This window comes from Mytilus californianus, unplaced genomic scaffold, assembly GCF_021869535.1.
Source record: "Mytilus californianus isolate M0D057914Y unplaced genomic scaffold, xbMytCali1.0.p SCAF_3, whole genome shotgun sequence".
Classification (NCBI taxonomy): Eukaryota; Metazoa; Mollusca; class Bivalvia; order Mytilida; family Mytilidae; genus Mytilus; species Mytilus californianus.
Window position 1 is genome coordinate 5214414 of NW_026262679.1, and position 52704 is coordinate 5267117.

Sequence of the window (52704 nt, forward strand, 5' to 3'; positions counted from 1 at the left end):
TTTCTGTGTATTTGCTTTTCGGTTGACTTGGATATAAAATCATATCTTCTATCATGTCTATGTCAACATCAAAGGATGCTTCTATAATTGAAACTTTATGTAAGAACAAATCTGCTCTTTAAATTTGGTTTATATCAAGTTCAATGTCCTGGTCATTGATAAAGTATTTTGAGTTATAAAAACATCCTCCTCATTATCATCAATATTATTTACTAGATTGACTCAGTCTTTTCATTAATTAAACTGGTTCCTTGAAAATCATTTTAATTTTAACCCATTTATCTATGTAAACAATAAACCGGTCTAATATAAACAAAACAACGATATCAAGTTTGACGCTTTCACACTAATTACATGTATCCAATATTCTCTAGTGAAAAACAGTTACCCGGAATAAATACACGGCGGAATGAACATGATGAAAGTACGCTTACAGATGTACGTTAAAAGTCAGAATTCCTGATATGATGGTGGCAGATACAAAAATATGAGTATTTGTAACAGTCCAGTTTGGTTTTTATCTGTCTGGTCAAGAATGTGTATCTATATACAAATCCTTGGTCTGATGTTATGGAAATGGAACAGGTTTTAATATATTGACGATGTATTTAACTTTAAGACTACGATAACTAAAGGGTGAGAACTAGATTTATAGTTTACCTAAATTCTTTGTATACTTCATAAATGAATATTTGAAATTGTGTTTCTTTGTTTTTTACCAAACTAGAGAAACCAAAACCAAAACTGGATGGTGCATTGACCGGAAGTTTCTACTTTCACATTTGTCAAGGCCGTATGGGATAGGAAATCAAATGCTTCTAAAACAAAGATTTTCCCATTATGAAATAATGATTTTAAAGTTGATTATATAACAGTTTACTTTTAAACGAAATTTTTACAATTCAAATTTAAATTAACAATAAAAATATTAATATTTAGTTATTTGAAATTGATAAAATTTCACATGGGTTCCAAAGAAATTAAAATGGATGCCATGTAGCAGACAACATTTGCGTGTGAAATATTTGAATGGATTCTTCTAAAGGCACAGGACCCTTTTTGCAAAGGTATATTGCAGGAATGTAGCTCAATGAAAAACTGCGGAAATGAGGCTCTGAATTTACTAATAAATTTCACACGTTGTGTCAACAGGCACTTGTTTCACTATCAATATCATTGTATCAATGCCAATGGGAAGTATCTATCCAGATAAATATTATATGGATAGTCGACCTTCCCAACGATAGAAACAAGTGCCTGTGCCCTGAAAACAAACCAACCCAATTGCTTACAAATTTGCTTCTGTTGTCCTAACGTAATGGCGTGATTGTAAAGATTAAAGAAATGATGTTATTGTATTATTGTAACTTTCATTTTAGGATAATGCAAAGACAAAACAGCTCATCACCAAGACCATCAAGTTGTAGTAGTGGTGACAGTTTTAGAGGTCCAAAACTTAAACAAGAAATATGTATAGGAGAAGAAGTCAAGATTTCTGTTCATTTGGCAGTTGAAAGGTTCAAGCTAAATGATACACAAAAAGGTATGCGGACATTGTCGTATGGAAAGATTTTACCTAATTGATACACAAAGCGGTATTGAAAGGTTCAAGCTAAACATGCTAAATGATACACAAAAGTTATTGAAAGGTTCAAATTGAATGATACACAGAAATACACAAAGAGGTATTGAAAAATTCAAACTAAACGATACACAAAATGGTATTGAAAAGTTCAAACTGATTGATCATGTTGATACACAAAATGGTATTGAAAAATTCAAACTTAATGACACACAGAAAGGTATTGGATGATTCAAGCTAAATGATGCACAAAAAAAGCGTTTAAAGGTTCAAGCTAAATGATACACAATAAAGTATAAAAGGTTCAAACTAAATTATTCACAAAAAAAATAACATATAATAAAACAGGATACTTGTTAGGTGTAGCCGCTAGGCCATCTATCCTGCAATGAGTGAAAAGTGTGCTCTTTGAAGAATATTACCTAAAGCTTACTTGCGATAGGTAAAAGCAGTATGGAAAATCTAAGCTGCTGTTTGTTAAAGGTGAATCCTTTTTTTGTATGCTTGTCCATATCAGAAATTTCCACTTGTTTCCATGACTCTTCCTTGTCCCCCTTAATTCTACGATACTATATAGTGTACCCCCTAATTCTATGATTTTCAGTGTTCCCCCTGATACTATGATACTTAGTGTTTCCCCCGATACTATAATACAGTTAACTCTCGTTGTCTCGAACTCGGTTGACTCGAAATAGGATGAGTCGAAATTTCGGTTGAGTCGAACTAAATTTACCATCCCAAGGTTAACAAAAGCATTCGAAATTCATTAATTATCTCGAACTTATACACATAGGTCAGTGCTCCAGCTAGAAATCAAAAGGGGCAGGGTGCCAGTGGAGGGCAGGGCACTTTTTTATGAAAGGAAAAGGCACTGCTCATTTCTTTTGTCTACGTTTCTGTGTGTATCACGAGTTCACATTCTTTTTTTTACTGTATATGTTTTTAACAAAGATGCATAAGTTGTTGTTTTGATTATTTATTCTATAAAATTTGCATTAGAAAATGTAATTCATACGACATGTTCATAAAACATGTCAATACACATTCATACATCACATCACTATAAACTTATAGAGGCAAATTAACTTACTATTCTCTCTCCCCCCCCCCCCCCCCCTTTTCCAAAAAAACCCAGTATAAACTCAACATCTCATAGTTTAGCATACATGTGACAGAGTTGTCTTATTTCAAAATTTACAGTTAGAGTTTGGCCCTCAAAACTTTTTTTCATTGTTTGTGTTAAGGAATTATTTAGTAAAGCTTCATCAAGTTGATGTCATGATAGTTTAACTTCACACTACCCATTGTTTTAGGATTGCAGCATATCATCATTATAACAATTGAACTGATAAATTTCGTACTTGACAATGTATAGAACATGGATTGCTAAAAGTATGATTATCAAAAATAAATTGCAATATATTTTTTTTGGTATGTTCAAAGACAGTTAATATCCTTAAGGTAACATTCTTATATAATTTTGTATTCAATTGGTAATTTATTCCTATTTTTATTACTAGATAATATTTTAGGAGCACAAATTTGTAATAAGCTAAAACAGGGGAAGTAACTCCAAAATTAATTACTAATACGTTAACTGTTTGCTTGTCGCTCACAAGTTGAGATGGACGGCGTTTCTGTGAAGGCATAGTTGTATTTTGATGGCTTAAATTCTATTCTAAAGTCATGAAAGTCTTCATTTATACACTCTTCTTTTAGATCGAAATTGCCGACCCAAGCTAAAAACACTCGCTGACACATTCATCAAATTTATGACAAAAAGGTACATTGTCTTAATTAAATTACCTAGTTATTAACACCTTTTAAGTCTTATCCACTGTAATTGATTGTAATGACATGATTAACCTGGGGGCAATCACCTGGTGTCATATATGTAATTTAACTTTGTGATAAGAAATCGATGAAACAAAAGGCAATTTTACCAAAACGGCACAAGGGTTTTTGGGAAAAAGGCGTCAGGGCAGAAGGGCGCGGATGAAGGCAGCCAGGGCGCGGCTGAGGGCACCCAGGGCGCGGCGCCCTTCTATTTTGGGCTAACGAGACCACTGTATGTCAAAACATGACCTTCGGGATTTAAATGGATTGATGAGTTAATCTGACAATACACGTGTTATATAATTTCCGGTCACTGACCACTGTATTGATTTATGACATGCTATTTCCACGAGTGTTTACCTAAGATTATCTTTTATCACCTTGATAAATAATTAGTGATACATTGTTAAAGTTAAATTATTTTAAATGTTTACAAAAACAATTAATCGTGATTGACACTGATGAGCTTGTATTTGTATAAAGTGGGGATAAAGACTTCCGTTGGTGATCACATAAAAACTACTCAATCAGCTTCTTTAATCTTTTTGTATTTTCTTTTGAATGGAAAGATTGAGATAAAAGAAAATGAAAAGAAATCTAAATTTTCTTAAATCTCTTGTATCCAAGAATAAACAACTTTGTCAACTTTAGATGACTTAAATAACGCTAAGATCGATTGGAAATTACTCTCTCGGATAAAAGCAATAGGGAAAATTGTAACTGTTCAAAGAAATAATTAAATAAGTGAAAACAATGTTATTATAATAATGAAAGACCATGACATGCGAATACATCGATCTGAGACCAGAGTATCGATCCCTTTCCCATATTCATCATGATTTATTTTAGCCTTACCGAGCTAAGCAAGAGTTGTGTCCCATGGTCTGTCAAACTTCCAGCTTTGGTTTGAGTCGAACTACGTGTATCTCGAAATATTATTCTGGTCTGGCTGAATTCAAGATAACGAGAGTCTACTGTACTTCAGTGTTCCCACTGATACTTTGATACTTCAGTATTCCCCCTGATACTATAATACTTCAGTGTCCTCCCTGATACTATGATACGTCAGTGTTACCCCTAATTCTATAATACTTCAGTGTTCCCCCTGATACAATGGTACTTCAGTGTTCCCCCCTGATACTATAATACTTCAGTGTGCCCCCTGATACTATGATACACCAGTATTACCTCTAATTCTATGATACTTCAGTGTTCCCCCTGATACTATGACACTTCAGTGTTCCCTGGGACTCGCCCCCCCCCCCCCCCCCCCCCCGATTCTGTGATACTTCATTGTTCCCTGGGACTCCCCCCCTGATACTATAATACTTTAGTGTTTCCCCCTGATACTATGATACTTCAGTGTCCCCCCTGATACTATGATACTTCTTCAGTGTTCCCCCTGATACTATAATACTTAGTATTTCCCCCTGATACTATGATACTTCAGTGTCCTCCCTGATACTATGCTAATCAGTGTTACCCTTAATTCTATGATACTTCAGCATTCCCCTTGATACTATGATACTTCTGTGTTCCCTGTGATACTACATGTATCTGGAATTATTTTCTTAATGAATTGTGTAATGGATGTGATGCTTTAATTTCTAGAAACAAAATTATAATTCAAAATTTCCTTTTAACCAGAATGCTTTATGAAATACTGTACTTCAAGACAAAAGCTGCGTGTCAACTGTGTTTTTAGAAAGATGTCACATAAATGAATTTTATCAAAATAAAATATTAATAGAGACATTCTAAATACTAGTTCATGTAGCTGTATAAATATTAATATTTTCTTTGTAGTACTGGAATTTCCATCTTCATTAACAGCCACAGAAAGAGCATACATTCATAGGCTGTGTCAGGGAATGGGATTTCATACAAAAAGTAGTGGGTAAGTCATTTGTTTTTTTGTTGGACACATTTAGATACTTGTATGAATAAAAGAATATGTGGTTTATACATCAATGGGGCAACAACCCATCAAAACAGATAACCGAAATAAAAACATACAGTCATTAACAATAGACAGATATTTATACAATATGTCAATCTGCAGTGAATCAATAAGTCACAGGACATTGCCATCCTTTCTCTCAAAATGTTTTGAAGAAATTTGAAAATTTTATTTCACATCTTAAAGAATATCCTGTAGAAATTTTTATAAGGATGAAAATTGATCTGAAGCTTCTGATGTCTATCTAAATTACTGCCCAGGGTTTCCGCTGGCTGTCGCCATTTTCGCATATTGCGAAAAAAATAATATTTGTGGCGATTAAAATTCATTATTGGCGAAAGAAATATAACAATTCGATTTCATCCATCTTGTTTACTTTTTCGGGTTTCTCGGACTTTACCTGATTAGACAATATTCGGAATTCACCTTGAACTCGTTACGACTTTGACAGAAAATCAATAATCAGCTGAGTGCATTTTATAGCCGTAGGCAACAATGGACTAATTAATAAAGGTGTTGATTGTTTTATTTTACGAAATGATGTGGTTAAATGGCGTCACATGTCACCTAAAGGATTTATTTACAACTTCACAACGCACATGTTTGAAGCATAGTTTTACGTCTCCTCGTTTTCTTTTTAACGATGGTCCGGAAAAGAAAACTGTTGTTATGATGAAAACTGTTCAAAAGCAAGAAAAATCTCTGACTTTATAAACTTTTTCCTCTAACTTTGATAGAAATATTTGATTTGAAGTGGGTACCAGTACTTTACAACCGTTTTAGCAACAGACGTGTTTAGCATAGTTTTACGTCTCCACTTTTTCTTTTTACGATGGTCCGGAAAAGAAAACATTTGCTACGAAGAAACAAATTCAATTGTAAGAAAAATCTCTGACTTTAGTCTTTATCCTTCAACTAGACGGGAAAATATATTTCCGATAAACTTATAGAAGATAAATCTCGTGTTCCCAGAAGTCAAAAATTTTACAGTATCTTTTGAAAAGTAAATCTTTAGTGTTTATTCATTACAATGTAGAATAATCATAGACAAGAATGGGGCAAACTGATTTTTTTTTTGTTAGAAAGAAGGAAAATTTTAAAGAAAAATATGTTTATGTTAGTTGTTAGTTGGCGAAAAAAATTTGAAAGTGGCGAAAAATATTGTGTTTTGGTCGAAAGAGGTGGCAAAAAAGAAAATTGACCCAGGGGAAACCCTGTTACTGCCACTTTTATATTGCCTGAGACACAAAAAACAATTTCTTTATTCTTTTTTAGGGTATTTTAACATAATGAAAAGCTCTATTTCATGGTTACATTGATACTTCTTAGATTTGAGTAGTAAAAATTACAAAAACACACTTGAAAATAAGAAGTTTTCCTTCTAGACCTTTCTTCTAAGGCAACCCTATAATTCTTTTTATTTGGTAGTTTTTAAATGAGTAACTTTAGTTTTTTACTTTTTTTTTTTTAATTATCAATTTAAAGGTTCAATTTAACTTCATAGTTTTTTAACTGATTTTTTTTTCACAAAGTTTAGGCCCTTATCTTAGAAAATTAGCATAGTATGTACAATTCCACTTTTACTCAAATAAATACAACAAATCTATTTTGCTATCCTGAAATTATTGACATATCTTAAAATCTAATGTGTTGTCAAATGAAGCTGATCAATCCTTTCTTTAAGAGTATTAATATGTGTTACCACTTTCTTATTATAGGAAGAGGTCGAGCAGATACCTTACTGTATATAAGAAGGAAGGGAGTATGGCCACTCAGTCAGCAGCTAGTCTTCACATGGTCAGAAATTCAAGACAACAAATACATAGCCTTCTTCAGAGATTTCCTCTCACTAGTAAAGAAAGACAAGACTTGTTACCAAAAACTGAAAGAATTTCTGTCAGTGAAGGTCAGAAATTCATAAGATATATATCTTAGTCTTGTTTTTACCAGTCTTGATTTTGGATAGCATTACATGTAGAATTATGTATCAAAACTGTTTGTCATGAAATATTGGCATGGCCTGAGTAAACTTAATCAAACCTGTTAGGCCTTCTTAAACTACACCCAAAATGAGAGACATTGACCCAAACAGTGACTAGAGATAAAGGGAATATCAAAGAAAACTGTCTGCAATTCTATATTTTATTAAACACAAATTCATAATCAAAAAATTAAATTTAGCTTTTCTCCAAAACCTACAAAAACATGGATAAACCTGTCAAAAGTCTTGTTATTTTCATGTAGTGCAACTGTATTTCAAGAAAAAACTCTTATAAGTCAATCTGCAATATGAGACCAAGCCACCAACTTTTTGAGAGAAAAAATGAGTAACATTCTGAAATTTACCCTATGTTGCTATGTGTAACAACTTATTTAGTTATGTAAGTTGTGATTGATTACAGTAAAATGAGAAAAAAAAAATTTAACTTATATTTGTCAATAATAATGCACACTAGGAAAACAGTTTATGATGGAATTTCATTTATTTCAATAGTCATGAATTTCAATAAAAAGTGAAAACAGAAAAATTGATGACCAATACTTGTCAATAACCATTAAACTGGTTTTGGTAAATAATTACATTGTGGACATTAATAGCCACACAGGTATATGACATCTTTTTCTTTGTAGTTATAATAAGTAAAATATAAAGTGAAGAAGAAAAATGATATTGATTTTTCAGTAACAAAGGAACTGAACAAGACAACAATAGGTAAATTAAATAATGGTGTAGCTCAAATACCACCAGAGCGTGGCAATTCTGATCTGGATACCTTCAGAGAAACTCTACCAGTATATAGATTTAAAGCAGAAATCATGGAGGCTATCAACAGTAACCAGGCCATCTTAGTATCTGGTGAAACTGGTTCTGGTAAAACTACACAGGTAACTGTTTGAAGGTCCCAAATATGTATTGAAACTTTCAGAAAGCTTTAAGATAATCTTATCTGTGGGTAATATATTTTCTGATTTTAAGTGACCACAAAGATGTCAATTTAGAATTCAAGCTGTGTTTCAAATGCACATTGACGGATTTTTGGATTAATTGTATGTTTTTTTTAAAGCAAAGTCTTGACTATTACAATTATCAGTTACATTCATGGAATAAAAGAGATTGGATCAAGAAACTTTTTTAAAGATTTGAATCTGTGGTACTAATTTTGATTTTGCCTTTGAATAAATGGAGATGTGGGGTATATGTCAATAAAACAGCAACCCAACTACAAAAGTAACCAAAAGACAACAATAGACAGGTGCCAATACAATATGTCAAGCTTTAAATTGTACAGAGTCTATAAAAGTTGTAAATAATTTAATTTCACATTTGTTTCAGGTTCCTCAGATGATTTTAGACTATTGCCATGAGCAAAAAAAACTATGCAGAATATTCTGCACACAACCCAGAAGAATAGCTGCTCTTAGTATTGCTGAAAGAGTTTCTGCTGAAAGGGGAGACAAAATTGGACAAACTGTAGGATATCAGATCAGATTGGAAAGCAAGTTAGTGTCAAATATATTGTTTTTGTTTGGCATACTCTTGTATTCTCTGGTAAAAATCACTAAAATGTTATTGACCAAAGTCATAAAATGTCCTTTTATTTAGTCAGAAGATTTTCCTTTTATATACAATAGAATTACGCTGATAGATTTAGTTTTAGTAATTTAATTTTGTTTAAATATTTATATATAGGTGAAATTACTGTCAAAAAAGTGAAAACAGGATCTTCTGCAGCAAGCAAATCCTCAAAAAGCAGGATAGAAAATAGCAGAAATATACCTGTTCTTTATTGGGAAGATTTTGTGAAATTTGATTTTGTCATTTTAATGTAGTATACTTAGATAAGCTATGTTTATTTCTTTCAGAGTATCACCCAAGACACTACTGACATTTTGTACTAATGGTGTATTGTTGAGAACTCTGATGGGATCCACAGAATCTATGTCAGAGGTTACACACATTATTTTGGTAAGTTTATTTTGATCAGAATCAATGTCAGATTTTACACACATTATTGTGTGAAATTTATTTGATGTCAGTTAAAGGCTATTCCAGGAAAAAATCATACCTACCAATTTTTCAAAATCTCCAGGGGGGGGGGGGGGGGGGGGGGGGGATTTTAAGCTCAAGAGGACCTAATGCTCTTATATTGTCATAAGTGTTTTTAATCCGCTACTTTATTGTTTGAATGAGTATGTATGTGCTTTACTACCCCTTTAACTCATTTGAATGCCTTTTTTGTGATGTTCAGTTTATATAATAAAGAATTTCAAAAAACAGGTCAACACCTCTCATGGGGATATCCCCCATAAATCAGGATAGTTTGCAGGTCTGAAAAATATATGGGGTTGGATGGCACTTGAATTATTTTTGTATGGGTGGGGGCAGGTCACGAAGTTCAAATTGTGTGGTTATGTATGCAAAGTAAAATCCCATAAAAAAGTGCCTTCCAACCCCTATATCTGTACCTACATCACCTTTATCACTAGTCTTCACTGCAAACTATATCACTGATAACTTGTCTATAAATCATAGCATCTAATTATTCAGTATTCAAAGTGATCTGTTATTCTTTATACCAATAGCAATAGCAGAAAATACATTATTAACATTTAGATTCCACTGTTTAAAATGTTAAATCAATTAATAGTTGAAAATGTAAAACATATTTAAGATATAATTAAACGAATAGAAAATACAGAATGTTTTTAAAAACTGTATTATAATATACAGTCATCGGGCTCAACCACAGGCCTACCAGGCCAGGCTTGTAAAAATGCTGTCGGGCTTGTAAAAATCATCTCTACATGCAGGCCAATAGAATCTAACTAAAATTTTCGTAAAATTCAGCTTTGGGTCTGTAAGGGCTGTGCCATTAAAACATACATGGTACCCAGGGAAGGCTCTTTGAAAACGGAGTGACCACCCATAGAAGCGACTTTAGAGTCCTGCATAATTTTAAACCCGTTAAACACAATATTTCGCACCCACCAATAGTGGCAAATTGAAGTTGCCTTCCCTGGGTCCCATATATGTTTTTATGGAACAGCCCTAATGTTTATCGTGAAGACTGAATATATATCTTAGAATCTTTTGCATGTTGCTTCTACTTTCAGGATGAGATACATGAACGAGACAGATTCAGTGACTTTCTGTTGATAGCTGTCAGAGATTTACTTGAGAAATATCCTGGTCTTAAAGTTGTTTTGATGAGTGCAGCTTTAAACATTGAACTGTTTGTTAAATATATGAATGGTTGTCCTGTTGTGTCGGGTGAGACTTATATATAACATATAATTTGGAAGTTGTATTATAGATCAAATGCTAGAATTTTAAAGAATCAAATAATTGTGTTACAATTTCACTTATGAAATGTAAAAAGGCAGACCTGTTTTTATTCCAAAGAAAAATTGTTTAATTTTCTATATCTTTAATAGTATGTAAACAACATGATTAAGTTCTCCATCACATTATAAATGTACTGGAATTTAGGAGTTATCTCCCATGATTTTTTTTATACCTTTCTGAAAAGAATTGTTGGATATACATAGCAAAATATGATATTAGAAAGGCAGGCAACATAACAAACAAAACAAAAAGCAATGTATCTGTAAAACATGTTAATTGAGACTTTTCTTCTTTCAGTTCCAGGAAGTTTGTTTGAAGTAAAGGAATACTATTTAGAAGATGTGTTAAAATGGTAAGATTTTTGGTTAGTTGTCAAGTAATATATGCATATTGAATTAAAAAAAATGAAAAAGAAAAAGAGAATTTCTTAATTTCATTTCCCCCTCCTCTGCCTAATGAAGAGTCTATTTTTCATTGTTTAGTCAGCTGCATACTCAGCTTAACCCTTTCAACACTATACACAGCATATGCCGCGATGACATACACCGTCCGCCACTGCTGTTCGCGGCGATGACGATTGATTTTTCATCCAGACTCATAAACCATTCGGTTTTCATTCGGCTCCTCTCTAATTTTTCCTCGTATAAGTCGAGGATATACAAGGTCCCGTTTGCGCTTGAAATCGCGAGAATTTTAATGGTAAAATCATGCAGTAGAAGGAAAATAGAAGGAAAATAAAAACAAATATTTTGACAAATGCAAATGGCGGAAATCGAAAAGGACACTGTAAATATGGAATTATTTCAGTATTTCTATAGTGAAACTGACAACGAGGAATAGTTAAAAGGTTCACCGTTATCTCAATAAATTTATTACATTCAATTCGTGTGGGAAATATAATTTGATAGATCTTTACGAGACGTAGAAAAAGGGGGAAAACAGAGGTTGACTGAAAATTTTATTTGAGGAAGGAGCTACTTATTTGCACCACGTTTACGTTATACGTTGTGTATGGTGCAATACTCTACGGAATCGAGCAACTGGTGTCTTCTTTATGATATGGCAGATAGAACAACAAAATAAATGAAGATTAAAAGTTGTTTTTATTAAAAATTTAACACAAATACAATAATTTACACCTTTTACCTGTTAATTACCTGAAAATGTAAGTAGCCTGATGAAAATTTTACTAAAATAATTGCATAACATTACAGTTCATGCTCTCCTGAGCATTTTTCATGCACTAACTTTGCCAGTATCTCTTATAATAAAAATGATACAGCAGTCAGAAAAGGAATATACTGTTCTAATGAATGAACCCAAAAAAAAATGCAGCAGCAGCAGCCATTTTTCTTTTTTTTTTTGTGTAGTGTTGAAAGGGTTAACTAGAGATTTTATGTTTTTGAAACTTCCAATGATTAGTTGCATTATGGTTTTCATTATATTTGTTTAAATCTGAATGATTTTAGGTTTTCCATAGCAAAACATATGTATATAAATGGGGAAATGTATGAGTTCTTAAGCCTCACTTATAGTTTTTCTCATCAAAATTCGCTCATTTGTAACATGAAAGAATAGAGAATGGAAATGGGGAATGTGTCAAATAGACAACAACCCGACCAAAAAGCAGACACCATCCCGATGCCACCAATGGGTCTTCAATGCAGGGAGAAAATGCTGCAAAAGCTTGATCTCTTTAGATTTCTTTATAGACTCCAGTTGATAATCAGCTTATGTTAATTATGTAAACTACCAATGTTTAATTATGTAACATGTAGGCAATTTGAAATGTCTTTTATTTAAGGCTAATTTAGTAACTACTTTTTTAAGCAATAAATAAACTGACTATTAGGTTACTTGCCAAATACTAAAATTGAATTTAAGGACTGGTTACACAAATAAAGTGATGAATAAATTGAAGAAAGAAAAAGATCAAGTTGAAAAACAGAATGAAGAATTAAAACAGTGGTGTTCACAGATCAGTGCTGATGAGGGAGAACTGGATGATGATAATGATGACAATGTTATACACAGTAACACTGACAACATTACAGAGGTAAGAATTAAAACAGTGGTGTTCCCAGATCTGTGCTGATGAGGGAGAACTGGATGATGATAATGTTATACACAGTAATACTGACAACATTACAGAGGTAAGAATTAAAACAGTGGTGTTCCCAGATCTGTGCTGATGAGGGAGAACTGGATGATGACAATGTTATACACAGTAACACTGACAACATTACAGAGGTAAGAATTAAAACAGTGGTGTTCACAGATCAGTGCTGATGAGGGAGATCTGGATGATGACAATGATGACAATGTTATTCACAGTAATAATGACAATATTACAGAGGTAAGAACTAAAACAGTGGTGTACACAGATCAGTGCTGATGAGGGAGAACTGGATGATAATAATAATGATAATGTTATGCACAGTAATACTGACAACATTACAGAGGTAATAACTAGTGTAAAGTGTCATAGTAAGTCTTCAGTAGATTGATAGCTGTAGAAATACAAAGTATTTACTATGATTTACTTTAGCCGCAAGGCAAACGGACATGGGCAAAATGTGTAGAAATGTGTTTTTGTCGAGCCTGCGACTTTTGAGCTCGACATAGGGATAGTGATCCGGCGGCCGCGTTTGCTAACTTCTTAAAAGCTTTATATTTTAGAAGGTGGAAGATCTGGATGCTTCATACTTTGTATATGGATGCCTCATGTTACGAATTTCCGTCAGTCACATGTCCAATGTTCTTGACCTCATTTTCATGGTTCAGTGACTACTTGAAAAAAAAGTTAAGATTTTTTGTAATGTTAAATTCTCTCTTATTATAAGTAATAGGATAACTATATTTGGTATGTGCGTACCTTGCAAGGTCCTCATGCCCGTCAGACAGTTTTCACTTGACCTCGACCTCATTTCACGGATCAGTGAACAAGGTTAAGTTTTGGTGGTCAAGTCCATATCTCAGATACTATAAGCAATAGGTCTAGTATTTTTCGGTATATGGAAGGACTGTAAGATGTAAATGTCTAACTGGCAGGTGTCATCTGACCTTGACCTCATTTTCATGGTTCAGTGGTTATAGTTAAGTTTTTGTGTTTTGGTCTGTTTTTCTTATACTGTATGCAATAGGTCTACTATATTTGGTGTATGGAATGATTGTAAGGTGTACATGTCTAGCTGGCAGGTGTCATCTGACCTTGACCTCATTTTCATGGTTCAGTGGTCAAAGTTAAGTTTTTGAGTTTTGGTCTTTTTTTTCTAATACTATATGCAATTGTTCAACTATATTTGGTGTATGGAAATATTTTATGATCTATATGTCAGTCACACAGGTTTTGTTTGACCTTGACCTCATTTTCACGGTTCATTTCTCAGTGTTACCTTTTTGTGTTTTGGTCTGTTTTTCTTAAACTATAAGCAATAGGTCAACTATATTTGTTGTATGGAAGAATTGTTAGCTGTACATGCCTGCCTAGCATGGTTCATCTGACCTTGACCTCATTTTCATGGTTCATTGGTCAATGTTTAGTTTACTTGGTTAATGTTAAGTTTATGTGACAGTTGTAATAAAGCTTTATATTTAGGACTATCAACATAATATCAATGATTAGTAAAGAAGGCGAGACATTTCAGCATGTGCACTCTTATTTCATTGTTTTCTATACTCCTACAGTTGGGGCTTTCTTAAGCTTATAACTGTCAGGCTGTCCATTTATCCATCAAATATTTTTGTCATACCTTTCTCAGGTACAACTGAACTGAAACACCTCATAGTAGGTTTAGCAGCTATAAAGTGATGAGTTGTAATGTATGAGCACTTTTAGGATCTGTCAGACACCTACTTCCTGTTTTCCGATATTTTTGATTTTTCAACATGTTGAAAGAACTAAATATTTTTGTCACACATTTCTCTAATACTACTGGACAGAATGAGTTAAAATTTAGTCAGCATCTCAGCAGTGATTATTTATAAAGAGTATAGCAGGACAAGGTGTACATTTTTGTTTTCAGTGAAGCTCTTCCAAAACATTTAACTGATGTCTAATTTGTTTATTTAATTATTTACCAACAGCTATGCTTTATTTTATTACAAAAGAAATCATTTTTTTCTGTATTACAGTTAGGTGAAGAAAAGGAGAACCTAGAACCTGGAGTAATAAAAGAATTGGACCAGTTGCTGAGTGAAGCCTGGTTAACAGGAAAAGAAGAAGTCTTCTCACAAATATTTCATTTAATTCTCAGTGAAAATGTCAGTGGTAAGTAAGATATAAGGTAAATTATTAAAAAGTTGAAAAAATTATTAGATTTTCCTCTGCATCAAAGAGCATGGTTAACAGTCATATATCAAGAACTACTCGCCTACACCCATCAAACTGTAGATGAATCTAAAGTAGTCTCATTATTTCCTATATGGAAAAGTTTATTTGGCCTACGTTCATGGTTTGTTGACTTTCATTAAGGTTAAGGTTGAAGTAAACGTTGGTTTAGTTTTACATCTGACTTCATTTCTCACTTTTTATGTTAATCAAAGTTTAACCCCAAGTTCATAGATCAGCCAAACTGCAAAATTTAAATCTTGTAAAAGTGTATGGATTTATTCTTGACTTCAAATATTTTGTTTCATTTCATTTGGTGAAGTCATATGTCCAACTTCTTATTTCAGTCACTACACATTATATGATTAATTAAACATATAATGCAAAATGAGGCAATCTTTGTTTTCGTAGATAACCTTAGCTTTAAATACATGTATGATATTGAAGCAGTTTATGCATCCTTCTTAATTCTTCACCATCACTACAATACCAGTATCACACCACTGGATAATCTTTGGTTGTGGTTTTACTGTCAGAGAAACAATTGTAACATTGTTATATGTGTTTTCAGTTGATTACCAACACAGCAATACCACTATAACACCACTGATGATAGCTGCTGGTCGGGGCTTTACATCTGTTGTGGAACAGTTGCTGAATTTGGGAGCTAATATCAATGTGAAAGCTTCCAATGATTGGACTGCCCTTTATTTAGCACAGAAGTTTAAGCATGAAGACATATGTGAATTGCTAGAGGCAAATATGTGAGTATATGGCTATTTCATATTGTCTAATATTGATTATTATATAATTTATTATAAACATATATTATTTCACCAAACATGCATACATAGAATATGTACATCATATGAATTAACTTACATGATTTGGCAACATGCTGTGAAAATCTTTTGCCAAACCATCACCAATAGTGATATCATAGAAAATGAAAATATGTACTTTTCTAAAAATGTTATAGTGACCTATTTCTACTTTTAGGGATGTTCCAGTCATGGGTCCAGGGGGAGATAACAATTTAGATTCTAAAGTCATGTCACCAGAGGACCAAGATTTACTGAGTAGATATCATCACAGTTTTGATGATGAATTAGTGGATGCTGATCTAATACTTGCTCTACTCATAAAAATACTATGTACAAGTCAAACAGGTAAAATTAATAATACATACAAGCCAAATAGTTAAAAATATTATGTATAAGTCATACATGTAAAACTAATATGTACAAGTTAAACCTGTAAAACTAATGTGTACAAGTCAAACATCTGAAATATGTATGATATGTACAAGTCATCAGATAAAGCTTCAGCAAAAACAACAATCAATCATTACAAGTCAAACAGGTAAAAATACTGTGTACAAGTCAAATAGGTAAAATTATTGTTCAGGTCAAATACTAAGGTAAAAATACTGTACAAGTCAAAAAGGATGTTAAGCAACAACAATCAATCAATCAATCTCATTACAAGTCAAAAAGGTAAAAAAGCTATGTACAAGTCAAACATATGCCCACCATGCAAAGAAACAGTGTGTTGCTTAATATAAATCATAGCCTTTTGGGATCAAATCATGTTTTATATCTTATATCTTAAAAACTATAACAGCTAGGGAATAAAAACCTCATAATATCTAGCACATCCTGATTTACCATTATTCCGATTGGTCTGAAATCTTCAATCTACTCTTTATATGAGTGCTTACCCTAAATTCACTAGATGTATTTGAAGTTTATCTTGAAAAGTATAATAGATTAAAGAGAAAATCTTGGTTTTTAAATTGTACACTACAAAATGCATTTTTTCCGGTTTCATGGTGAACAGGTTGGATTATTAGAGATGGGAGAGAATGAGTTTTCTAATTCGGATTAAATTTAGAGCACATTTAAATTCAACTTATCAAATAACAGATTTTGACAACCATATGATGTACTATGTACATATTATTACCTCAACAGTCCATAACAATCAGGATCATAATGGCTAATTTCTTCATCAAAGTTAAAATTATGAAACATAATTTTAGCTGCATACATAACAATTGACCTTATGCAAGTGCATGAATACATGTATATGTATATGACTTTGATTTATTTTAGAACATTCAAATACGAAATAAAAGATGAATTTTGGTTTGTCCTCTAGGGTTCTTATAGCAACTCAATTTTCAAACATATTCAGACTTTGCATAGAGATTTTTCAACCCGAAATAGGTTAACCAATGTATTGATATCCATTTGCATAGGGTCGATTTCTATCAGACGCAGCTCATTTGTTGTTACACTTCAAAAAATTTGGAATATGAGTCATGTGAGGGATGTTTGTTGTTTTTTACCCGTTTCAAAAAATGTTTCTAGTTGTTATCACAAACAAAGGCAAGGAGAAATTAAAGAACCAGAGTTTACACTGTACCAAATATGGTTCAAATGTAAACATTCTTCAAACTTTCTATTAGTCAAATGATGTTGAACAATATCCTGAACCAAAATACCAATATTGTATTAAGACATCCTTTTTCTTTATGTATACACCTGGAGGTATTAAGAAAGTTGTACTATCATTAAGATAATATAAGGTGTTCTGTTATTCTATTATATACTTAAGTTATTATTGTAATGTTTATTTTGTTTTATAAAGGTGCTGTATTGATATTTTTGCCTGGCTATGATGATATTGTGAAAATACGAGACTTGATTTATGAAGACAGATTCTTTGAAAATTATAAGTGAGTAATTGTTATTTGTTAATTTATAAATGGACAACAATTTTGAATATAAGTAGAGACTGCCTGATGATCAGTTGTCAATATTCTTGCACCTTCTTCACCATTAATTTGAAATATTACATTTAACATCCAGAGACATGACCTGTCATTGGTCAAAATATAACGATTAACTTGTTTTCAAGGGACTTAAAAAAGTTTCTCTGGCTTTTGTTTTACCTACTGTTACATGGTAAACATTACTTGTGGTAATAAAAAATCTCTGTAAGACTCGTAGGGTTTGTGCCATACTATTTTTGGGAATGCCAAAAATAACAAATATATAAAAGATAAGCATTGTTTACTTTTTACACATTATGACTTGGATGGAGAGTTGTCTCATTGGCACTCATACCACATCATCTTATTTCTATGTATGATACTAAGTGTTTTGCTGCTTAAAATTGCATGAGTTAACATGAACGTTAAATGATATAATTATTTATAGGTATGTGATGTATGTTTTACACTCCGCAATGCAATCTACAGACCAGAAGAAAGTTTTTAATTCACCACCAGCTGGTGTAAGGAAAATTGTAAGTCACTAACTAATACTTAAACAAACGATAGAATTGAAAATATTTCATCAGTAGCAATAGTCACATTTTTCAGAAATTATAACTTTTACTTTCCTCTGAAATTTTGAATTCCTAATTGCTTTCATATTTGTTGTATCTATCACTGCACCCAGTAGGAAACACCATCCACCAAGTGTAGTTATATATTTCAAATTTAGGTATTGAGATTGGAAAAAAAGATTTTAAATGTGGCTCAATGTGATATCTATTTTAATCTGATGGCAGTTATGAGGTGAACTATTTGTGTAAAGATTATTATTTTTAGAAAGATGAACAGTTTAGTATACAGATACCGTCAGTCTAAAGTTTTCATCTGGCATTTATTGATCATCCTTGACTGATTTTATTCAGTTTCAACAACTTAATAAAATCAATTTTAAGTTTTCATAAGACTAACATAAATAACAAACATGGTATGTTTTTCTCAGATTTTAGCTACCAACATAGCAGAAACCAGCATAACTATCAATGATGTAGTATTTGTTATTGATTCAGGAAAAGTCAAAGAGGTAACTAATTTCTCAATTCTTGTTTAGAACCTAGAATAATTATTTATTTGATAAGATTGATTAATTTTATTTAGCAGTTAACTCTTTTACCGTAATCACATGCATCAGTTTGATTAATTGTCTCTGGTGAGTCTTTGGTAGACTAAACTTGCGTCTGGTGTATAAAATTATAAGCCTGGTAACTTTGTGTAGTTTTTTCTTTAGACCATATAACACTAATAGATGCAAATTCAGATTGTGATACAACTTGTAAGATAATTTAGAACAAGTCTTATTTGTTTAATCTTAGCAAAATGGTCTATCAAAGTGTAAACCAAGGAAAACATATCTAACAGATGAATCACCTTAAAATTTTTGTAGATATGCAATTGATACAAGAATTATATTGTTATGTTATTTGCAGAAAACATTTGATGCTCTCTTGAATGTGAGTATGTTGAAGAGTAATTGGATTTCAAAGGCCAGTTCTATACAGAGGAGGGGAAGGTATGTAGTTTACATTCAGTAATTTTGCTATAAATGTAGCTATTTTAGTAAAAGATTTATTAAAGTAAGAATTGGATAATTGGTAAATATTGGATAGAATTAGATAATAAGCAGTAGTTTGATGGCTTAACAAATTGAGTAATGCAATAGTTACATTTTTCTTTTTAGCTCACCTGGCTAAAAGGCCAAGTGAGCTTTTCTCATCACTTGGCGTCTGTTATCATAGTTGTCGTCATCATCCATTGTCAGTAACTTTTACAAAAATCTTCTCTGAAACTACAGGGCCAAATTTGACCAAACTTGGACACAATCATTATTAGGGTATGTAGTTTAAATAAATGAGTCAGATGACCCTGCCTGCCAACCAACATGGCCTACATGGCTAAAAATAGAACCATAGGGGTGAAATGTAAGTTTTTTCTGTTATGAATAGAGAAAATTTGAGGGGGGGGGGGGTCAAAGATGTTCAGAATGTTGAGATTTTTTAGATCTACCTGCTTTCTATTTACGTCAAAACTGTCAGACGACTTCTTAAAGGAGTTATTGCCCTTAAATGTCAAATTATATCAATTTTTTTCGTTTATGCCTATTATTCTGAAAACTATACTAGATAGATAGAAACTTCAATTAGCAAAAATCATTAGCAAAGTTAGATCTACTAATAAATCATAGTGGAAATATTTTGGTAGACTCGTTATTGGAGTTGTTGCCCTTTAAAGATGAGTTTTACCATTTTTTGGAGCTTTTGCCTATTATTTTAAAATATAATAGATACAAATGTAGATAGAAACTTTAAAAATCAAAAATGATCAGCAGGACAAGATCTACAAATGTGTCAACATGACTGAAATTTCAGTTAACTCTTTATAAAGTTATTGCCCTTTCATGATGATTTTTGTCGAGCCTGCGACTTTTGTCGCAGAAAGCTCGACATAGGGATAGCGATCCGGCGGCGGCGGCGGCGGCGGCGGCGTTAGCTAACTTCTTAAAAGCTTTATATTTTAGAAGATGGAAGACCTGGATGCTTCATACTTTGTATATGGATGCCTCATGTTACGAAGTTTCAGTCAGTCACATGTCCAATGTCCTTGACCTCATTTTCATGGTTCAGTGACTACTTGAAAAAAAAGTTAAGATTTTTTGTAATGTTAAATTCTCTCTTATTATAAGTAATAGGATAACTATATTTGGTATGTGCGTACCTTGCAAGGTCCTCATGCCCGTCAGACAGTTTTCACTTGACCTCGACCTCATTTCATGGATCAGTGAACAAGGTTAAGTTTTCGTGGTCAAGTCCATATCTCAGATACTATAAGCAATAGGTCTAGTATATTCGGTGTATGGAAGGACTGTAAGGTGTACATGTCCAACTGGCAGGTGTCATCTGACCTTGACCTCATTTTCATGGTTCAGTGGTTATAGTTAAGTTTTTGTGTTTTGGTCTGTTTTTCTTATACTGTATGCAATAGGTCTACTATATTTGGTGTATGGAATGATTGTAAGGTGTACATGTCTAGCTGGCAGGTGTCATCTGACCTTGACCTCATTTTCATGGTTCAGTGGTCAAAGTTAAGTTTTTGAGTTTTGGTCTTTTTTTCTAATACTGCATGCAATAGGTCAGCTATATTTGGTGTATGGAATGATTGTAAGGTGTACATGTCTAGCTGGCAGGTGTCATCTTACCTTGACCTCATTTTCATGGTTCAGTGGTCAAAGTTAAGTTTTTGAGTTTTGGTCTTTTTTTCTAATACTATATGCAATAGTTCAACTATATTTGGTGTATGGAAATATTTTATGATCTATATGTCAGTCACGCAGGTTTTATTTGACCTTGACCTCATTTTCAAGGTTCATTGCTCAGTGTTAAGTTTTTGTGTTTTCGTCTGTTTTTCTTAAACTATAAGCAATAGGTCAACTATATTTGTTGTATGGAAGAATTGTTAGCTGTACATGCCTGCCTAGCATGGTTCGTCTGACCTTGACCTCATTTTCATGGTTCATTGGTCAATGTTTAGTTTACTTGGTTAATGTTAAGTTTATGTGACAGTTGTAATAAAGCTTTATATTTAGGACTATCAACATAATATCAATGATTAGTAAAGAAGGCGAGACATTTCAGCGTGTGCACTCTTGTTATTAAAAAATGGCCATTGTTGAAGAAGCAGGTGAGTGACACAGGCTCGTGGTTAAAGTTACTAGTGTCTTATGCATTTTGTAGAGCAGAAAAAAATCACAAAATGTATAGGTCATTGTTTCTGTTCAGTTCTTTTCCTTTATGCAAAATTCTAGACCATTAAGGTGTATAATCTCACATTTAGTGTCTCCTTGTGATATATGAATTAAAGGAGAGATAGCATTTATTTCAGTGAGACACCAATCCAACAACATAAAAAAACAAAAGACATCTAGAGGTCAAGAAACTGTCTACAGATCTAGACAATATATTGTCTCATTTCACATAACTTTCCATCTGATATCCAGTAAAGTATTTAAAAAATTTGTTTTTGTGTCAGTATTTAAAAAATTTGTTTTTGTGTCATGACTAATGCTGTTAAAAAAAATTTCACAATCTATTTAGATAGTTATATGGCTATAAATTTCTTAAATAGTCTGTGGCTTTTGTTACAAAAAACCTTGTCAAATTTCAGAGCTGGTAGATGTCGTCCAGGATCATGTTATCATCTAATGAGTACGGTCAGATTTAACTCTCTGATAGATTATCCTGCACCAGAAATACTCAGATATCCTTTACAGGTAAATATAAGGACCGTTGTGATATTAAAAAAAAGTAACTTATTTTTATGCCCCACCTAGGGGCATTATGTTTTTCGGTCTGTGCGTCTGTTCAACCGTCCGTCCGTTCGTTCGTCTGTCCCGCTTCAGGTTAAACTTTTTGGTCAAGGTAGTTTTTTATGAATTTGTAGTCCAATCAACTTGAAACTTAGTACACATGTTCCTTATAATATGATCTTTCTAATTTTAATGCCAAATTTCACGGTCCACTGAAAATGACAGTGTGAGTGGGGCATCCGTGTACTATGGACACATTCTTGTTGTCATCTAAAATTAAGTGTGTAGGTTTTTTTAAACAAGATGAAAAATATTGGGTATATATATATAATATATATATACAGCACAAACAACATTTTCCAAAAGACATTAATTGTCGAAATCCGGATATGGTGTACAAATTTTTGCACCTCATGTTTGCGGTATACCATCTTTTCTGCAAGTTTATTGTTTTCTGTTTGGTATTTAATTAATAAATTAAGATCCATTTTTACATCTGGTGATCCGTTTATTTGGCAATCGCCATGGCAGTCAGCAGGGTTTAAGAACATCCGTTGTTCGACCTGCTAGTCAAATGCGTTTTGTTAAAATATACTTTTTCACTATTTTTGGTCTTTTGGAAAATGTTGTTTGTGCTGTATTTAGACTACTCTACCAAGAAATTTGTTTTGCATGCACACGTATAAAAATTGCGGTTTTTATCCAACGCAATCATAGGTTTGAACGTTGTTTTCAATTTAGACTTGTTTATATTTTTTCGTTTGGGCTTGTATTATATTTGCCTTCGGGTTTATATGATCCGTTCATCCTATTTTGACTCTTCAAAATTCAAGAGTCAATCCCAAATTGAGGTAAATTATATGGCCTTCCAAATACCGTTTCGATTCCTAACATCACTGAAGAGACATTAACTGTCGAAATCCGGATATGGTGTACAAATTTTTGCACCTCATGTTTGCGGTATACCATCTTTTCCGCAAGTTTATTGTTTTCTGTTTGGTATTTAATTAATAAATTAAGATCCATTTTTACATCTGGTGATCCGTTTATTTGGCAATCGCCATGGCAGTCAGCAGGGTTTAAGAACATCCGTTGTTCGACCTGCTAGTCAAATGCGTTTTGTTAAAATATACTTTTTCACTATTTTTGGTCTTTTGGAAAATGTTGTTTGTGCTGTATTTAGACTACTCTACCAAGAAATTTGTTTTGCATGCACACGTATAAAAATTGCGGTTTTTATCCAACGCAATCATAGGTTTGAACGTTGTTTTCAATTTAGACTTGTTTATATTTTTTCGTTTGGGCTTGTATTATATTTGCCTTCGGGTTTATATGATCCGTTCATCCTATTTTGACTCTTCAAAATTCAAGAGTCAATCCCAAATTGAGGTAAATTATATGGCCTTCCAAATACCGTTTCGATTCCTAACATCACTGAAGAGACATTAATTGTCGAAATCCGGATATGGTGTACAAATTTTTGCACCTCATGTTTGCGGTATACCATCTTTTCCGCAAGTTTATTGTTTTCTGTTTGGGTATTTAATTAATAAATTAAGATCCATTTGTACATCTGGTGATCCGTTTATTTGGCAATCGCCATGGCAGTCAGCAGGGTTTAAGAACATCCGTTGTTCGACCTGCTAGTCAAATGCGTTTTGTTAAAATATACTTTTTCACTATTTTTGGTCTTTTGGAAAATGTTGTTTGTGCTGTATTTAGACTACTCTACCAAGAAATTTGTTTTGCATGCACACGTATAAAAATTGCGGTTTTTATCCAACGCAATCATAGGTTTGAACGTTGTTTTCAATTTAGACTTGTTTATAATATATTTATGTACATGAGAAAATATCTAACGTATAAATACTAATAAAAAAAACAAGGACCTGCTATTATTGCAATTAGAATAGTGCAAAAATCAGTTCACTTTTAAGGTTTTAATACGCCCGTCAGTTTTTGAGGGGACGTATTATGGTATACAAATGTCCGGTGTCTGTCCGTCCGTCCGTCTGTCTGTCCGGCATAAACATGTCGCACCGTAACTTGAGAATGACTTATCCAAATTTCATGAAACTTAAAATAGTTGTTTCTTATGATGGTCAAACGATCTGTATACTTTTTGGTGAAAATTAGATTAAAACTTTTTGAGTTACGGAACTTAGTAACTAAAACAGGTGTGTGTTTTTTTCCACATGTCGCGCCGTATCTCAAAAACAATTTATGATTATTTCTTAAAACTTTACACACTTCTTAGTTATATTAATCTTAAGATCTGTATACTTTTTGGTGATGATTCAAAATTTAATTTTTGAGTTATTGAGTATTTTGTAAAAAAAGGGGGAGTGGTTTTTCACATGTCGCGCCGTATCTCAAAAACGATTTATGATTATTGCTTAAAATTTTACACACTTCTTAGTTATACTAATCTAAAGATCTGTATACTTTTTGGTTTTGATTCAAAATTTTATTTTTGAGATATTGATTTTTTTTTTTTAAAAGGGGGGTTTTCACATGTCGAGCCGTATCTCAAAAACGATTTATGATTATTGCTTAAAATTTTACACACTTCTTAGTTATATTAATCTAAAGATCTGTTTACTTTTTGGTTTTGATTCAAAATTTTATTTTAGAGATATTGAGTTTTTTGTAAAAAAAAGGGGGGGTTTGTTGCATGTCACGCCGTATGTCAGAAACTATTTATGCTTATTGCATAAAAATTCACACACAAGACGACAGGCGTATCATGCGCTCATGGCGCAGCTGTTTATTATGTTCTTTTAAAGAGTTGTAAATTATAATTTTTGTGAAAAAAAAACCTACAGATGTATTTGAATTCCTTTAAAAAAGAGGGGTGAGAAATATTGCGGGAACAATCAAAACCATAAATCAACCAAATACGGACAACAAATTTTGTCTAAAGTGAAAAAAGACTAAAAGATAATCAAGTCTACAAAACACTTTACAGAAAACAGAAAACTGCATAACACAAACCTCACCAAAATCCAGTGGTGAATCCAGGTCTTATGTTGAGTTAACAAAGACCACAATGTGATTCCTATGATATGTTTTAGGAGTTATGTCTTCACACAAAGTTATTAGCTCCAGCTAATATAAGTATAGCAGATTTCTTAGGTAAAGCACCAGAACCACCACCATTTCTAGTCACCAGGAATGCTGTACATATCTTAAAGGTAAATATCTACAAAATATATCAATTTATATTCAGGCATGCAGTCTCTGTTAAATTATTGTTGTATAATTTGTATAGAATTGGCATTTCTTTATAAATTTTTCAGGCTTCTTGATACTAAACATTTTAAGTTGTTTCTGTAGCCCCTGTCTATTTTGTTTTTTTCTTAATGGCATTTGAAAAAGGATTTAATTTTAATTTTTGGGCTCTGTTTTTTGCTTGTGAAATTCAATGGGAACTAGTTTCATTTGATACTCAGAAGCCTACCTTGCAAATTATAATTTTTAGGCATTAATTTTTTAATTTTTGTCCATCTTAAAATGTAGTACATAATTACTTTTTGTGTTACAAAATAGCAAATGGATGCATTAGACAGTTTTGAAGATTTGACAGAATTAGGACATCACCTAGCCGACATGCCAGTAGAACCTAGACTTGGGAAGATGGTACTATATGCTGTGGTATTAAAGTGTTTAGACCCTATACTTACCATTGTGTGTTCACTGGCTTATAAAGATCCATGTAAGTAAGCTTTGTGTTAATGAGAGCCCATGTGCAGTCTTCAGATGGAAAGGTCTGTCTGACAGTGCGTTCATCTTACCTTGACATTTTCATACTATTCAAACTATAGGCAGTAGGTCAACTATATATGGTTAATGAAAAGATAATTAGATGTACATGTCCATTTGGCTGGATTCATTTGACCTTGACCTTATTTTCATGGTTCATTGTTAAACATTAAGTTTTTGTGATTAAGTCAGTTTCACAGATACAATAAGCAGTAGGTCAACTATGTTTGGTGTATGTGTCCATCTAATCACAACTCACATCTTTTGTTGTTTTGCTTAAGATTTACAAAATAAGCATTCCAAATTATACTTACAGTGAACTTGTATAGGATTTGAATCTGACAAGCTGTGCTTCATTTTCTTTTTTAGCAGATAGCATTTGTTTTCAATTATTATGGCATGTGCAATATAAGTATTCACAGCATATTGTAGCATATAAATTAGCAAATAACAAATACACAACAATAGTATAGGGGACCTATTGTGTATTTTTTATTGTAAAGCCTTTTTTTATTTCATTCATGTACTAAACAGTTACCTAGGTCAGTTGAAAGCATTTAAATGATGAACAGATGATATAATATTCATTATATTTTCAGTTATGTTACCAGCACAGCCATCACAGAAAAGAGCAGCTACAATGTCTAGACATAAATTTTCAGCATCTACATACAGTGATCATATGTCGTTGCTTAGAGCTTTTCAGGTAATCTACATACAGTGATCATATGTCATTACTTAGAGCTTTTCAGGTAATCTACATGCAGTGATCATATGTCGTTACTTAGAGCTTTTCAGGTAATCTACATACAGTGATCATATGCTCCGGGTGCGGGATTTTCTCGCTGCATTGAAGACCAATTGGTGGCCTTCAGCTGTTGTGTGGCCTTCTGCTCTTTGGTCGGGTTGTTGTCTCTTTGACATATTTCCCATTTCCATTCTCAATTTTAGTCATTACTTAGAGCTTTTCAGGTAATCTACATACAGTGATCATATGTTGTTACTTAGAGCCTCTCAAGTAATCTACATATGGTGATCATATGTCGTTACTTAGAGCCTTTCGAGTAATCTACATACAGTGATCATATTTCATTACTTAGAGCTTTTCAGGTAATCTACATACAGTGATCATATGTCGTTACTTAGAGCCTTTCGAATAATCTACATACAGTGATCATATGTCGTTACTTAGAGCCTTTCGAATAATCTACATACAGTGATCATATGTCATTACTTAGAGCTTTTCAGGTAATCATCGTTATAAGATTATACCCTTGACCGAATATTATTCTTGTATTCAACAATTGATGTGAAAATGGAGTGAACCAATATTTGGTAAAACAGAATTTGATAGAATCCCTAATTTGGATATCTTAGGTATGCAGGGTTGTGAAAAGAGCAAATAAGAGACATGACATAATGACATAAAGATTTTAAGAAACAAACTGTAAATTGATATTTCATTTTCCTGGTAATTGTTTCACCAGATAGCAAAGCTATAGTGACATGTAGGGATCACTACTGTCTTCTTGCTTGGAGTGAACCAATATTTGGTAAAACAGAATTTGATAGAATCCCTAATTTGGATATCTTAGGTATGCAGGGTTGTGAAAAGAGCAAATAAGAGACATGACATAATGACATAAAGATTTTAAGAAACAAACTGTAAATTGATATTTCATTTTCCTGGTAATTGTTTCACCAGATAGCAAAGCTATAGTGACATGTAGGGATCACTACTGTCTTCTTGCTTCGTCTGCGTCACACTTTGCTCATCTACAACTCATTGAAAACAGTTTGACAGAATTCAACCATCACTTTCACAGATTCTCTAAAGGGCATGAAGTTTTACAACTACTCTAAATTAATGATCTGACATATTTTTTGGGATTTCTCTTTGCAAACATGGTGTTTCTGATAGTAGGAAATAATCTTTGGAAGATTCAAAAAATTTCATACTAACTTTCTATTTATGTCTTCACTTTCTATACCAAGGTTACACTGTTATATGTAATATCACTTCTTGGGTTTTTAGTAAATCTTTGATTACCTGTATTGGTTGTGACAACCCTGAGCACCAAAACATTTTAATCTAATCAAATTACTACAGCAATCCACGGAGGGTTGTTCCTGATGACCCTGAGCACCAAAACATTTTAATCTAATCAAATTACTACAGCAATCCACGGAGGGTTGTTCCTGATGACCCTTAGCACCAAAACATTTTAATCTAATCAAATTACTACAGCAATCCACGGAGGGTTGTTCCTGATGACCCTGAGCACAGCAATCAACGGAGGGTTGTTCCTGATGACCCTGAGCACCAAAACATTTCAATCTACTCAAATTACTACAGCAATCCACGGAGGGTTGTTCCTGATGACCCTGAGCACCAAAACATTTCAATCTAATCAAATTACTACAGCAATCCATGGAGGGTTGTTCCTGATGACCCTGAGCACCAAAACATTTTAATCTAATCAAATTACTACAGCAATCCACGGAGGGTTGTTCCTGATGACCCTGAGCACCAAAACATTTCAATCTAATCAAATTACTACAGCAATCCATGGAGGGTTGTTGTTATAAGAGGTTTTATACATTAATATCTAATAATATAAAGATAAAGGATCTTTTTTAAAGATTGAAAAAATTGTACAGAAATACAATATTTGATGTATTTTGACATTTTAGGCATGGCAGAAAGCTAAGACTGATGGATGGGATAGAGGTTTCTGTCATAAGAATTATCTGTCTTCTGCTGTCATGGAAATGATAGTTGGCATGAGGTAAACATACACGAGAGCTAGCTACATCTATCAAGTTGTTGTCTTAAACTGAGCAGACAAGACATAATTCACTGTTAATAGTCCATCCTGTTGAAGAACTTTCATGATCAAATTTTTAATATAGTGAATATAATTTTATATGTTATTTTCTTCTTGCTGCTGCTTCAATCAATTCAAAGCTAAAAATAAATTTTAGCTCATACAGATACAATTCACTAACTTGGAATTCATGTTATGAATCCAATTGTTTTCAGTTCTCTCATATTGTACAGCATACACAATTACATTAATATTTCTATTAAATAGTGCTCCATTTTGACAATTTCAATATATAGATAACTGTACTAAAAAAAAAATTGTGATTAGCAGATTTGAAGAACAATATTAACATCCCATGGATTAAGTTGTCATTAAAGAAAATTTTTAGTTTTGCTGAAGAAAGTTAAAATGTAAATTATAACACCCATAACAGAAATTATGCAAATATTGTTTTAAATATTACATATTACCATTATTGTATTTGTATGCTATATCAAATACTTATAAATGTTTTTTTCATTTTTTGTGTAGGGCACAACTGTTGGGTCAGCTGAGAGCTTCAGGATTTGTTAGAGCCAGAGGAGGAGGAGATATCCGAGATCTAAATACTAATTCTGAGAACTGGGCCGTTGTCAAGGCAGCATTGTGTGCTGGGATGTACCCTAATATCATCAGGGTTGATAGGCAAAAGTCACAGCTTCTATCATAGTAAGATATTATATCATTAAAATAACTAAGAAAACAGACTAGAAAAAAGTTATTTCAACATTAAAAGGTTATAGGGTATGCTTGACAACATACTTTATGAATTGTTTGATGCTTTGTATTTTTGGGATATAGAACATAATTTTACTGCTGACCTTGTGTTATTGCTGTTCATTATTTATATTATATTTATTTTATTAAATGATGAGGACTTTCTTTGATTAGAATTAATACTTCCTAATTTATTTCCATTCCACATGTGGTGGCCTCAGTGGCCTAGGGGTCTAAGTGGTTCATCTACTGTATCACTAGCCTGTCACAACCGATTTCCATGATATAGCCAAAAGTGCTGAAACTGGTTTTAAACAGCAACAATCAATCATTCCACATTTGATATATATTTGAGAAATTTTTTTTGCTGTTAATTTTGAATACATTTGTGAAAGAAAGTGTTTTCTCATCCTGTTATTGGTTATAAATTATTGTGTGGTTGCTTTGGACTTAGGTATTTCTATCTTATCCAAACTATTTTTCCAGCGATATTTGAAAATTATTGTATTAAGGTTAATCGGTGAAAAAAAAGAAAGCAGGATTAGGAAATCTCTATACACCTATCATCTCTGATTAGGAGAGTAAAAATGTTACTCCTCGGTCTCTTATATCTCACATTTTTATACGCCCGTTTACGGGACGTATTATCGTATACCTCTGTCTGTCCGTCCATCTGTCCATCTGTCGTCAACATGTCAGACATTAACTCAAAAACGCTTTAACCAATTTGCATAAAACTTTGGTGAATTGTTTATATCTATTGATGTGAGCTCCCTTTCGTTTTTTATAAATTTTAGATTTTATTTTTAATGTTAAAATCCTTAATATATATAATCTTTGTTTACAGTAAAGAAGGGAAGGTGAAGTTCCACATGTCGTCAGTATTAAACACTTTACCAACCGCAGCCTGTCTCAGTAGAACTGCCACACATAAGAATGTTGTCAGAAATCTGCCATCAGACTATTTAATGTATGATGAGATGTCTCGCTATGAAAGACTTGCATTTGTCAGATGTTCTACACTGGTGTCTTCAGCTACTGTAGCCCTGTTTGCTGGTCCAAGTAAACTCTCCCCTGATGCAATCAAGGATGCTGATACAGGTATGTATTGTGTAGACAAATATAAATATTTAAAATCAGACATCTTGTATTTATGTTTTTTTTTTTCAAGAAAGTTTTGAACCAATATACGTTGACATAATATTCTTGTATAATTTCATGTCAAAATCAATTTAGAAAATGCAAAAACAATTATTTTTCAGTTGTACTCTTCAGTATTTGATTTTGAAGGTTTTTCATGCTTTACATTTAGCTACCCCCTGGAATTTACTATAAAACTGTTGTGACTGTTAATGGACGTAAAAGAGATAGAATTTGTAAATGCTTCACAGATTGGCCTTGCGAAACAATAGAATTTAATCAGATTTTCTTTCATCATCTTGTACTGTTCAGTAAAGGCAGACTGATTGGTCAAACATAATGTGTGATATGTCTAGTTAAGGACTATAATATCATTGATTGGAGTATGAATATTATTAAAAGGATATACATCAATGAGCCAACAACCCAATAATAATAACCAAAAGACATCTAGGGGACAACAAACAGTCTTCAACAGCAGACATGCTATACAATATATCAACCTCTAAATCATCCTAATCCGTAATCTGAAAAACCATCAAAGATCTGTCATGGAATTCTATTCTTAACCTACATGTTTCTATATTAGGAATTGTACATACTGAACAATATTTTTGTTTACAGAGTATAGACGATATGATGACTATGTTGATGCTGCCAGCGACAGTGAAGAAGAAGTAGACGGAGAAGTATCAAAGACATCGTTACATCTCGATGATTGGCTTAGATTTAAAATTGATCCGGAGGTAAATAGTTTTTTCTAATTTTGAAATGTTCAGTTTATACTTTAGTATCCTATGCAGTGTAATATAGCAATGCATTCTTTGGATTAATTAATTACTGAGGGTGGCATATACTATATAAAATGTTAATTTTGAAAAAAATCTTTGGTTATTAGAAAACAAAAGCATAAAACCATTGGTGTAAGAAAAAAATGATTAACTATTTTCTAAAAAGATAAACGGATAGGATATTAATGTTTGATAAATATTTCAGGTAAAGTAACAACTGTAGGGTTTGGGGATGAGGATATGTTATATGTTTTCTGGTGCTTTCTTTTGTTTTCTCTTTTAATTATATTCACACTGCTTATTAAGTGTAATAGTTTTGAGTAACACTTTCTTGTACAGACTTATTAGAAATTCATTTGTATACACATATTTAAGATTGATACAATTTTAAGTTATCACTTTTTATTTATTTTTTTATTTTTTTATTTATGTTGTAGACAGCAACCTGTATTATGCAATTAAGGACTAAATGGCACAGCCTTTTCTTGAGGAGGATGAGGAATCCATCAAAACCTTGGTCTCAAGTTGATGAGGTATACTCGAGAGTAAATACATAATAGGTCTGTGCAGAGTTCACAGAACAAACATTATAGCTTGGTCAGTAAACAAAAGGAAGTACAAAATTCTAATTGTTATAAAAATAAGGAGACCTGGTATGATTGCCAATGAGATAACTTTCCACCAAAGGATGTTAAGGATGTGAATAGCTCCAAGTCATCATACAGTATTCAAATATGACCAAAACCCATACTGTACAGTAAAATGTGAAAGGCCATATGCTATTTTGAATACTTTTATATGTCTAATGCTGAAGCTCAGCTTTCTTCTCATTAGGTAAAACATAGGTGCTTTCCATATCTTGTTGGTTGTAAGTCCATGGATTCTGAACACAACTCATTTCTTTTGTCTTTACTTTACATGGGGCATTATTAGATGCTTGAACCAACCATCATTATATGTAACTATTATTGAAAATTATTTGATTCTTGTTTTAACATTTGTTGATACTACCATATAATTTCAAACCTTAAATTTTGTGTTCTCCAGGCTGTAATAAGAGCAGTGATTAATGTTCTAACCAATGAAGAACAAGCTTTAGGATTACAACAGCCTGCTGGGATAGGACAAAGACCAAGACCTATGAGTATGTATTATAAAATATAAGATCAAACTGCTGAGCTTTAAATACAATGTGATAAATATGGGTAAGATTCTTATTTCCTAGACTGAATGAATGTTTTAAACAACACTCCATTGTTAAGTGCAAATTAATACAGTGATAAAACCCATCTGTATCAAATCAGAGCAATATTGTACCATTATCTAACAATTTCATTTTGAACTGTGTTTGAATGAAAATGTATCCTTACTCTATTGAAATCTCCTTGTCCATTCTTATGTCTGTCTGAAAAATAGTTTTGTCACACTTTTCTTAGGTACTACTGAACAGAATGGCTTCATATTTGGCCAGTAGCTGATGGATGTGTTGTTATGTGTGTGCACAGCTGATGGATGTGTTGTAATGTGTGTACTCAGCTGATAGATGTGTTGTAATGTGTGTACACAGCTGATGGATGTGTTGTAATGAATGTGCACAGCTGATGGATGTGTTGTAATGCGTGTGCACAGCTGATGGATGTGTTGTAATGTGCGTGCACAGCTGATGGATGTGTTTTAATGTGCATGCACATCTGATGGATGTGTTGTAATGCGTGCACACAGCTGATGGATGTGTTGTAATGCGTGCGCACAGCTGATGGATGTGTTGTAATGCATGTGCACAGCTGATGGATGTGTTGTAATGTGCGTGCACAGCTGATGGATGTGTTGTAATGCGTGTGCACAGCTGATGGATGTGTTGTAATGTGCGCACATCTGATGGATGTGTTGTAATGTGCGCACAGCTGATGGATGTGTTGTAATGTGCGCACAGCTGATGGATGTGTTGTAATGTGCGCACAGCTGATGGATGTGTTCTAATGCGTGTGCACAGCTGATGGATGTGTTGTAATGTGCGTGCACAGCTGATGAATGTGTTGTAATGTATGTGCACTTTTTTCAAATCTGTCAGTTACTTCTTTCTGTTTGTGGTTACTTTGAACTTTTCAATATGTTGATGAACTTGATATTTTCATCACACATTTCTACAGTATACTATAAACAATTCCTAATCCTTTACTAGAATAGAGGAAAAAATATTTTTAGAGTATATCTTTTAATGGTTTTGAATACCAAAAATATAAATAATTGTGTTGATTATTGAATTACAGCCTCAGAATCTTTGATGTCGGGTAGCTACTCTGGTAATGAGAATGAAGATTACGGCAATGGCAGGAATGTGAGAAAGGGTCTATCAACACCCCCAGCCAAACAGATTCAGCTTCTGTCAAGTAAATATCATTCTTACAAATATTTTTTTGTTATTTAATTGCATTTTGTATAAAAAGAAAAAATGCTTATAGTATGATTTAACAGTGTGAAATATAATTTATGTTAAATTTTAAATTTCTATCTTCTATTTATGTTTATTCCATTCTTACTAAAATCTCTCTATTTCATTGTTTGATAACTACCATATATTGACAACAATTTAAGTTAAAAACTGTCAATATACAGTTACTTCTTATCCTTGTGATATCATAAATTGACATACATTTGGGCCAGTTATGGGGAAATATGAAGCTAATAGTACACACAGTAAAAAGTTCTATTTTTACTGAAACATATTTTAAAACAACATTATATCTCTACAAGTTCAGGTTCAGCAAGTTTACAAATGGTAGGGACTCATTAGTAGGGAGAAATTGGCTTAAAGTTGCCCTGAAGAGGGTATACAGAAATAATTGGGTCCATGTGGAACCAACAAAATCCTTTTTTACCAGATTAATCACCATTTAAAAAAAATATGTTTTTTTTAATATTTTTTTAAAGTTTTATCTCAAAATAGAAATGTGTACATAAATGTGCAAAGCATATTATTAAATTATATGATGACAGTATTTAAACTTTGATTATCAGTCTTCCCTTTGCCTATATAACCCTGCTCAGCTCATAGTAAAATTTCAAATCAGTACTTATGACATCAAATGTATTTGATCTAGCTTATATAACATAGATCAAGACTTATCACAGACGTCATAATGCTTGATCCGAAATTGATAAGTGTGACCTGAACATATAAAGACCTCTTCCAGTTTATTTATTGTTTTTCGACCAGGAAAACTACACAAATGTATGTCTGCTATATCGTAATAATTTGACTTGTTTTATCCACAGGGACACCAAAAGGAGATAGAGAGTCTTTCAGTAGTAATACATCTTCCTCAAACAGTCCAAGAGGAAGTGAAGCCAGTACTCCATCAGGTAGTCCTCAGCCAAAACAAGGTCAAGGTCATCCATGTAGGTATTATGTGATGAAATGTACACATCAGAAGACATTAGACACATCAGTCAGTAATGGAACATGGTTTGTCACAGCTAATAGTGCCAAGAAAATCAATAAAGCTTTCCAGGTTTGTCAATCACTTTTATAACCAATGTAATTGTGGAATGTTTACTGGGATTTTTATGCTTTTGTTTGATAAAGAATGTAAACTAGATGATTAAATAACACTTGAACTAAAAAATAGAGTGCTGGTTATTTTAGGTACCGTTCTACCTCTACCAAAAAAAGGGGATGGTAGTCAGATCAGAAGTTCTGTATTACAACAAGCTGACTAACAGACCCCTAAGAATAATTGTAAAGTCCTTGGAACAAAAACAAACATTGCATTCTCTCAATTTAAGGAAAAACTCATCCAAGATACCAGGCTTATAATTGTGTACGCCAGGTGCGTGTTTTGTCTTCAAAAGACTAATCAGTGATGCTCGAAACACAAAAGTTAAAGGCCAAATAAATTTTAAAGTTGAAGAGCATTGAATGCCAATAAATTCTGAAATGCTTTGCCAAATACAGATATTAAGTTAATCTATTCCTGGGGTAGAAAATGCTTAGTATTTAAAAATTTTAAGTTTTGTAAACAGTTTTGAAATATTTACAATATAACCAGATGTTTTTTGACAAAGACTTTGTGAGAAGGAAAGGTAGGCTATTCAGATAAATTTACTTTTAATAATCAGTTCTACATTTTATGATATCTATTCAGGATGGGAAAACTGTGTTGATGATATTTTCTATCAATGCCAGTGGACATTTCCAGGGATATGCCAAGATGACTTCTTTAGCTGCAAAAGATAAAATGTCAGGTGTACAGAATTCAAACTTCAATTATATATGCTCTATAGAATGGATAAAGAGGTACTGTTAAATGCTTTTTTCTAAATAAATTTATCTGGTGTGGTGACATAGTTATCGTCTTTTGATTTCCGTTGCCCACAAATATAGTCCCTAGTGTGGACAGCATATAACTTGCCAATTTTTTCATATAGTTTCCAAATTTATTTCTTATGTTTTGTGCATAAAACTGTAAGTAAGGGGATGAAAATATTTGTAAAAAATATTGAGTCATGAGTTTTAAGGTCAAGTAGTGATTTGGCCAGTTAAAAAAAGGTAAAAATTAGTATGTCTGAAGCTGTCAAACTGAATTATAGACCCCTTAGTATAAAATTTTGAGTAAGAGTAAGAGTTGGTAAGCTTTTCTATAATTTGGATATAATCTGTCCCAAAAGTAGTACACTTCACTGTAAAAATCTTATTGAGAAAATGCAGGTTATTATTTGTTTAGTTCTTGAAATTTGAAGTTTTAAAAAACATTTTAAAAAGTATGATAAAATATGAAATAAAATGTATGGTTTTCATATGCATTTTTAATTGTTTTTGAATATTTTTTTTTTAATTTTTTGCTGGGAATTTGAAAATTTAAACTATATAGAAATATATATTTTGAAAAAAGAATCATGAGAAGAGATTAATGATAAACAAACATTTATGTGACCTAACAATACACCTTATTGCTATTTATTCCTATCTGGATAAGTTCTAAAATTACACAACTTTTCAAACCAGTTGAAGCTATCACTTTGTAAAATCTAAACAAACTGATATAACTGTATATAAATTATAGTATGATGATTTTTGTATGATGGAAATATTTTTATTTATTGTAATAAATGTTCTATCTGTTTGTGTATTCCAAACTTTTGATTATAAGTTTATAATTTTAAATATTTCTTATGATTTTATTAAGGATTATATAGGATTTCTTTATCTTTTTTTTCAGAAATAATCTTCCATTTCAATTGACTCATCATCTCCTGAATCCACTGAACGAGAACAAGAGAGTTCAGATTAGTAGAGATGGACAGGTATGTCTCAGTTTAGTTTATGTTTTTGCATGGTTTTGTTGTTTAGGATTCAATCATCTAGACTGACCATTGTTAACCTCTTGTCCCTTTAACCATCATAGATTACATCTTCTTAAAGGGATATGAATTATTAAAAGATTGAAAAAGTCTATAAGGAATGGCCACATACAAAAATAGAGTATTTTCATGGTAATTCAATACTAAGTTTTGTTTATGCTTATATTGGACAATGTTTTATGGGTTGTTTCTATATGACTGTCTGTACTTTCATATCGTCCAGAAATTATTGTGATATTTACTAACACCTTTTTTTGTACACAGACTTGTTTATGCAATTTGGCAAAAAATGGGGAGAAAAGAACCTGATTTTCCTTTTCTTTTTCGATAGATAAATGTCAATGGTTTCAGAAAAGGTTTCTCTCAAAAGGATTGAAATTCTACTTCGGATAAAATTTTAGGAACATGTGACATTTTTGTGTCCCTTTTTTAATATTAATGGGGAATGTTGCAAAGGATACTCAAAATGATGCTATATTTCACAATATTATTAATTCGTATATTTTAACTAATTTGATTCGTTCAGGGATAGTCACATGTTAAACTATATTTTCGAAGGTAGAGAGAAAACGGCTGATAGCAAAAAGCATATTGCACAGCAAAAGGCATATTGCACAGTTATTTTTAGAATATCTAAAATCCGATATACTTTGTGACGGCATGTAATGAATTTCATGATATTGTTAAAATTTTTATAAAAAGATATTTTTGATCGACTATTTGAAGAAAAAAATCTTCAGATACATAAGATGTGAAAAAACAACAAAAAAAAAAAGCAAATGAAATAACAAATAATTATGTTGTTATCGTCTAGGAGACAATATGATATCTATAAAATTCCAACAAAATCAAATGACGATTTTGATACAAATGTGGTTGGAAATTAATAATATAACAATTATAGCCTATTTATGAGGTCAATACAGGATATATCGACCCAAAGAAGTATATCGACCTCGGACTTCGTCCTCAGTCAATATACTTCTTTCAGGTCAATATATCCTTGTATCGACCTCATACAAAGGCTATAATTGTATAGTATTAACCATTGGAAATCTCATCAAAGGTAGATACTGATAACCTACATATGTACATCCATGCATGTATAAGATAAACAGTAAGCATAATTTATTAGATAGCCAGGAAAGAGAATGGTTACAGGGTGAATTCAATAACTAACTTGCTTCTTCATTTTTTATCATTTAAAAATAGTTTCTGTCATGTATCACAAAATACCTGATAGAGAATATTACAAGGGCAGATATATCATGAAAAAAACTTTCTTTATAGGAGATAGAACCATCTGTGGGTGAAGCCCTAACTAAATTATGGGATAGAAAGGATCCATTGGAGAGGGGTTGGAGAGACAATCAGTCATATCAACACTATGACTCGAATGAACAAAGATATCAACAGTCACCATTTAATCAATTTCAAAGTGGAAATCCATTTTATCCTCCAGAGGGCGCTTCTGGGAATGCTGAAATGTTCAATGCAGCTAGATTGTATGGAAGTATGAGTACCTATCCTACTTACCCTGGGTATATGATGTCACCACCCAGACAGAATCCTGTAACAATTCTTCAGAGAAATCAAAATAGGAGATACCAAAATTATGGGAGGCAGCATGGTCCAAGTGGAGATAACTGATAAGTGCAAAGAGTTGTCTTTCTTGGAATCTGTGATATATAATGATTTCACAATCATGCATTTAGAACCTGTCTTAAACAATTTTGTCATATCTTAACCAGCACTACTTACATGTCATGGTTATGTAGAGATCTGTCTTTTTTTGTGTCCATTCATCTTTCAAACTTGAATTTTCAAAATGATAATTGAAGTACCCTTCTGACCAATTATAAAAGATTCACCATAATTGAACTGTGCAAGACTCTCATTGGAAGTTAATATTGGTAGACACTCCCATTGTAGTATTAACCATAATATGTAATCTGAATTTGGTTTTGGTGATATGACCTTTACCTCTAAAGATATAGGTCCTTTTAGAAAAATTAGTTTTGATACTTTTTAGAGATGTAGAGAAAATGGGAAGCAAGTCTAGTTTCCTTTTATGAGATAAAAGAAAAAATAAGATTTAAATTCTTTTAAAAAATCATCCTGGTGAATACATGACTTTCCTTGATCAAAAAATGAAAATAGACAAAATTTCTGTCAGGATTCTAAATGATATTTTAACATTACAACTTTAAATGTGTGTTAGGTAGAAATTAAGTCACATCCCTTCACTCTTATTTTATGCCTTGAAAAAATAAAAAAGAATGAAAGGCAATTTGATATAAGATTGCTCTGAAGCTGCTTGGTTATTAGGGATGCTATAGTGTTTTACTTCTCTGCCAAAACAAGGTATTCATATACAATAAAAATATGTGCAAGTTCAGTGCAATTTGATTAGTCATTGCAATATAATAGTAACGTCTGTGAAGAATTGTTGCAAAATAATATTTACCTTTTATGATACAGTAGCTATGTTTAATTATAAGTAATTGAATACTATGCAGTACGAGAGTATGTTCTTTTTTTAACAATTTTTTTCAGTGCTAGCACTGAAAACTAGATACTCATATTGTGAAAAAATAAAAGATGTGAACAAACATTAACATTGAAATATATATTATATATTCTGATACAAGTCTTAATCAGCATTAGGTAAACAAGATATATATTTTTTCTAGTATATATGTAGGGAGTACATCTATATAATAGTTAGATTATTGCATGTGTCAAAAAAGTTAATTTAAAGATGTAAAGAGTATTTATTAGGCTTTAATGATTACATTTTTGTTTGACACATGAAGACTTGTTGAAGGCAAGACATAGGTATTTCATTCCTGTGACAGTTACTACAAGCTGTATATAAAGATTCATATCTTAGAAGGTAGGAGGATCCATATTTTAAGTAGAACATAGCTTATTCAAGGACATATGCAATCGATGATTGACCCTATGTCGTCATATTTCTGTAATAGTGAAATCTCTATTACATTCTAATTTATAGGAAAGTTTTTCCAAACAGTCCCAGAGAAAACAGTCTTTTCTGTTTGTATCATTCAACCAAACTGATCATTGATAAATAGTTTTTTACAACTGATAAAAGTACAGTCGAACCTCGTTGTGTCGAAGTCGAAGGGACCAGACCAAAGTATTCGACTCAACCGAGGTTCGACTCATCCGAGGTCAAGTGTGTCGTCATAAATTTGGAATGCACGAAATACGGTATGAGATTTGTGTTAACTAGACACAATGAACAGTGTGCCTTTTTTTCGATATGACACTTTATGATTGTGTATTCAATCTCCTTTTTTGGTCCTTCGTAATAATTAAACACACAACAAGTACAGATACAAATCATGCACAAATAAAATCAATAGTCTACACAAATATTTACAAAGGTCAGTCACTATAAATTATGAAATCACTCGCGGCACGAAATAAGTTCTAAATGGTATCTGATGAGGTCGTCTGCTTTACATTAAATTATCATGAATTTATTATAATTGTCCTAATCGTTTTATTTATTGTAATTAATGAGTTTTAAATCTAACGATTCATTTAATCTCGGCTTGGGTCATTTAAATTCGTTTCGTTTTTATCTCAGGTGAAAAATGTTCCACACTAACATTCCGCTTGAACGATCAACAAAGGTGTTAATTAGCGGTCACCATAAACATGTCATGTTAACTGTTATACAAACAAGTATGTTTACTCAGCTTTAATGTCTTTTGAAAATGATTAGGTGACATAAGAAATACATCCGATTTGAATTTTTATCATTAGGTCTGCATCTTTCGAAAATTCTTACTTTCGAACTTCGAGACATCGGGGTCAATTTACATTAATTTTACTTCGACAGGACTATAAAATTTACTCGACTTAACTGAGTATTCGAATCAACCGAGTTCGACTCATCAGAGGTAATTATGCATTGATCAAACGGGAATTTTAACGGGACTGAGAAATTACTTCGACTCATCCGAGTTTGCGACACAACCGAGTTCGACACAACGAGGTTCGACTGTATACAGAAGAAATTGTAAACTGTTTGACAGTCCATGTGATTATCTACTTAATCATGTGACCAATTGATGGTAGTTTACTGTCAATTCACCAGAAGGATGAGATTCAAAATATCAACTTTTTTTTCATTCGTAAATATTTTTATAATTCTTTAAAAACATATTATAGCTTTACTCACAAGATAGCTCTTAAAAAAGTAAAAATATTCAACAAGAATACAATTTTTTAAAAGCTAAAAACATGAAATTGTATTAAGGGAGATAACTTCTCTTCCAATTTTCCTAGAATATTCTTTTGTAATCTCCCATTTAATGAATAAGGTCTTGCAGGTTAAAAGGAAGTATTTAAATATGACTGGCACCACCTAGTTTTTACATCAAAGATAATAAGTAGAAGTAAATTTATTTTCTGCTGCCCTTTTAAATAGAAAACAAAATTGAAATAGGGAGAAATTAGTGTTGGCTATTGGTGTAGAAATAGCGAGAAATTTGGAGGAAACTCTCTGTAATGAGCAACATTTTACTTCGCAAAATTAAGCAAGGGTGTTCTTTATTCATACTATTTTAGAAATTCCGGAACCATAGAGAACCCTTAAAAAATGCAATTTTTCTATGTGTTTTGCAGTTTTATTAACACCCAAAGGTGTTGAAATTCAGAATTTGAAAGTTTTATCAAAGGATCTTTTGTAGTGAAAACGCAGACCCCAAAAAGGCTACCATTGTCGCCTTTGTAAATAATTACTTCATTTTTACCTGCAGTGTAATCAATCTTTGAAATAATGAAGGATTTTACAACTGGATTTTTTACTGCAACACTTGCAGCCAAGTGACAGAAAGTTATTGTAAAATATACTTGACAGATTTGTTGTTTGAAACTGACCTTATTTTCATGGTCCAGTGATTTTTGTCCATTTCATAATAAGTATTTTGTTATTGAGAGGGAAAATAAATTAAAAAAATAGTTTACAACTATCAAATATATCAAGTGTTCTTGACTTCATTTTTAAAGTGATTCACATTGAGTTCTGAGTAACATTTTTACAAAGGTTGTATTTGTCAATTATTATTTGTCTCTTGATGACAAGATGCACATGTTAGTCAGATGTGTTTATGTATTTTGATTTATTCACACAAACCTTTTATCAGGTGAAACATTTTTTGGTGTCCTCAATACTGAGGTTTTCTAGCACTGTGTAATGCTGAAATTAATTGATAAACATTGTATTAGTCTGAGTGTATTATATGAGTTAATATAAGGATGTATTAGTGTGAGTGTATTATATGAGTTAATATAAGGATGTATTAGTCTGAGTGTATTATATGAGTTAATATAAGGATGTATTAGTCTGAGTGTATTATATGAGTTAATATAAGGATAGCATATATTATTCTTGACTCTGCTAAAGGGAAAACATTGTTCAGTGTTATAATGCAACCATGAGATATCCAAAACTATTAGTCATTGTTGTACATAATTTTTTCAGCTTCAGCAAATATATAAGATTGTATTTCTACTTTTCAATTTAAACCAGAATGGACAGTTAGCTATAATAACTGATATTTGTTATTAAGTCAAACTTTATTAAGTAAGAATGTCTTTCCTGTTTGTTATATTTATGACATAGGAATTGACACACTTACCCCTAATTAGCCCAAAGTTCAATATGTTTTGCATGTATCATTTATTTTAGTATTCGGTAAAGTTAAATGATGAAATGCATGAAATTAAAAATTTCAATAACTGTCCTAAATACATGCATCATAAGATAACTAGTGTGAATCCTTATGTAATGAGGTGTCGTCATTAGATTATACTAATTATCAAATGATAAAATCTGCTGATTGTCATAAAAACTTTCACTTTATTATAAAAATGTAAGTATAATACATTAATTAGACAAGCCAAAATATGTTGCAAAAATAACCTATATAAGCTACCACTTTAGTACTCTAAAGTAAAATAGAGTTATTTACACTAAATATCGTGGAAGGTTTAGTTTGCATAAAGAAATTTCATAAGTATAGAACTTTTGATAAGTTTAAAAAACATTGGTTGCATTATATTAATAAATATTAAGTTTTACTTTAGCAGGATATTAGTATTTATATATTTGTATTTAAAATATGTAGAAATAGATTTTTGGTGGAAAGGCCAAATGGGCTGTTGTAGAAATAGATTTTTGGCGGAAAAGGCCAAATGGGCTGTTGTAGAAATAGATTTTTGGTTGAAAAACCAAATGGGCAGATGCAGAAACTTGGCATCCATTGACGTTCTTTACTTAAATATTGTCTCAAAAATCCTCCAGGAATAAGATACCTGGTTCCTGTCTACTTTATTACAATTGTCAAAGTGATAGATAATAGTAGATGGAAAGTGTCATTCATTATAATATCTAAGTCTTTTGAACAATACCTTTTCATATTTGGAACAAAGCCATTCTTTGTAAATGATGAGATCATGCTGTAATTTTGCATAGCCAATTTTTTCCCAAAATTATATAAAAAATAACAATAATTGTTTATACCTGTAGTGAGTGATACATGCTTCTAGGGGCCTCTTGTTTCTTTTATACAGGTTGTTATATATATTTTTTTGTTGTTATATTTTACATGGAATAAACTGTTACAGTCTTTCTGTTATTTTTTACCTTCTTAAATTGTTACCTGGAGGTATTGATGATATTGGAAAAATAATGATTGTCCCAGGCACGACATGTTACAGGGGACATAGAAATACTGGGTGTCTGTTTGTCGGTCTTTCCATGTGTCTCTCTGACTGCTCACATGTACAAATCTTGCCAGATTTTTATGAAATTTATATTAAATGTTTATATTAGCAATGTGTAGGACAATTTGGAAAATTAGTTACAAACAACTGTTTTTAAAGGCATTATGCCCCTTGGAAATATAGATTATATGAAAAATTGTATTGTAAGCACTCTCAAGCCTACATTTCTTGTAGGATTGTTATGAAATTTATATCAAATGTTTATATCAGCATTGTCAAGGATGAGTTTGAAAATCAAGGCTTATCAATATTTTTTACAGGAATTATGTCTCTTATAAATGTAAATTCTATAGAAAATGGCATTATAAATGGTCTCTAGTCTATATTTCTTGTAGGAAATTTATATCAAAAGATTATATCAGCAATATCTTGGACAAATTTGAAAATCAGTTTTTGTCGAGCCTGCGACTTTTGTCGCAGAAAGCTCGACATAGGGATAGCGATCCGGCGGCGGCGTTAGCTAACTTCTCAAAAGCTTTATATTTTAGAAGATGGAAGACCTGGATGCTTCATACTTTGTATATGGATGCCTCATGTTACGAAGTTTCCGTCAGTCACATGTCCAATGTCCTTGACCTCATTTTCATGGTTCAGTGACTACTTGAAAAAAAAGTTCAGATTTTTTGTAATGTTAAATTCTCTCTTATTATAAGTAATAGGATAACTATATTTGGTATGTGCGTACCTTGCAAGGTCCTCATGCCCGTCAGACAGTTTTCACTTGACCTCGACCTCATTTCATGGATCAGTGAACAAGGTTAAGTTTTCGTGGTCAAGTCCATATCTCAGATACTATAAGCAATAGGTCTAATATATTTGGTGTATGGAAGGACTGTAAGGTGTACATGTCCAGCTGGCAGGTGTCATCTGACCTTGACCTCATTTTCATGGTTCAGTGGTTATAGTTAAGTTTTTGTGTTTTGGTCTGTTTTTCTTATACTGTATGCAATAGGTCTACTATATTTGGTGTATGGAATGATTGTAAGGTGTACATGTCTAGCTGGCAGGTGTCATCTGACCTTGACCTCATTTTCATGGTTCAGTGGTCAAAGTTAAGTTTTTGAGTTTTGGTCTTTCTTTCTAATACTGCATGCAATAGGTCAGCTATATTTGGTGTATGGAATGATTGTAAGGTGTACATGTCTAGCTGGCAGGTGTCATCTTACCTTGACCTCATTTTCATGGTTCAGTGGTCAAAGTTAAGTTTTTGAGTTTTGGTCTTTTTTTCTAATACTATATGCAATAGTTCAACTATATTTGGTGTATGGAAATATTTTATGATCTATATGTCAGTCACGCAGGTTTTATTTGACCTTGACCTCATTTTCAAGGTTCATTGCTCAGTGTTAAGTTTTTGTGTTTTTGTCTGTTTTTCTTAAACTATAAGCAATATGTCAACTATATTTGTTGTATGGAAGAATTGTTAGCTGTACATGCCTGCCTAGCATGGTTCATCTGACCTTGACCTTATTTTCATGGTTCATTGGTCAATGTTTAGTTTACTTGGTTAATGTTAAGTTTATGTGACAGTTGTAATAAAGCTTTATATTTAGGACTTTCAACATAATATCAATGATTAGTAAAGAAGGCGAGACATTTCAGCGTGTGCACTCTTGTTGTAAGGAATACATCAGCTGTATTTGGTCACTAGGTTTGTACTATTATTGGTCACCTCTGACACCTATTTTGTTCTTCCTATTTCCAAGGTTTAAAAAATTCTAATAAAATGTTCATAATTATTATGGTTGTTTACTAAATGTCCAGTGGCAAACATTTCATGTATATATTCTGGACAAGAACAAATTAAAGATAAATCCAATAAGTAGGCTTTGCAAAATGGTTCAATAAGAATTGTTGGTACAGACAGATTGCAATTGAACAGAGGGTAAGTTGAATGGGACAAAGATGGTGCCTTGTAATAGGACACCAAGGAATCCTTGAAATGGTTGGAACAAAGGTTTTTCTATGCCCTCCCCCTCACCGCCATGGAGGGGGCATTAAGTGTTACCCTTGTCCGTCCATACGTCTCAAAATTAGTTTCCGTTCTCTAACTTAAGTTTGCCTCAACCAAGTGTTATGAAACTTATACACAATGAATATTACCACAAAACACAGATTTATTTCAAATTTGGGTGGCGTCACTTTTACCGTTCTAGAGTTATGCCCCTTTATAATGTTATATACTAGCGGGGCATCATCTGTGTCCCATGGACATATTCTCCATTTATTTTTATAGGACCGCAAAAAATTTTGCAGTTGTATAATGGTATCACGTCGTCTGCATTTGGATTACCTCCCTTACACTGCTTTTTAATTATGTATAAAGAAATGTTGTATTGTCTTGAGGTGATTAGCTGTCAATTTATTTTTAGAAGTTACTGTTAAAAATGCTGATTAAGGAATATTAATTTTAGCCATGATTATGCATGTCATTTTCTATTTTAAGACTTTTATGATGTATTTAAATAGGTAATTATGGTTGCAAACTCCATTGGAAATTTGAATTGAGATTATGACCATATCTTGAGGGAAAAAAAAAAAAAAAATTTGGAGGGTGGGGTCAATTGGCAACAGTTAAGTGTATTGCACAAAAGCAAAAAATTGAATATAAATTCAAATCATATAACCAATTCTAAGTTCTTTGACTACAGTTATTCTGTGTCAGAAACCTATTATGTGTCAAATATTTAATTACAATCCAAATTCAGACCTGTATCAAGCGTGAATATTGTGTTCATTTTTGCTTCAACTGTTCAGGATTGGACCTCTGCAGTCGTATCCAGCTGTGCTCGGTGAAGCAATTTATCTATTTATATGCATCAAGTGTGAGACTCTCTCTTCTAGAGGTATTGAATTGAAGGCAATGTCACCATTCTGACTTGACATAACTGCATACTTATACATCCTGCACAACCAAACAAACAAATCTCAGCATGGGTTTACTACTGGACAGGTCTAGGTGAAACAGTCAACCCGTGGTTTAAATTTTAATGACTGGGACTATATCTCAGTAGCAGAAGGTCAAGGTCAATATTTATTTGTTGCTTATCAAAGGGAGTATGTACATAACTGTCTTTAATAGGTCAACTGACCTTAATCACATTTCAGTATTGGGTTCACATAAATGTTTGAATGATTTCAAGAATTCTTGGGGTATTCATATATCAGTATTCATATATCAGAACTGGATGCTTATATTTCAGTATTTTATTTCTTTCATTTTTCAATACATTTTGAGTGAACTTGGGTGACTTTGGTTAAACTGTTAGTTTAAGTCAATTTTTTCAGGAATTATAGCTTTGGTATGAGTCAGTTTTACCACTTCAAACCTCTTAGATGTTAAACACAAAAAAAATGTGTGTTAAGTAATTCCTTCTTTAGGAAAATAAGTAAGTTTGGTAAACAAATTTTTTTTTTTTTTTGCTTAATTTTTTTTAACCTTATAAAAGAGGGACGAAAGATACCAGAGGGACAGTCAAACTCATAGATCGAAAACAAACTGACAACGCCATAGCCAAAAATAAAAAGACAAACAGACAAATAATAGTACAGATGACACAACATAGAAAACTAAAGACTAAGCAACACGAACCCCACCAAAAACTGGGGGTGATCTCAGGTGCTCCGGAAGGGTAAGCAGATCCTGCTCTACATGTGGCACCCATCGTGTTGCTTATGCTATTACAAATCCGGTAAATTGTCTAGTTCAGTAGGTCACATTCGTGTAAAGGGAACGGGATTGTAGTTACGACATAAGGAACATATCCGATATCATCTGTGAAAAGGTTATTCCATAACGGTCAACCAACTCTTGATGGCGTCTGTAAAATTTACGAAGGGATGATTTCAACTCACCATTTGGAACTCTTGGTTTAATAGCTTCCTTGTGAGCAGCAATCGTCTATCAAGGAAATCATGATAGGAAATACAAGCCCGGGAATATCGTATCAATTGGGAGATATACACTCCGTATGCAGGCACTGCTGGAATGTTGCTACATAGAAATGGAAAGTTCGCAATTAGGAAGCTGAAATCATCTCTTTTGTCGTAAAGTTTTGTTTTCAACCGACCCTCATTGTTAATTTCTAGATGTAAGGTTTTTGGGAACACCTGCAATTTTGTCACCATAAACTACCAATAGTGATAATGAAATCTTGAGGGAATGCATTTTTAGCCATAAAATAGTAGAGTGTATGGGAATCGCACAATATTTTTTTTGCTCTCAGTTATAATTGATCATGATGAGCTTTACTTAATAATGGCATTTACATTGATTGATTGTTGTATGTTTTACATACAGTGGCAATTATTTCATGTATATTCAGGACTAGAGAAAAAGTTAACAATTAAGATAATATGAAGGTTCTGCAAGGTAGGGGTTTACTGGGATGAAGAACAGGAATTATTGACTGCAACCAGAAAATTATGGCATGTTGGATTGGAAAAGAATTTTGTTGCCTAGTAACAGGCCACCTTCGGACCCCTCAGAGAGTTGTTTCAAGGCTTCTTCAATGTGCACAGCCTAATGGTGCCTCACTTTAGCAAGGGTTTTGCTGCTGAAAATGGAGAATTCCAGGACTGACCATATTTCTCTATACCACAGTCAACCCAAAGGTTTCAAGACATGTAGGTTTCTACCTTTAACACCAAATATACTAATGTTTCACAGCTTTAATTTTCTGATATAGCCCAAACGATTATTAAAAAGAAATTTTGCCATATTACAGTTTGTTAAGTCAAGTTTAAATAGGATATGATTTTAAATATACTGTATAAGCAATAATTTTCGTGGGGTTAAAATTTCGTGGTTTTGTATCCAAAAGTAAGTTCGTAGGGATTAATTTTCGTGGTTTTTAAGTTGAGAAAAAAATATATAAATGTCACTTTATAATTGACAATACTCAATAAAACTAATCTTAACTTTCGCCATTGGGAAAAATCAATAGTGCATTTAATAGTGACAGTGAGCAGTAATTAAGTTTTGTGAACTTACATTTTATCATTCATTAATTGTAACAAGAAGTGTAAACATGTCTATCTTAAAATGGATTAAAAGTTCTAAAATACCTGAACAGTAGTTTATAATTTGAATAGAAAAAATTATTGTAATTTTTAAACTCTAATGATTAATATACAATTGTACAACAGACAAAATTGTACATAAAAATTCACAGACATTTCAATCAGTGTTATTCTTTCTTGTAAGAATATGGAATATGCATGCTTAATTATAACTCTGTAAGGAATAAATATTAAATCTTTGAATCTTCATAGAATTATTTAAAAAAAAATAGGAAAAACATATTCTCCTCTATGAGGCCAAAGTTTCCAGTTGCTACTGATAAGGATAAGTTATTATGATTTATCATAATGCCGAAGTACAACATCCAAAAAATGACTGTGACCTCATTCTCATATATAAGTTATTTATAGTTGAGTTTTCAGGGTAAGGTCAGTTAGAGAAGTACATACCAGATAAATTTGATCTGTAAATTCATTGTAATGTTTACATTCTGCCTGCTTTGTGTAGCCTGTGATAATAGGTCAAATACTTTTGTATATCGTTTACATGTGTCATTTGACCTTTTCAACAAAATTTGTCATATTATTATTGAATTACCCCATTTCAAAAAGTAACTTCATTTTTATTGTCTCGCCTTGACGGGCGGCGTCAACAATGTATTAGTTTGTGATTAGGTCTAGTTCATAGTGAACCACTAGTGGTAGCTCAATGATATTTGGTATGCAGTTGTATTACCATTGGCACATCTCATTACCATGGAGATTATTTGGCCCCGCCCCCTCAGTCAAGGTCTATTGACTTTGAAACTTTGCTTAGTTTACATGTATTAGTTTGTGATTAGGTCAGTTTATGGGGAACCAATAGTGGTAGGTCAATGATATTTGGTATGCAGTAGTAGCATTGGCATATCTTATTTCCATGGAGATTATTTGGCCCCGCCCCCTCATTCATGGTCTATTGACTTTGAAACTTTTGCTTAGTTTTCATGTATTAGTTTGTTATTAGGTCAGTTTAAGGGGAACTGTTAGTGGTAGGTCAATGATAATTGGTATGCAGTTGTATAAGCATTGGCACATCTCATTTCCATGGAGAATATTTGGTCCTTACCCCTCAGTCATGGTCTATTGACATTGAAACTTTGCTTAGTTTACATGTATTAGTTTGTGATTAGGTCAGTTTAAGATGAACCACTAATGTTAAGTCAATGATATTCAGTATGCAAATGTATTGGCATTTGCAAGTTTCATTTCCATGGAGATTATATAACCCCATCCCCTAATTATGGTTCATTGACTTTGAAACTTTTACATAGTTTACAAGTTAATGTTTGTGTTTAGGTTTGTTTAAAGGGAACGACTTATGAAAAGTCAATGGTATTGGGTTTGCAGTTGTATTAGCATTGGCACATCTCATTTCCATGGAGATTGTTTAGCCCTGTACCTTCAGTCAATATTTATTTATCTAATCTTGTCCTGAACATGCATGAAGTAATTCCTAGTGGACAATAAACAACAATCAATCAATCTTTATTTCTGATCTATTTTCCATCAAATTGTAAAGGATAACTTTAATGGGATTGGTATTAAAAAATACAGGAGGAGACATGTAGCAAAAGAACTTTTAATTCTGTAATTCTTATTGTCTGAATAGGCTTCAAGATAAACTGGGTTTTTATCTGTGTGGATTTACTTTTATAAATCATTTGAAGTGCATTAGTAGCAAGTTTTTTACTATTTTTTCATTATTTAGACACTTCCATTATTATTATTTAACACAGAAGGAATGTATTTTTTTTTACCATACAAAATATCCTTTCCCTGAATATTGTATAATATAACTGTTTTGTTTAAAAAAAATTTAATCATAAATGAGTCTCTTAGTTTTTCTGTTTTGCATTGTTTCACCTTTGACATGCCTCAATATAAAAATAAGGAGTTGTGGTATGATTGCCAATGAGAAAACTGTCCACCAAAGTTCACATAAAGTGGATGTAAGCAATTATAGGCAACCATATGGCCTTGAACAATGAGAAAAACCAATACCGTATAGTCGGCTATAAAAGGCCCTGACATGAAAAATATGAAGCAATTCAACTGAAAAAACTAACGGCCTAATTTACAATAAAACAATTTATGAAAAACAAATATGACAGACATGAACCAACCACAACCACTGAACTACAGGCTCCTGACTTGGGACAGGCACTATAAAGAATGTGGCGGGTTAAACATGTTTGTGAGCACTCAACCCTCCCCTAACCTGGGACAGTGATAGCATTTTGTAGCTTACCTAATGGTATGGGTTTTGCTCATTGTTGAAGGACCAATAGTGACCTCTGGTTGTTTACATCCTCATCCTTTGGTCTTTGGTGGATAGTTCTCTTTCTAATCTTTTAAGTTTTAATTTTGATATTGTTGTTTACACTTGGTATAAACTTTACCTATAATTTGGGTAAAAAAATGAAAATGGATTTTCAAAGAGTAATAAAAAATCTGTGATAGGTGATTTCACACTTATCGTGTTGAATTGCATCATATAAGTCATCGTGGTGTGTATGATAAGTATAATAGTCACTATATTATTATATGATTCAGAAGAACTTTGCCCCATTGACGTTTGACAGATGCACAGTAACCTATATATCAAGATAATCTATTCTATACAACTGTTATCTGAATTGGTATTTACTTAATTAATATGGGGAAAGTAAACAACATTTTCTTAAAACTTAAAGATAAATATTTTGATAATAAAAAATAACTTTGAAGTGATTACAGAAAACAACATGTTAAAATACAAGTAACAATGTTGGATGCTAGGTTGGTTTACAAAGCTGATGTGTATCTGGCTGTACAAATCTATTAATTATAATGGTTTGAGTTTTTTCAGGGTCTTTCTCCACTTATATATATATATATGATAAGGTGACAGTTATCCTGTCAAATTGTTATGAATGTAAGTTACTCATTTAAGTTGGGGATTTTTCTTACATATATATTCAGGATTTGAACAAATAAAACAATAAAACAATAAATCAAAAAGAGTTCTGCAGTAGGTAGACCTGAGCAAGCAGTTTCAAAAATTTTGGAGTGCCACTGGAAATTATTAGAAAAGGCCAATATTTTTGCCTTTTCAACAAGCCACCTACTTACTGAGCAAAGAGTTGTTACTATATATGATTGAATGCAATTTTTTTTTTATAATTTATACTTAATGAAAGCAAGTGACAATCACATTTTTACATCTTTTTGGTAAATGTGATTGCCACAATTTTTTGAATTTATAAAATTTGTGACTTCTTTTAACACAAGTACACACACATACATGTGTAGAAATGGTGTTCATTGAATTAGATAATAGCAGCAAATAATTCTATTCTTGGGTTGCTTAAACACCTATTGGAAACATATGATGAATCGTTCAGCCATTAAAAATCAGTATTTGTATGAATTAATCACCTAATATAAATGTTTGTGCAATAAAACCATCCTGAAATTGTACTAATGTATACCGTTTAAAAAAAAGAGGCATGGAACTATTGCTGTACTTAGCTGAATGGAAATTAAATAAAGATTTCTTATGAAGTTTTTCTTTGTTACCTATAGGCTGTATAGTCAGCAAGCAGAAAACTTTGAGCATTGAACACCTAGAGAAATTCTTCCTAACAGCCCAAATAGTAAACTATTGGCAGCCCCTGGAGGTTAACAATAACAATGACTTTATCTGTATAGACTTTACATTAAATACATATACACAGCACAATAGCATCAGTGAAAGTAATTCATGTACAAAACAACATCAAATAACAACGCAGAAGATATACATAACAATCACAGTCTAAAGTTTGTTCAGCAACCATAGTTCAGTTTAGTCTACTGGCATATATGTAGCCGTCAATCAACTGGCTCCAATCAACTAATATGACTGAAGGTTAGAGAGAAGTACTTTGCTTGACATCGACCCCTGAATTTTAGGAAACATTCAAACAAAAACAATAATTGCTAAGCATTAACACAGGATATTGAAC

The 52704-nt window shown here is 32.3% G+C and overlaps 1 protein-coding gene across 1 annotated transcript; it reads left to right on the top strand.

Annotated features, from left to right (window-relative positions):
- The first annotated feature begins 963 nt into the window (after positions 1-963).
- LOC127733870 (3'-5' RNA helicase YTHDC2-like) lies at positions 964-43499 on the top strand. The gene is made up of 32 exons (XM_052243316.1): positions 964-1067; positions 1380-1543; positions 5225-5315; positions 7097-7284; positions 8062-8264; positions 8713-8879; positions 9243-9345; positions 10494-10650; positions 11023-11077; positions 12610-12781; positions 14860-14995; positions 15627-15819; positions 16055-16224; positions 17708-17795; positions 18280-18367; positions 18838-18918; positions 19322-19404; positions 22053-22158; positions 25269-25388; positions 25744-25909; positions 26556-26662; positions 28651-28745; positions 29316-29492; positions 30388-30641; positions 31305-31426; positions 31909-32004; positions 32519-32615; positions 33742-33861; positions 34748-34983; positions 35617-35768; positions 36691-36775; positions 38123-43499. The coding sequence occupies exons 1-32, from the start codon at positions 1030-1032 to the stop codon at positions 38480-38482; spliced, it is 4470 nt and encodes a 1489-aa protein (XP_052099276.1). The 5' UTR covers positions 964-1029; the 3' UTR covers positions 38483-43499.
- Positions 43500-52704: the final 9205 nt, after the last annotated feature.

Excerpts from the sequence above, each read along its gene's own strand:
- LOC127733870 (XM_052243316.1), top strand. The coding sequence starts at position 1,030 with ATGGATTCTTCTAAAGGCACAGGACCCTTTTTGCAAAG. Across the intron at positions 28,746-29,315 it reads GAAATGATAGTTGGCATGAG|GGCACAACTGTTGGGTCAGC; the intron begins GTAAACATACAC and ends TTTTTTGTGTAG. Across the intron at positions 36,776-38,122 it reads AGATTAGTAGAGATGGACAG|GAGATAGAACCATCTGTGGG; the intron begins GTATGTCTCAGT and ends CTTTCTTTATAG.